The sequence below is a fragment of the Cupressus sempervirens genome, chromosome 5, assembly GCF_028749045.1.
Source record: "Cupressus sempervirens isolate cs-2001-9-10 chromosome 5, ASM2874904v1, whole genome shotgun sequence".
In the NCBI taxonomy this organism is placed as follows: domain Eukaryota; kingdom Viridiplantae; phylum Streptophyta; class Pinopsida; order Cupressales; family Cupressaceae; genus Cupressus; species Cupressus sempervirens.
In genome coordinates, this window is record NC_143122.1 from 890,363,707 (window position 1) to 890,435,795 (window position 72,089).

The 72,089-nt window shown below is 36.5% G+C and overlaps 1 pseudogene; it reads right to left on the reverse strand.

The window, feature by feature from the left end:
* Positions 1 to 7,524: 7,524 nt before the first annotated feature.
* Positions 7,525 to 35,719, reverse strand: LOC149558785 (U3 snoRNP-associated protein-like EMB2271; annotated as a pseudogene).
* Positions 35,720 to 72,089: the final 36,370 nt, after the last annotated feature.

Here is a 72,089-nt window from a genome sequence, read left to right on the forward strand (position 1 = left end):
AGTACCAATTTGAAAGAACGTAAAATCAAGGATGGCTATGAAAGAACGTAAAATTAAGGATGGCTAAGACAGGGCATAAGCTCCTATACCTCTTTTAATTTCTTAGAAGCCTATTGAGTCGCTTATTCCATACAAAAGCGCCCTTTTTAGTTAAGCCTGTGAGTGGAGTGGCCAGTTCAAAAAATCCATTTACAAACCATCAATAATAATTGCATATTCCCACAAATCCCCATAAATGTGTTAGGGTTCTTAGTTGACCATTTATTGATGGCTTTAATTTTATCCTCATCGACACTCACTCCACGTGCATTGATTTGATGACTACGGTACAAAATCTCCTCTATCCCATATTCAAATCTGCAAGTCTTGGTGTATAGTGGTTCTTGTCACAAAATGCTTAGAACTCGCTTAATATAATTCCTATGTTCCCCGGGGATGCATACCCGGCCTAAAACCCGACATTTCAAGGACAGGAATGTCCTAGGGACGAGGGGGACAAGTAGGGGACGTCCCCTAGCCATCCCCAAAAAGTGAAAAAATGCAGGGGACATCTTGAAAACTTGGGGACGCTAGAGGGAAAAAATGGGGGACGGCCAGCTGTACCCAGTACGAAAAGGGAACGTCCAAACGTTCCCTTTCCGAACATTCCCTTTCCGTACTGGGTATGGCTGGCCGTCCCCCTTTTTTGTTTACATAAAATTTAAAAAGTTTTAACATAAAAAAATATTTTAAAGCCTCCAACTTGGTCGGCTAGGTTGGCCCCACCCGTCCAAATGCCCTAAAAGGCAATAGAGGCAAAATAGGAGCACCAAGCTGCTTCATTTTTCTATGTTTTGTTTTTTAAGTTTAAAAAAAACATGATTATGATACATTGATACTTATTACTTTATGTTAGCCCTCTACCCTTTGGGCCTATAGCTTTGGGCATATTTTGATTTTGATTTTCAGATTTATCATGTTTATCATTATGACATTTTGATATTGACAATTGTTAATGTTTATTGTTCAGTGTTCACTGATATTGTTATGCATTTTGACAATTGGGTACTAAAATCGGATATTATTTCCTAGATGGCATTCAAATGTTGTATGTTATGGTTCTATAATGTTTAAATGACATGCTCATATGAATGATGTGTATATTTGCAAATTTCAACATATATTTTAAATTTTTTCTATATATATATATATATATATAGCTGTCCCCGTTTGCCATCCCCCCCATCCCCAAAATCACCATAAAAATTTGCCGTCCTGAAAACCCATCCTGCCATCGAACACCGTCCCCGTACAGGAAACTTAGGGGAACATAGTATAAATCATATGTTCTTTGCATGTCCTATTGTAATGAAGGATATTATCGGAGATCAATAGAAACCTCCTTAGTTGTTTCCTCAATATATTATTCGTGCACAATTCAAATGTTGTAGGGGCATTGGTCAAGCCAAAGGGTAGGACCAAAAATTCAAGTGTCCAACCTAAAAGTCGTCTTGGGAATATCTTCTTTTCTCATTTTTATTTGATGGTACCTAGACCTTAAATCGATCTTGGAAAAATATTTTGATTTGTGTAATTCATTAATTAATCTGTTAATTCTTGGGATAAAGTAGGGGAGTTTTTCTTGTCTTTTTGTTTTAACACCCTTTTATTTATGCACATCTTCATAGTGCCATTGACTTTCTCAACTAGCACCAGGATGGATGCAAAAGGTTCAAATCTTCTCTTTGGGGGTAGTCCTAGAGGAATATCACCAAATACCTTCCTATGTTCTTTTTACATGGGTTGGATATCAATGTGAACTATCTTCCCTTGGGAAAAAGTCTTGTTAATAGTCATACATTGCACAAACCATGTTAATAGTCCCTCACTGGATTTGCGACATGGTTTAACAACCTCATGTGTCTTCAATAAGTCTAGTAGTTTGTATCAGGCATTGACAAGTCGATCACTTGGTGCAACGGCACCCCTAGCAGTTAACAAGTGATATCAGAACTTGGTCACAAGTTTGAATCCTTGCAGGTCGCAATGAGCAATGTTGGGAGGGGGATTACTAGCAATTGCATACATGTGCTTGCAACGATAATTTGATAGGTGCTCAATAATAAAATTATTTTTTAAAACACAATCTTACGTGAACAAATTAGATTATTAATAATTTTTAATTTAAATAACATAACATTTTACTAAAATCTTTTAAATAGATAAATAATTATTATTTATTTAAATTCAATTTATCAAATATGAAGGCAAGAGCCTACAACATAACGGTCAATTGTGAGCCTCTTAATTGGGAGGTTTTGGGTTCAAATCTACTCAAGCTTAACTAATAATAAAAAATCTTTAACCACAAATAATAATAATTAACCGATAAATTTTTTGTAATCAAATATGAAAAAAAATTAAAATTAAAAAAAATCAAAAAATCTATTATGAAAAATTAATAAGAGAAATAAAAAAATAATAATATGAAAAACTAACATCTCTAACAAATATTCTATTGACTAAATAAAATATAGAAACTAAAAAAACTACACTAATATAAATATAATTTAAAAACTAAAATCAAAATCAATTTTAAAAATCAAAAGCTAAATAAATAGAGATCACAACATGAGCTAATGTGGAGATCACAAGTAATTATTTTTAAAATAAATAGGAAAAGAAAAACAATAGTTAAAAATGGAGATTTAAAATATAATCTTCTGTGAACAAATTAGATTATTAATAATTTTCAATTTAAATAACATAATATTTATTAAAAATCTTTTAAATAGATTAATAAATATTATTTATTTAAATTCAATTTATCAAATATGAAAAAAAATCATTTAAAAAAACCCCTTCAAAAAATCTATTATGAAAAATTAATAAAAGGAATACAAAAAAATAATATGAAAAAATAGCAACATCTCTAACAAATATTTTATTGACTAAATAAATTATAGAAACTTAAAAATAATATTTAAAGAAAAAAATAAACTAATATAAAAAAATAATAATAATAATTTAAAAGCTAAAACCGAAATCAATTTTGAAAATCAAAAGTTAAATACATAGAGATCACAACATGAGCTAATGTGAGATCACAAGTAATTTTTTTTTTTAAATATATAGAAGAAGAAAAATGATATTTAAAAGTGGATACAACAACTAATAGATATCTAAACAAGAGTAAAAAGTGGAGTGAGATAAAAACTGATCGGTAAATAATTAACGGGAAATATCTACAATTTTTCGGCTAAACTGACAACTTTTTAGTCAAAAATTTAATTTCTGGGAACAAAGTTCCCACAAATAGCCTATCAGCTAAATTAGCAATAGGCCAACATCCCTCACTGGATTCGCGACATGGTTTGACTGACTTATGTGTCTTTTATAAGTCTAGTGGTTGTATCAGGTATACACAGGTCGATCTTTTGGTACAACCCTAGTGGTTAACAAACCACTCTTCTTCCTTTGAGATGAGACTACTTTTGGTAACTACTACATTATGTTGGAAACAAATCTCCAAATTTGGAAGGTCAAAAATGAAACATCCCAAGGAGTGTATCCGAGTACCCAATCTGTCATTGGCATCTAATGTTACACGGAAATCCTCTTTGATGGGGTGTTTTCCTAGGGTAATTTCTAGTCAGGGAATTATCTTGGTAAGTTGACCCATTGTAAAATCATTGAAGTCCTTATCTCCAATTTCAATTTTGCAACTAAATCTTTATTGATTAGGTTGTAGAATGCCCCACTATCCAAGATCTGGAGGCTTGTGAGATGGTGGCTAAGTTCCCATGATCTTCCCTTCTTCACCCCATCTTCATTTGCTAGGGTCTTCTTTCCCTCCTTTCTATGTTACTTTGCCAGATAATGCTTCCATATAGCATGCTTGACTTTCCTTTCCACACATGTGCCTAGTATCGATTCTTATTGGTAGCTAAACACAAATTTTGATCTTCTCATTGTCTTTTACAAATGTATCCTACTTCCCTTTCTTCCTTGCACTTAAAACACAATTTGTTTTTCATAGACTCTTTCCTTTCTTTGTAAGGCATCAATGTTTTTTCCATTTGTCTTTATAAAAACTAAAAGGTTTAGGAGATTTTGAGTCTTTGTATGGTTCTTGTCCTTTGTAAGCATGATGACTACATTAAGTTCTTTTCGAATAGCATAGTTAACAGGTGTAGGCTTAAGTGCACTTACCAAGCTCCGAATACAATCTTTTAACTTTGGACAAATAGCTAGGTCAGTCTTCTATGAGATACTTTTGGTACTATTATCAAAAGGCACAAAGAAGGGTTGTGACCCAATTCTTATGAAAGGAGGTGACTCTTTCACCAATGAAGTATAAATGAGAAATTGTTTCAAGCATTCAATGTTCGATCATTAGAACAAAATAAAATAATTTAAAAGCTAAAACCAAAATCAATTTTGAGAATCAAAAATTAAATAAATAGAGATCACAACATGAACTAATATGAGATCACAAGTAATAGTTTTTTTTTTTAAATATATAGAAAAAGAAAAACAATATTTAAAAGTGGATATAACAACTAATAAATATCAAAACAAGAGTTAAAAGTGGAGTGAGATAAAAATTGGTCGATAATAATTAATGGGAAAGATTTACAATTTTTCGGCCAAACTGACAACTTTTTCGTCAAAAATTTAATTTCTGGGAACAAAGTTCCCACAAATAGCCTATCGGCTAAATTAGCAATAGGCCAACATCCCTCACTGGATTCGCAACATGGTTTAACTGACTCATGTGTCTTCTATAAGTCTAGTGGTTGTATCGGGTATTCGCAGGTCGACCTTTTGGTACAACCCTAGTGGTTAAAAAACCACTCTTCTTCATTTGAGATGAGACTACTTTTGGTGATCTATCAAGTAACCCTCTCAAAGTGACTACTACTCCATTATGTTGGAAAAATATCTCCAAATTTGGAAGGTCAAAAATGAAGCATCCCAAGGAGCGTATCCGAGTACCCAATCTCTCACTGGCATCTAATGTTACATGGAAATCCTCTTCGCTAGGGTGTTTCCCTGGAGTAATTTCTACTCAGGGAATTATCTTGGTAAATTGACCCATTGTAAAACCATTGAAGTCCTTAATCTCCAATTTCAATTTTGCAACTAAGTCTTTGTTGATCAAGTTGTAGAATGCCCCACTACCCAAGATCTGGAGGCTTGTGAGATGGTGGCTAAGTTCCCATGATCTTCCCTTCTTCACCCCATCTTCATTTTCTAGGGTTTTCTTTCCCTCCTTTCTATACTACTTTGCCAGATAATGCTTCCATACAACATGCTCGACTTTCCTTTCCACACGTGCCTAGTATCAATTGTTATTGGTAGCTAAAATACAAATTTTGGTCTTCGCATTGTCTTTTACAAATATATCCTATTCCCTTTCTTCCTTGCACTTAAACACAATTTGTTTTTCATAGACTCTTTCCTTTCTTTGTAAGGCATCAATGGTTTTTTCATTTGTCTTTATAAAAACTAAAAGGCTTAGGAGATTTTGAGTCTTTGTACAGTTCTTGTCCTTCGTAAGCATGATGACTACATTAAGTTCTTTTTGAATTGCATCGTTAACAGGTGTAGGGTTGAGTGCACTTACCAAGCCCCAAATACAATCTTCTAACCTTGGATAAATAGCTAGGTCAGTTTTCTATTAGATACTTTTGGTACTATTATCAAAAGGCACAAAGAAGGGTTGTGACCCAATTCTTATGAAAGGAGGTGACTCTTTCACCAATGAAGTATAAATGAGAAATCGTTTCAAGCATTCAATGTTCAATCATCACTCCAAAATCCAACAAAACAAATCCTCCATTCATCCATCAATCAACAATCCCTAAAGAAATCAAGCAAACAAACAATCAGTTAGGTCAATCAAATCATCATCAATCATCACTTCATCTTGTGAATAAGATAAAAACAATCCAGCAATCAACCATCACTTTACTAAATCAACAATCTTAGATCATCATCCACCAATACCTCAAATCAACAAATCAAAGGAATTCATTCAATCAATCATCACAGACATCAATTTGGAAATACAAATAGAGAGCAGCAACTTGTGTGTGTGCGTGCGTGCATAGGGGTGTGTGAGTGTGTGTGTGTGTACTTGTTACATCTATTTGAGAATAAATCTATTAATTCATCAAGAGATATTTTGCTGGCAATGATAAAGAAATTTCCTTTAGGAACATATTTTGAAGTTCATGAGACCCAAGCATGCCCACCAAGATGACTGTTATGCTTGTAGGCCAGAGGCATTAAGTGCCCCTAAGTTTGAGGCCCCATCAAGTATGCCACTCTAAGATGGTTGGAGCCATTCTCATGGGTTGAGGCGAGTTGCATGCCCCTAAGTCAGAACAAGGACAGCAACCTCCAGGGTGGACTGAGGGATGGAGGAGACCTTACGCTTGTCATACATATGGACCAAGGGCATTGAGTGCCCTTGGGCTTGAGAGTCTTATCAAGTAGGCCACCTGGGATGGATGGATGTGAGCTGCGCGCATGCTCTCAGAATACAAAAACAATTATCCTTGGGATTGCAGTATGCAAGCTATTCCTAATACATTCCTAATATGATTAAATATTGGAATATAATTGCTCAAAATGAAATTGATGTGGAATTAGATATTAATATGGATTTATGTAATTAAAAAGCTATTATGGATTATTAATATTTATTGTAGTAATATAAGTTTCTAGTGACTATTGACAAGTGCAGATCCTAAACCAAAAATAATTCCAATTAGGATCTTTAGAGTGGTCAACTTTATTACAAGTTTATGTCACTGAGCATTATGCATTCTCATCTTGAAGTTGATTTTTTATTTTTGGGCTTAATCCAAGTAAATCCCAAAAGGGACAGACATCACATGTTCACCTAAACGTGTAGGTTGACTTGCATTTACCTTGGATATCTGCATGTCCATAAGATATCTAGTGTTGCTGTTGCTCAAGAAAGGTATAAAAATGGTCCAACATTGCATTCAAAATTTTAATCAATTGAGAAAGGTTCATAAAAATACCAAATAACAAGTTGTGCAAACAATTATGAATTTGTGTTCACAAAAAAGGTTATTTATCATTCACGGTCATCCAATACTTGAGCTTAATGAAATGGTAAATCAAGATAAAAGGTATATGGGTACGTGAATCTTTATCAGAAAAGAAACCTTGAGCTAGGGAGATAGAGGCATGATGCACATTTAATCTAGCAATTAAACAAATAGACTACCCCTTATAAATCAATGTTTCAGCAGTAGGAGAATAGGAAGTATTAGGTGCAACCACATAAATGCAAGACCACGTTTATCATTAAAGAAGAATGCTCCTACCAAAAAAATGCAATGTCAATGCATGTATGTTAGAAATTTTGGCATTCTTCTAGATTGTTGAATATTAGAAGTTAGAACAAAAACAGACAAGAATTCAACCTTGAGCTGTTGTTGCCCACCATAGAAACAACAAATAAAAACCTTCAATATAAGCTGAAAATAAAAAATACAATGGTTTTGAATCATACTGAACTCAGATTGCGTATAAAAATAAAAAGCGTACCTGCCCAACTCCAGCAATAAGAAATCGTCCAGACTGTGCAAACGTAAGTGAATTAACAAATCCGGTCTGTTTTCCACATAGCACAACAAGGCATCTATTCAGATAACTGACATAACATGAACATAGGCTTAATATTTGAAACAAAATAAAGTATAGCCTCAGAGCATATGAAATGCACAAAACAAGAAATATAGCATAAAACATAATACTAATGGAATCGTGATTGTGTACCAACCTGAAGACCCAAAAATTTAAAATAAGAATATAATTAAATATCAATCTGAGAGAGAGAGAGAGAGAGAGAGAGAGAGAGAGAGAGAGATAAAAAGACGATGGAGCGGAAAAATGCAGACAAATTACAAAAAGATTGGGAGCACAAAAAAATGGAGCAATAATGCAGAATAATATATCAATTGAAGGAAAGTCTCAGGAGGCAAGAAGAGGAAGGGCAAGAGGTGAAAGTCCAAAATCTGCAAAAGGCTTCTTCCAAGTTGAGTGTGAATCAAAGATTCAAAAAAAATCAATAAGGGACACCTTGGCTAATGGATCGAGCTGGATTCTACATCAAGGATTAGGAGCCAAACTTTGACCCTTCTAACCACAATGTTTTGAATACACAATTGTGGATTAGAATGTATAACCGAACTCTAAAACTGGAGCACTTTGCTCCTGGTAGGACTAGACAATTACCTATACACTTTCATAATGGCTGATAAAATAAAATCATAAAATGATTTTGGTTATATGTGCACATTTGTGCCTTCCTAAGCCTACCACACAATGCCATATTCAATTGGAATCCGGACCTAAGAAAGGAGCTGAATACAAAAGGATGAAGTCAAGGGTTGTCAGAGTTCTACCCTAACTGCTCAAAATGTGGTCAAATCAAAGAGAATTGCTAAAGAATTCAAAACAACTGCTAGCCTTGGAAGAACCGAGTCTCTCGAGAAATAAGAAACAAAATCAAACCCCAAAACCTGGCAATAATTAGGTAGAAATGGAGATTTGCAAATAATATTGCATACAAATCATACTTTGTTAGGGGGATATTTGGATATATAAGGACAATCTACCTTTGATATCACCTTGAATCTTTTTGGAGGTGCAAAAAAAGTAGGGGAATATTCACCCCTAGGGAGAAATGAGAAAAGGACAAGGAATCGATCAGCAAACAGCCCACCCAATTCCAAATGAAAGATAAGCGGATGCAATACAAGGAGAAGAATAGGAACAAGTGCAACAAGAGATCCTCAATTATCAAACATGAAATCACTTGGAAAGAACGACACTAGTGATGAGTAAAATTAGTAGTATTACCTATATCTTTGCTCAAATTGAATATTTTTCTTGATCAAATGTATATGGCCCAACTATATGCACTAATAAAAAGAGTTCGGGAACAAATTATCATCTTTATTGATACCATTCATGTAATGTCCCCTTTCAGAACTAATATTATATCAAATCGAATATTTTTCCACAATTAAAAAAGGATTCGAGAAAATAATTATCATATTTATTGATACTATTCACGTGATGTCCTTTTTCAGAACAACTTATAGTTTGCTCTGAATTCACAAATCCAAAATGAAGCAAGAGCAAAAATGCAGTTAGAGTTGTAATTCTTAGCAGTTAGAGTCGCAATTCTTACTTAAATAAGATGAAATAAGTTGTATGAATACCGAAAGTCCAATTTTTCATATCAGCTTGATCTCTTAAATCAATCTCCTTTATCAAATGTTATTCTTCTACTCAGTCTACTCTCAAAATCTGCATAACACTCTTTTACTGTTATTCCTCCATTTTGGCTTGGAATGATAACTCTTGTATACTTTATTGGTAAAAGGGTCACCACATTTCATTAGAATTGAGTCAACACTTATCAATGCTGCCTTTGAGAATAATATAATATTCCCCAAATTGCTCTCCCTAAATGTCCTCAAATGAAACACTTGCCCCTTCATATCTTGCAATGTGAGCTTGAACCACACCTCTTCATCGTGGCTCCCTTTGCAAAGGTTTACCCCTCTTTGGATGAGACAACACTTAATAATTATGCTTTTGGAAAGAGTCACAACCCTTGAAAATTGGCCCTCTTTCAAAGAGTAACAAACCTCCAAAATCACCACGTTTTCAAAGAGTCACAACCCTTCAAGACTTTTGACACTTGAAGGAATCACTTCCTTATTTTCTTCTCATTTCTATTTATCCTCTTCAATTAATCTTCCTTGCTTCACACCTTCCATTTTATACTCTCTCCCCCTTTCAAATGAAGTTCTCCTCCCACTATATATCACATGTTTGATCGAGTTGCACCTTTTCATTTCATGCCTTTTGACCCTTCACCAACTTAACTAAAATTAATTATATTATATATTAATATTTATTTTATTACTTTATATTTTATTTTTATCCTTTTATATTTTGATTTAATTATGTTAAATCCTATTTCAAAAAGGGGACATTACATGCCCTTCCCAAATTTGCTCATCCTCAAGCAATGATTAAATGATCATGGAATCTCATCCATATCCACCTTCCACTGCACAATTATTATCATATGTGTTCTCTCCCTTATTTTGAAAGTGAATTATGATCAATAGTAGAAACTTGACAAAGCTTGAGAGAATTTTTTCTCTCTTCTTCTAGAAAAAAGATCAAGCCCATCTCATAATGGTGTCAATTGAATTTGCAAATGCCAATGTTCGCATGATAGCATACCACAAATTCATATCTTTTTGTTCACTCTTAGTTATTCTCTTCTTCTAGATCAACTAAAAACATAAAGCAAAGCATGGATCGTACACTTGAAAACATGATGCATACACATGAATGCGTGAAAACATGGAGCATTCACAAAGAAAACAAGTGAATATATCGAAACACAAAGCATAACATTAAAACACAAAACATACACATAAAAAAAATGGAGGGAACACATGAATATAATGTAGCCAAAGTTAACTTGGTCCACAAAATAGGTAGGAAAGTCCAACCAAGACCAAAACCATCTCTTAGGGTAATCAATTCACCACTTAGGCCACATGAGGCAATAACATAAAATCGGGACCAAAACCATCCCTTGGGGTAATCAATTCATCATTTGGCCCACAGGAGGCAAGGACGCCCAACCAGAACCAAATCCATCCCTTAGGGTAATTAATTTATCATTTAAGTTTTTAACCCACAAGAGGCAAGAATATTCAATCAAGACTAGATCCATCTTGTAATGTCCCTATCATAGATCACCACAAGTTGCAGAGAACATTAGCCTATCAATTAATATAACAACCCTTCATCATTTATGCCCTTTAAAAGAGTCACAACCCTTCATAATTGGCCTCTTTGAAAGAGTCACAAGCCTTCGTAATTAGTACCTTTTCAAAGAGTCCCAACCCTTCAAAACTTTTGCCCTTTGAAGGAGTCACATCCTTATCTTTTAATTTCCTTTTTTTTCTTCTATTAATTCTTCCTTTCTTCATACCTTTCCCTTTTTACTCCTTTCTCTCCCCTTTCTAATGAAGTTCTCTTCTCTATTTATATATGTCATGTTTGAAGGAGTCACAACTTTTCATTTAATGCCTTTTGAACCTTTATTGACTTAATTTTGTATTGTTATATTTTAATATTATTAAATTTTTATATATAAATTATTTTTTGTTCTCTTATAATTTTATTTTATTATTACTTATTATTAGGTCCTATTTCAAAAAGGGGACATTAGAATTCAACAAAAATATATTATTAATGAGATAATTTAGCGGTTGTTAAGAAGGTGAAGCAATCATAACTGGACTTTATATTATTTGTAAATGGAGCAAGTTTACCAAACACTAAACTAAAAGACGCACCCTTAACTTGGATAAATCGTCATTTGAGTTTTTTTAATATAACTAAAGATACTAGATCAGTAGCAACTGGAAATCTTTCCCACTTGTGCATAAAGTATGCTTGTTATTCTTGGATCTGACCACTTCTCAATTTAGCTACTACACAAAGAAGATCAAAACCTAGATCAATGCCCGTTTGAATTAGAAAATATGTGGCTCAAAGATCCAAATTTCAATTCCAATATGGAATAACAACGAGCTGACGCTAAGTCACAAGGTTCTACTTTGGGTTTGTAATAATAAAACTAAGATTATGCAAGGGTACAAATTTGAAAAAACAAAATCAACATTACAATCGCCTTATATAAATTTAATTATTTTGAAGTAATATATCCACAAAATTATCAAAATAGTTTAACATTACCTATAAGAGTTTCTGGATTAAATTGTGTCGAATAATTTTGCATCAATGTTCCAAATCACACTCAATTATCCATCATCAAGATGAAAATAAGAAAGCATAAGAAAAATAGGATAAAGTTACAAACCTAAACAAGTGAAATAGAGTGGGAGAGGTGGAAAAATACAATTGTAGAGAACTTGTGATGCAGGAGCATCCTGGGTTTCTTTATAATCCTGCACATTAGTTCATTCTGCCTAGTTCCAATTGGGCCGACTTCGCTCACATTTAATTTTGGTATAGTCAAATTATATTTGATGAGGGCCAACTTGTGGTTTCTCCATGTTCTAGAATTATCCGTAAGCCATTTTGGCAAGTATAAGTAGGGTGTTTAGGTTTAGGGTTAAGGTAGACTTTTGGGGAGAGTTCAATAGAAAAGAGATATGTGGATTTAAAAAGCTGATTTGAAGATCTGGAAGTTGTACATTTGTAATTGGTCGTAACCCAAAAGGCCTTACAGCTGGGCATGTATGCTGAATATTTGATGAATCAATAAATATATCCTTGTTCTCCCTCTCCTTGGTGTTGTTCCTCGTGTTTGCTTCCGTTGTGTTAACTCTTGTAGGGTGGTTTTGATAGCTGGGTGTGCCTTTGGCCCTAGTTATTCATCCCTTGCCTGCATCAGTTGGTATCAGAGCCCAAAGTTCATCCTTGTGGAGATTGGATCATGTAGAACCCTGATTTGGATGTGGTTGTAGGGTGGCAGATCTGTGGATTTGACCTATAACTTGTAGAGGGTTACGATCTTGCAGGAACCTAATTTGTAAAGATGGTTCGTGGTAGAGGAAATAATGTTGATAACGCTATATTGGATCAGTTAAGACAAATTGCACCCAGATTAGATGATGTGGAGACAGCCCGAAAGAGAGGAGCGCATCTTGAAGATGTAAGTGATGATGAAGCAGCAACACCAGACCATAATCCAGAACCTGAAGAAGATCGAGATGAGGAAAGATTGTTGCGATTATTGTCTAGGGCAAATTCAAAGCCTGCTGTAGAAGTTGTCCCTTATGATGGGAAATTGGATACAAATACTGTGCTAGATTGGATCTCTGATATGGAGAAGTTCTTTTGGTATGAAAACACTCCTGATAACAGAAAGGTGAAGATTGCAGTCACTAGGCTGAAAGGTCATGCATCATTATGGTGGGAGCACTTGCAAACTAATAGACAAAGGAGAGGAAAGGAGAAGATAAGAACTTGGCCAAAGATGGTGAACAAGGTAAAGAACAAATCCCTTTCTGCTGATTACCAAGTTAGCTTATTGAGAAAGATGCAAAATTTGAAACAAAGGGACATGACTGTGAAAGAATATACCGAGGAATTCTATAGATTGGACATCAGATCTGGACATGTGGATGATGATGTTGAAAAAATTGCAAGGTACATTAATGGATTGAGACTCTGTATCACATGAAAAGTTCTAGTAACACTATGAGGTGTTCAAGTCATTTCAGATTGACAGGTCTAGAAAATGTGTAACTGCTATTGAAAACATCCCCAAATCCATCATAAGCCTCCATGCATGATACAAGTATTATGGTGAATGGTCATATCCCCCCCATAATATTGATGTAGCCCCTCTATCATATGGTGTGATAGTGAACATTGTTCCAAATATGCAGATTTTTCCAAATTTGACTTTATGTTAGATATATTCTAGAAGTGTTTAATGATATTTGTCTCTTCTGAAGATGAACATGATTGTTACCATCCCTATTAACAAAACATTGTTCAACTGGATCACGTATTTCCTATCTCAGCTACCGCTGTGATGACCCCTTCCTTTTGGTAAGTTTTCTCTCAATTTGTTTAGGGTGATAATATAATTATCTTATTTTGACAATAGACGTTACACTCTTACACTCTTACTCATTGAATCAACATTCCCATTTCATACTTCCTTATCACTAAAATTATGCTATCAATTTCTTATACAACTGGAGACCATATTTTTGTTATGATGACATTTCCAAACCATTTTCTTCACAATAATCAATGTCCTCAAATATGATTGCTGTCTAGTTCTATCTTGGTTATTGACTTATCATAGATTGGGATGATACAATTGCAGTCTTTAATAGTGCCTTGTGTTAATTTGGATCAGTTTGGATTTTTCATTAAACTCCTCAACTAAGTAAGAAATGGACCGACTTCCTATGAGACCCCCATCATTGTTTGTTTATATGTGGCAAAAATACTGACCGTATGTTCTAAGTGATGAATCGATTCCCTTTTCTCCAATTCGGTGATTATATCAATAATAAGCATCACAAAATTCTTCTGTGTCTTCACCTTTCAGCAAATACCCAAAATAGTTGATTTAATATTATTCCTTGGGTCGATACTTATGCTTTGTTAGCATGTTATTTGTATATAATGATCATCAGTAGTTTCTGACATATGCTGAATAGACACAAAGTCTGAATCTTCATTCGTACCATTGACTATGTATTCTTCCATGTGTATTCCCTGGTTGGATATTCATTGTCTGATTATATTCCAATCATATTAAATATTATTCGATTTATAAATTGCAATCCCTCTTTTTCCATCATAGTCATCTGGGACTAATGAATTTACCCTAGAGTTGAATTTCTGTATGATAGCTGAAAGAGAAACTGAGATTTTTTATGATATATAATTGTGAGGTTCTATACTGGTCGCTAATTCCGACTGGACCTGACTTATGTGATTCCTTCCTTCTTGATTATTTCTATCACTCATTTTTATTCATTGATTGAGGTGTCATCCTAAGCTATAGAAAACTGGATAATATATATTGATGTCTGAATTGAGTCTAATCATTGATGCTTATAGTACCAACACTGCCAATAGAGAATATTGCTGGAGCATTCGAATGAATCTCTGAGATAACTTCTATTAATATTCATCTTCCTTTATAGTTCAGCAATGGTAGGTTTTTGTGTGAAGAGAATTTGTTCAATTCTAGTTTCTGCACTGTGTATTTAAAATATGGTCTGTAGAACAAGTCTTCAAATGATAGTAGACCTGATTCTCTTCCATAGTGTGGATGCTCAATAATAGGTATCAATGTAAGTCTTGTTTGATGAGTCAATCCTTATATTCCATTGACTCGAGTATACGTGGTAGTAGGTTATTTGTGATACCTTATCTTCTTTCATTCCCATAGCTGAGATGAAGTTTGTTTTGCCTGCAGATACCTTTCATTTTTGTTGTTTGATAATCCTCTATGCACTATACATATATAATCTTTATTATATCAACATTGTATCTTATGATTAAATCAATCCAACTGTAGCTATAATCTTAACAATATGCACTCAAATACAAGGAAAGTTTTACATCAGAAGTTAAAAAGGCAGAAAAGCAAGCCCTTAATGTAACATATATTTGCAATATGCAATAGTGCAAGACAATCATCTTTTAATGAGTCTAATTAGATAACCTTAGCATTTATCTTCAATTAACTTCAGCAATATGAACTTCCCACTAAAAATATGCTCACTGGTGCTATTTAAATTTTAATTAGGCCTTTTCTCATCTGACATTGACTTCAGAACAGAAAAAGGTGATCTCATTTCTTACCAAAGGTATATCATGCACAACTTTAAGGCTTTTACTGCTGTTCTCAATAGCCCACAATCGCACAATTCCATCACCAGCCCCTGATGCAGCAAGATCACTCCCTCTACACACTGCAAGAGCTCCAACCCAGGACTCTACAGAAGAGCTACTTCCCATTTTATGTGTTACGTTACCATTTCCTGCATCCAAGCAAAAAATTCAACACAATGTTTTAAACACATAAACTAGAGAAGAAAAGAAAGAGAAACAAATGAACCAAAACAAAAGCGTGTTAAAAACATAGACATCCAAAAAGCAGTAACAAGGTCCAAGCTTGCAGGTTGTGTAATGTCTCCATTTTGGGTTTTTTTTACAATGCAATTGGTGTTGGCTTTGCAGGTTAGTGTCAGCCTGATCAGAGGAATAATTTGCCAATGAGCTTAGATGGTTTAAAGGAGTCATTAGTACTTTCACATGTTATTTACAACTTCTGGTTGTTAATGTTTTCGAACCAGAATACAGGAATGCGATAACAAATGACACAATAAGTTATCCTGAGAAAACCCTCCTACTCAGGGGTGGAAAATCCAGCCCCACAAAATATAGACCCTTTAATAGAAAGCTAAAACAAATACACAGGACTCTTAAACTTCTGATTATCAATACCAAACAATCGATCAGTCAGTAGTATACGAAGTTCAATCACTTCAACTATGCAGATACAGAATATAAAATTTCTTCAAGTATCTCACAGATACAGACAATAATGAGATTAACTAACTCACTCAAATCTGGTTTATCACAGATCACATACATACAAATACAATATCATAAGATGCACTTGATACAGAAGATTTACTCATATTTCAGAACGGTAAATATCTATGCAGCAAAATGATCAAACACCCAATACTCCCTCTCAACCCAATTTCTCTCCAACTGAACAGTATAATAAAGGCCTTTGTCTTGATAAAAGAACAGAAACATTGCCATTACAAATGTTGAATCATCAGCAATTAAAAAAGAGTGTTGATTGGAAACTCCAGCGATTCCTTATTCCAGGTGAGCTGAAAACAAGAAGCCCAACAAACTCTGCATGGAATATGAATGATGGGTGGTGACAGTTACCAAAGTATGTAGGGCATAATAAAGCAATAATGAGATTAAAGATAACCAGTAGTGGGTTTGGGGTAGTTAGGAAGCAAGGGGTTGCATCTGTTGGTCTCCTTAACCAACCGAGCACTATTTAAGAACATTGGAACATGAATGATGCACTGTTGGTTCTTGGTAATAAATAACGAATACTATTTCCCTCGTGAATATCAGGTACAGTTGCCATTGGTAATAATTGCCTACAGATTGGTATTGGTAACATCCAATACATGTTTGATCTATCCTGTACTAAAACCCCTCTACATTTTGGCATCGTTGCCTAAGTTTGAACCTGGAGGTCCTACTATAGGCAGATGGAATAATTGGCAGGCCATTACTAGCACAAGTACAAGTCGTAAATAGCCACAAGGAAGGAATAGAAGGACTAGGTGACGAGGGTTGGTAGAAACGAGGGAAGTCTTGGTTGTCAATACATGCAAGAGGGAATCAGCAGGAAGCAGTTGCTCAAAACATGGTATAGAACGAGCTTTTGAGTACCGCCAGCCTTGTACAACTGTGTGGGAAAACAACCCAAAGGCTAGAGACTTGGAGACTTGGTACGAGTGGGAACTTCATAAGCAATGATGTATCAGAGTACAAGAACAAGAGGTACGAGTACGAGAACTAGTAAGAGTACTAGAAATCTATCATGTATACGAAATCTCTCCTGTACAAAAAATCTGTCTTCTATGAGAAATCTGTCATGTACGCTGACGTACGAAGAATCTGTCATACGCAGAGTTTGAAGTACGAGTACGCCAACGCACTAGGAGGATCTTGACAAACACCAATAACCCAGAAAACAAATAGTGGAAGAGATAGAATGGCTACAAGAAAGCAAAAACTCCCTAAATTTACGGCAGAAGGAACCGAGGATCCGACATGGCATTGTAGAATTTGTATTACCATATGGCAAGCGAATGGGGAGAATGACATCGATAAATGGTTAAAGGCATTTCTTGCCACCCTAAGAGGTATGGCTATTGATTGGTATGCAGACTTGGAGGTTGGGAAGAAGGCCACATGGAAGGATCTTCGCATAGCTTTCGAGGAAGAATTCAAACTCCTAAGGGATGATGATAAGATTGTAATAGAGATATACAACACGAGACAAGGGAAAAATATATTGGTAAGAGCAAATAGTAGGAGGCTGAAGGAGTTGATAGGGAAACTAGATTACAAACCTGCAAATGAGCTAAAGAAAAGGTGGTTTATTGAAGGGTTAACTCCCTTTCTAAGGGGTAAAATGAAAATTGTCCCACCATCATCATTTGCTTACACATGTACTCGGGCAATGGATATAGAAAGCGAAAGTAAAATGGCTAAAGGAAGGAGGCATGGGAGTGGAAGCGAGAGTTCCAAAGAAAGTGGGAACGAGTCTAAAACCATACAAGCATTACGAAAAGACACGATGAGGATGATGAAGGAACTAACTAGAAGCAAGGAGGAGAAAGGAGAAGGAGAAGAATTATGGTGCACACACTGTGAGAAGGAAGGACACATAAAGAACACTTGTCCCTGAAAGGCATTCTATGACATATGTCAGGTATTGGGCCACTCCAAGGATTGTCCTTGCAATTTAGAGGCACGCAATGCTCCGATATTTTTTACTCAAGGAGAACCATCCACACCTTCCTTCTACTCCTCCACACAACAAAAATATGGAAGCATCATCTAGAGGATACAACAGCAGGTCTAGCAACAACAACAATACTAATAACACACCAAGGAGCAGAGTCTGGTACGGCTCTAGGGGGCGGCCTATGATACAATGTAGGAGGTGTAATGAATGGGGACACTGTGTACATGACTGTCAAAGTGGTGGTGGATAGAGTGGAGGGATGCTTTGTAAGTGGTGCAGACCAAGCAACCACAAGGATGCCAACTGCACCAAATAGAAAAGTGTGAACATGCTTGAGGTGGCAAGGCCAAATGGGGAAGTATTGGCTATCACCTGGATGTGGGCGAGAAAATTTTCATATCCTTACATGAGTACAGATAAGAAGAGATTAGAAGAGGTGAGGAAGGAGATCTGAGACTTCATGGAGGAGGAAAAAGGAAATACTTCCAAATCTGCTTTCACTGAATCATTTTTGGAAAACATAATCATGAAGCAAGTCCTTGAGGCCACTGTACCAGTAAAGATTAGAGATATGTTAAAAACCCTACCACAATTGAAGGTGGCAATAACCCACAAAACCAGTACTAAGGAGGACCAATGAAGGAAGAAAAAGCAAGGAAGGACAACAACACTATGCTGACCATGGGGGAACATGAGGTATTTCAGCCAGATTGTAATATGTTGCAGGTACAAGCAATAGAATCTGAAGAAGAATAAGCAAGATGTAAATTGAAACTTTATAAAGAACGGAAAGGGGAATTGCCTACTTACTCCATAGACATAAAAGAAAGCTAGGGGGAGGTAATAAAAGGAGACATAATAAAAACATAAGAGAGGACTAAAGTGCAAATAATCAATTCAGAGAGGAAAAGGAAACCTAATATTTCCCCTTTACATAAAAGATGGAGGGGTGACTTTCAAGTAAGAATTGTCATACGCAGAAGGGTTAGTAGATTGGAGGGAATTGTGGTACAAGAGCCAGCCTACGTACATAACCACACAGTACAAAGAGCCTAGACAGAAGGATAAGTAAGATCCTCCGTATGCAAGGGAGACAAGAAACATAGCATGGGGAAGCACACGTAGGGAAGGATGCTTGCGTACGAAGAATACATCAAGAGGCTCACGTACACAGAAAGGAAGCAGATTGCATCTGAGAAGGGAAGCCAATCACCCACGTAGGAAGGATAAGAGGAGGTGGCAGCATGGGAGCAATAAGGAATGAAAAGAATGGCGTACGTAGTGAAGAAACAACAGACATACACAAAAGAGGAATAGGAAGTGTACACGGAAGACAAGCATGAAGAGGAGTAAGTGAGACAGGAAGCGCACGTGAGAAACAAGGGAATAAAAGGATACAGAGAGATGTACAAAGTGGAGTTGGTATAAGGAGGGAACAAGGTAGCGTATGGAGAATAGGAGTATGCAAAAAAATCAAAGTAAGACTACACATAGGAAGAAAGAGGAAGGACAACATACGAGCTTCCATAGCCAACCAAGAGAGCTCCAGCACCGCAAAGAAAAGCTCATCAAAGAAGAGTCGGGAGGTGTACGTTCAAGAGTGGAGGAGGAAGTGGTACAGGTTGCAGAACTGAATGAAGGTAATATAAATATTATTTTGTGTAAGAGAAAAGACTCTTTAATGTCAAACAAACTTTGCAAATGATATCCTTAATACTGGGCAGTGATAGTAAGGAAGGACATCACTTCATCTTCTGTTGAATACATACTCTCAAAGTATGAACAAAGAACACAGCACAAATATCAGATATCATCTATGTTGAAGACAAGAACCAACAAAGAACAAGAAGTTGTAGAAATCATCAACACATGTGATCAAACCAAGAGAAGACGACTTCAGTACAGCAAGTGAAAATACTCTAAGAAATCTTAGCTGATCACACATGTGAGAATGATCTCTTACACAGCTACAAAACACTCACTTCCTCTTAGCAAGTGAGTGATGATTCAGGTGTCTTGCCATCTCTTAACAAGACTAGTATAAGAAGCTGCTACCAATAAGTGTCAATTAAAAATTCTCATCACAGATTTCCTCAACATAATATTGTCATCTCAGCATGACATTCACCATGGCTACTCCCAAAGGGTGAAAGATATGCACATGGCTTCTACCATGGCTACTCCCAGAGGATGGAACAAGGATTTTCACCTCAAACTTCTCTCATAAAGAAGCATGCATTAACTAAGAATTGCACCTCGAACTTCTCCTTCACGAAAAAGAACTCAGAATTGCACCTCGAACTTCTCCTTCACGAAAAAGAACTCATTAACAAAGGATTGCACCTCAAACTTCTCCCTCACAAGAACTCATTAATGAGGGATTGCACCTCGAACTTCTCCCTCACGTAGAAGAACTCATTAACAAAAGAGTGCACCTCAAACTTTCCCCTCGTGGAGAAAAACTCATTAAAAACTCATTAACAACATGCATAAGAATCACTAAAGTTGAGACTCTCTCTCAACAAAGACTCCATCTGAACAAGGGCAGCATTCTTGCTGCTTTAATTATCATAATAAAAGCGCTGATTCCAGCGTTTGACCAGCCAAGGATCTTTTGTACTCGCACTACTACATGAGCTTGCTGATCTCTACAAAGGACTTGGCACTCTCCCTCTATTGCACAAGCTCCCTTTAAATCTCATTTCTTACTCTTCAAAGAAACAAATCACAATGACAAACTCAATAGGTTCTTCTCTAAAAGGATGTGTCACCAATTCAGTTCCACGGCTGCAAGCATTCCCCATGTTCGTTTCTACAACCTACAAGAGCTTGAATATAATCTCTCATCTTGTTCCTTCTCATGTTGAATTTTGTTGCTGCAATAGAGATCTTTATCTCTCGAAATCTAGACGTTATTACCGTTATTGTCATCTTCAGCTGGAAAGGGCACTTAAGTTTAATTTGTAATATTAAATGTAAATGACGTGTCATTCACATGCATTGAGGCATGAATATTCAAAGAGATATAATTAATTATAGGACTTGTGAGAATCTCAAGAGACCTTTGATTATAATGTGAAGAGTCTCTCCTATTGTTATATATTCGTATCAAGCAAAGGATATTGTACACTTGAACATTTCATTATCAATAAAGATATATTTGTGTTATGTGGCTAGGTTTTCCCAAGATAATTCTGGTGTTCTTTTTTCAGTTTTCTCTCTTTCTTATTGCTGGTTATCTTTATGGATTTCTGAGCTCTAGTTTTAACATCTCAAACAATCCTAGAAGCATATTTAGAGAGATTAGTAGAAGTTCAAAGAATCAAACTATCCTAAAGAGAAATATACAGATCAATGCTAAAAGCATACACTATTCCTAGTGTTCTAAGATGAATTAATATTAACTACATAAAATTCATAATCAATATTCAAATGCATAACTCTTTATTGCCTAAATTTACTCACAGAATTATAGTGCACAAAAAAAGTGAAGAATTCGAACACCAGCACATCTGCTATTCTTGTAGACATGAATGCCAACCATATAAGCATAGACAAGCATTACACCATACTCCCCATTGATATCAATAAAAGATGGAAGCTTCTTCAAAGATTCTACCCTCCAAGGCTCTTCAGTCACGTGTTCTCATAAGCATCCCTTATTTCTTGCATCTCTTAAATTCTCAATTTTCCTATTCTGATTGTGCATCATTCTTCAACCTGGCTCTGATGCCATGCTAATGTTTTTGAATCAGAATATAGGCAAAAAAGCAGAAACACAATAACAAATGACACCAAGTTCTCCTAGGAAAACCCTCCTACTCAAGCGTGAAAAACCCAACCTGAAAAAATATAGACCCTTTTATAGAAAGTTAAAACAAATACACAGAACTTTGACTTCTGATTATGGATACCAAACAGTCAATCAATCAGCAGTATATGAAGTTCAATCACTTCAGCTATGCAGATACAGAATATAAAAGTTCTTCAAGTATCTCATAGATACAAACAATAATGAGCATAACTCACTCACTCAAATCTGTTTTTTCAAATCTGTATGTGAAAAATACTGCAGAACTGAATGAAGGTAATTATAAAGATTATTTTGTGTAACAGAAAAGAGCCTCTCTTTAATCTTGAACAAAATTTGCATATGATATCCATAATACTTGGCAGTGACGGTAAGGAAGGACATCACTTGATCTTCGATCGAATACATACTCTCAAAGTATGAACAAAGAACATAAGACAAATATCAAATAGCATCTCTGCTGAAGACGAGAACCAACAAGATAATTAAAAGTAGAAATCATCATCTTTCCTGTAGCTCTAAGAGAAGATGATTCAAAGGGTTTCTCAGCATCAAAAGATGGTACTATTTTTCATTGGGATGTTGAAACAGGTGCAAGTGAGAAATATGACTGGCCCAGCAAGGAAGCCTCTACAAAAATTTTAAATAGGAAGCAGGGCAGCAAACATATTCTATCAATGGCTATCAGTTCTGATGACTGGTACATGGCTACTGGAGGATTAGATCGTTTTGTTCATCTATGGGATACCCGCACACGGGAACATATTCAAGTACAAATTTCATAACCTCTAGTGCTTATCCATTATTAATCTGGGCAGAGCAATCATTCAATTTTTAATCTTCTCTATTTACTGCAGGCCTTTCCAGGTCACAGGGGAGCTGTGTCTTGTTTATCTTTTTGGCAAGGTAAACAGCAACTCATATCTGGATCATTTGATCGCACAATCAAATTGTGGAGTGCAGAGGACAGATTGTACATGGATACTCTCTACGGTCATCAAAGTGAAATCCTAATGGTAGATTGCTTGCGAAAAGAACGAGTTCTTTCTGTTGGACGTGATCACACATTGCGTTTATGGAAGGTATCTTTTAATGTATTGGTGGAAGGATTTAGGCACTTAGAGATATCCTGTTTCATATATAATTTTTTATATAGCAGCTCAAGTTTACATTAAAAAATAATGTCACTTCTTTTGAGGTGTTTGATGATAGTATTCTGAAATTTTTGCTATCAGTATGTGTTGTGTGTCATGAAGCAAATACCAAGATCTGCTGTAATTTGCTTTGAAACTTCTTGTCTAGAAAATCTGAATGATCTTATCGTGTAGGTGCTTAGCTCATCATATCATTCTCCCAATCTAGTGTCTATATTATGGAGCATTCCCGTGGTTGTGAAAAGTTCGTTTTATCTTTCACAATATTTTACCCCTTTTTTCTAGCTTTCCTGTATAGTTTTAGTATTTTATTTGCTGACATTATATAAAATGATGGATCATTTATTACTAATGATGTTCAAGGGAGATAAACTAGAAATTCCCATCACCATCCATTCAGTGGCTTCAACTTTTATGATGAAATCTATTTATGGCCTTTTTTCTTTAGAGTGCTTGTGTGATGGGTATGGTTTACTGATTATTTAATAGATTCTCCCCAATGACTAACTTTGGTGTGCAGATTCCTGAGGAGACACAGTTAGTGTTTAGAGGACCTGCAGCATCTTTAGAATGTTGTTGTTTTGTCAACAATGAAGAGTTTATATCAGGTTCTGATGATGGAAGCATAGAACTTTGGAGCATGATGCGGAAAAAACCGGTTTTTATTGCAAAAGGTGCACATGGGCATGCGGGTATTCAACATCTCTCAGAGAATCATGGCGCTGGGGAAAAGCCAGAAGAAATGACATCATCACAAGTTAATGATGGCAATGATATTGGTAAGCAATTTGTAAATGATAATTGGAAATTTGGGTTTAATGTCATGCCACTGTTTGATTAAAATGCCAACATTGAACAAAAATAATTGATCTATTGAGAAAGGTTAAAAAAGACAACATTGAACAAAATCAATTAATTTGCATAGGAAGGTGCAATTAGCAATTATGCTAGGCAAAATAAGTGTGACAACTGCAGCTTTTCAAACTTGAAGTCTCTCTCTCTCTCTATACTATTCCGGAATCTCTATGGTAGATATTTTATTAAAAATCAAGGATGAGTGGACTGTAGAGACAACCCCTGTAACTAGCCAAATTTGTTGTACTTTTGTTTTTGTCTGATAACTTGTCAAACTGTTCGACCACGTGTAGAACATAACAAGTCTGTGATTCATAGATCTATGTATTTCCAGTCCGTGTTGTTATTTTTTGCATGCGAGTGGATATTTTAGTCATAATAATGCTAGTTTCATATGCAATAATTTGCTGAATGCACTAATTGTGTTTCCATTATTAAAGTCATCAACTCCAATGATACATGGCAGAACAACAATTCATTTTATTCAAATATTGAGACACCTAATCAATAGTTGACAAACTACCGTACCTAAATCCTAAGTCATGGGATATGCCAAATTTTATCCATGAAATTTGAATTTTAGCAAATTTTACCCCTTTCCTAACTTCATCCAAATTCTATGATATTTATTATAAGTATTGGTATTTAATTTAATATTATTTATTTTAAAATAATATCGAGTTATTTAGTTTAATTATTTAGCAATGACAAACTATTTCGACAATTTTGTGTATATGTAACTTATATTAAAAATAAATAAATTTATATAAGGTAAATATAATGTTAAAACTATTAGATTTGCACAATCTATAATAATGCTGTATAGTTTCTGGATTCAATTGTGTAAGATTGATGTAAAAAAAATCTTACACAATCGAATTTAGAAACTATACAGAAATATAATGTTGATTTTTTTCTTTGAATTTTTACCCTCGCCGATTGTCATCTGAATTTTATGCTCGACAAACTCGAATTCGAATTTGAGCCTTGTGACTTAGCCTAAATCTGACCTTACATGCAGGGATACATCCAGCAATGACTTTGAGACACTAATGTAATTTTGATTCCAGTTGATCCTTGTGGAACAGATGCCCTGTTGAAACTCTAGCATGTTGTTGATGACTATAACCTGCTTGTGATTCTTGCCTCTGTTGTCCAAGTAAGCTTAACTCTCTTGCTTCTTAAACCGCATCTCCTCCTTGAATGATTTGCTTATGTGTTGCAGGAGCACTCAACATGGAAAAGAGGATCAAAGAGCCATTAAGGTTTGATCAGTGGAAGGATGGGTCTAAAGGACCTAATTATGATGTTTTGAAGCCAATTATGGCATTTGGTTGTAACTGGGATCGTGAATTTGATGTAAGTCCTAATAGGACCAAAATATGTAATTTGGGCTTGGGTAGGATGCCAAATGTTAGGATGGGTGTTTTCAATTACAAACGATGTAATTAGGCCAAATAAAAATCCTTGGAGTCATTTTGGTAGCTTAGAAGTCCATTAGTTGAGATTTACAAATTTGAATTTTCAAATAATAATGGCTAGTTAAGGAAGGTGGGTAACTTGTAGCTTTGATAGTTGGGGCTGTTTTGAGTGGGTTTTTGGCATTGGGACAGTTTTCACATGCCTATTAGAGGCCATATAAATCGAGAGGAAGAGGAGATCAATGCATTTTTCAAATAGCAATAAAAAGATTCAGATTTCCCTCAAATTTTGTCCATTTTGCATGTTTTTCCATTCATAGAAGTTCATAGTTACATTCTTTATGAATTAGTGACTGTTCTCAATCTTTGTGGAAAGTTATTTGAGAAAGTTGAATCCATTTCAAAGTCTTAACAAATCTGTTTTGCAGTCCAATAACTGTCTGTCCTGTTTCAGCATTAAGGAATAAGTCAATTTTGAGAGTCTAATGGAATGAAAGGTCCATTCCTCTTTCTGTTTTCACTGTATCATGGGGAATAGGTCATATCAGATGTAAAATATCATTGTCTAAGATGGTCTAATGCAGGAAAGGTGAAACAGTAAGAAGTTAACTAGGGTGCAAGTTTGCTGGTTCAAGAAGGTGCATGGGTGATGCCATGATGAAGGTCTGAGAGTTTTGCCTTCTTGAGGACCAATTTTTCTGATGGAATGTGTCTAAGCAAGTTGAAGACAAGGTGAGAGATGTTTCGTATGAGTCTGGAAGTGTTTGTAAGGGTCGTTTGGAAAAAGCACTAGTTTTAGGGAGTACTTGGTGAGGGTTTGTTGATTAACCATTCAAGTGAGTATGGCTATGCAAAATAACCACAAAATCCTTGGTTTGGAGTCAAAATAGGATACTGCTGGAGGTTTGGGACCTTGGTTGCAAGTTTCAAGGACACTTTGTAAAAGTGGCCTAATTAGGTCTCAAACAGCACTAAATTGCCGTGTCTGGTTGAGTGATAGGTGACATTGAAGTATGCATTTTGTATCTCTGAAAAGGGTATTTGAAACAGTAATTTGTTTGCCTAGTATCTTGGGAAGAATCTGTCCCAATGCCAAAAACCCACTCAAAACAAAATTGTCGAAATAGTTTGTCATTGCTAAATAATTAAACTAAATAACTCGATATTATTTTAAAATAAATAATATTAAATTAAATACCAATACTTATAATAAATATCATAGAATTTGGATGAAGTTAGGAAAGGGGTAAAATTTGCTAAAATTCAAATTTCATGGATAAAATTTGGCATATCCCATGACTTAGGATCTAGGTACGGTAGTTTGTCAACTATTGATTAGGTGTCTCAATATTTGAATAAAATGAATTGTTGTTCTGCCATGTATCATTGGAGTTGATGACTTTAATAATGGAAACACAATTAGTACATTCAGCAAATTATTGCATATGAAACTAGCATTATTATGACTAAAACATCCACTCGCATGCAAAAAATAACAACACGGACTGGAAATACATAGATCTATGAATCACAGACTTGTTATGTTCTACACATGGGCAAACAGTTTGACAAGTTATCTAACAAAAACAAAAGTGCAACAAATTTGGCTAGTTACAGGGGTTATCTCTACAGTCCACTCATCCTTGATTTTTAAAAAAATATCTACCATAGAGATTCCAAAATAGTATAGAGAGAGAGAGAGAGAGAGAGACTTCAAGTTTGAAGAGCTGCAGTTGTGACACTTATTTTGCCTAGCATAATTGCCAATTGCACCTTCCTATGCAAATTAATTGATTTGTTCAATGTTGTCTTTTTTAACCTTTCTCAATAGATCAATTATTTTTGTTCAATGTTGGCATTTTAATCAAACAGTGGCATGACATTAAACCCAAATTTCCAATTATCATTTACAAATTGCTTACCAATATCATTGCCATCATTAACTTGTGATGATGTCATTTCTTCTGGCTTTTCCCCAGCACCATGATTCTCTGAGAGATGTTGAATACCCGCATGCCCATGTGTACCTTTTGCAATAAAAACCGGTTTTTTCCGCATCATGCTCCAAAGTTCTATGCTTCCATCATCAAAACCTGATATAAACTCTTCATTGTTGACAAAAAAAAAACATTGTAAAGATGCTGCAGGTCCTCTAAACACTAACTACGTCTCCTCAGGAATCTGCACACCAAAGTTAGTCATTGGGGAGAATCTATTAAATAATCAGTAAACCATAACCATCACACAAGCACTCTAAAGAAAAAAGGCCATAAATAGATTTCATCATAAAAGTTGAAGCCACTGAATGGATGGTGATGGGAATTTCTAGTTTATCTGCCTTGAACATCATTAGCAATAAATGATCCATCATTTTATATAATGTCAGCAAATAAAATACTAAAACTATACAGGGAAGCTAGAAAAAAGGGGTAAAATATTGTGAAAGATAAAACGAACTTTTCACAACCACGGGAATGCTCCATAATATAGACACTAGATTGGGAGAATGATATGATGAGCTAAGCACCTACACCATAAGATCATTCAGATTTTCTAGACAAGAAGTTTCAAAGCAAATTACAGCAGATCTTGGTATTTGCTTCATGACACACAACACATACTGATAGCAAAAATTTCAGAATACTATCATCAAACACCTCAAAAGAAGTGACGTTATTTTTTAATGTAAACTTGAGCTGCTATATAAAAAATTATCTATGAAAAAGGATATCTCTAAGTGCCTAAATCCTTCCACCAATACATTAAAAGATACCTTCCATAAACGCAATGTGTGATCACGTCCAACAGAAAGAACTCGTTCTTTTCGCAAGCAATCTACCATTAGGATTTCACTTTGATGACCGTAGAGAGTATCCATGTACAATCTGTCTTCTGCACTCCACAATTTGATTGTGCGATCAAATGATCCAGATATGAGTTGCTGTGTACCTTGCCGAAAAGCTAAACAAGACACAGCTCCCCTGTGACCTGGAAAGGCCTGCAGTAAATAGAGAAGATTAAAAATTGAATGATTGCTCTGCCCAGATTAATAATGGATAAGCACTAGAGGTTATGAAATTTGTACTTGAATATGTTCCCGTGTGCGGGTATCCCATAGATGAACAAAACGATCTAATCCTCCAGTAGCCATGTACCGGCCATCAGAACTGATAGCCATTGATAGAATATGTTTGCTGCGCTGCTTCCTATTTAAACTTTTTGTAGAGGCTTCCTTGCTGGGCCAGTCATATTTCTCACTTGCACCTGTTTCAACACCCCAATGAAAAATAGTACCATCTTTTGATGCTGAGAAACCCTTTGAATCATCTTCTCTTAGAGCTACAGCTGTTACAGACTGCTTGTGTCTTTTAACAACTCGCCACTCTACCTGATTGGAAGGCTTCACAACCCTGTTGAGAATTGACCTTTAGCATTCATTTATTATACGGAACCAAACTAACATACCACAACATATTGTCTTGAATTTCCATTTACTAAATGAATTCTTTTCAAAATTCTGAAGGGCTAATCAATAATTTCCTGTGGCACTTATTAGAGAAATTTGGAATTTGGAATAATTGTCCACTCAATTACTTACTACTTCAAACCATCATACGAGGCTATGCATTGAACTCTTTTACAAAACTCAGCACCAACCACACTATCAACATTTCTTTAGCAAAAAAAAAATATTACCAATAGGCTGGATAGCTATTCAAAATTCATGATATAAACATCAAAAAAAGAAACTAAAACAGCTATAAACATTCATGCGCATAGACTTGTTCCTTGAATGAAGTATGCACACATGTAACAGAATCAAACGACTAGGCAGTTCAGTTGAATACAATGCCTTTTCTGGAAGTAGAGAAAAGATAAATGCACCAGCAAGCTATCATAACATCTACGAAAAAATTATCTTTAAATTGTATTTTGTTAATATTTCATTGACAATCAAGTAAACAAGCAAGTATTTTTAGATTAACAATCTTCTGTTAATATTTCAGATTATCATAACTACTAATTTTAAGTGTTTGAACCATTCTCTGGTGAATGAAACTCAAAAACTTTAAAATAAAAGCCTTGGTCTAAATAAACACAAAGAATCACCTCAAGAAAAAAAGTTCTTATAATAAAAAATTTAAACACAAGAGGTTTGAATCTCCAGGCCATCAAGTTGCTCTTATTTGTCGCATCAACAATAATACACAACTAAACCAATATACAGTTGAGAACTCCAGACACCAATAAAAATAACTAAAAGATCATTGTAATTTGACGGCATACAGTCAACTGTGACTTATTTCTGGTGCAAAAGCTTAAGCATCATTTAGAGTTGGATCCACACCCAAAAGAAAAACGTGCAGAACTTGTCCCAAAAAGATAATTTCTGCAATGTCCCTAAATTTAAGTTCCACTAAGGCCATAGCTAAAATAAAAAATGTATAGTACTGCAAAAATGCGAAGTACTATAACAAAAATTTAGGTACTATAAAATCATAACTTCAACTTGCAATGTATAAACTTACTGATAACCAAAGCAGAGTATATCATGGTTTAGAGCCCCATAAAAGCATAAATCGTTTGGGGAGTAAATCCACAAACCAGAGGAGTGGGATTTTTAAATCCGCAAACCAGAGGAGTGGAATTTTGGAAAAAATTGACAAAAATCAGATATAGACAAAAAAATGTGAAAAACTCAAGAAAAGCAGTCAAGAACTGCGCTTCTTTTTTAATTAAAGGACATTTCCATAGAATGGATGAAAAGGGACATACATAATGATTCAAAGCACTTGCACAACCTCCTGATATATTTTAAACTTGGAGTACTCAAAGTTTTCACCGTGATATTGTTTGGTTAGAATTCAATCAAGCTATGATTTGAACAACAAAATATGATGTGGCCTTTCTTATTTTTCAAAATCAGAATGAAGCTACGAAAATCTTCATATTCATTTAAGTAGAATTCATTTGTGATATTGCTATCAAGATTCGTCTGTGTAGTTTTTGAGTCAAACTCATTGACCCAAGTTTCATGAGTAGTAGTTTACAATATTCCATCTCACATAAGAATGAATGGAACACTATGCACTCATTACATCCAAGTGGTGCTCACAAACGTGAACCACTAGGACTTCCCAAAAGGTCACTCATCCCAGTACTACTCCAAGCATAAGTGCAATTAACCATGATTGTACCTTAAGAATCATTCTTTAGAAAGCCTCTTAAACTCATCAATTGATAAGTGGGAGATGTTTTCCACAGAAAATCTAATCGTTATATTTACTATCAGGATTCATCTATGTAGTTTTTTAGTCAAACTCATTGACCTAAGTTTCATTAGTGGTTCGCAAGAACCCATCTCTTATGAGATTGAATGGAACAATTAGCATTCATTGCATCTAAGTGATAAAGAGTGAAGCACCAAGACTTCCCAAGTCGTCACCCATCCTTATAGCGGTCTAGCTCAAGTGTGTTTAACAACGAAGTTTCCTCCAAAGTTAATCCCACTTGGCTTGCAACCCCATTTACATAACCTTCAATATGTGTTGTGCCTTATGAACCATTTATTGGAAAGCCCCTTATACAAATCAAATAATAAGTAGGCCATATTTTCCACAACAAGTCAAACTATGACATCTCTATCAAAATTCATCAGTGTAATTTTTGAGTCAAACTCATTGATCCAAGTTTCTTGAGTAATGGTTCTCAAGAATCCATCTCTCGTGAGAATGAATGGAACACTTAACACTCATTGAATCTAGGTGATGAGCAGAGGTGAAGCATCGGGACTTTCCAAAACATCACCCATCCTAGTACTATTCCAACTCAAAGTGCACTTAACCACAAAGTTGCCTCCAAGGTTAGGCCCACTTTGTTTGCAACCCCATTCACAAAACCTTCAGCAAGTGTTCTGCCCTATGAAACATTCATTATAAAGCCCCTTAAGCTCATCAAATGATAAGTTGGAGATATTTTCCATAAGTTAAATTTTGATATTGCTAATAATTTTTGAGTTAAACTCGTTGACCCATGTTTTGTGAGTAGTGGTTCACAAGAGCCCATCCCTCATGAAAATGAATGGAGCACTAACCACTCGTTGCATCTAGGTGAAGCTCGTAGAGGTGAAGCATTAGGACTTCTCGAGAGGTCATTCATCCTAGTATTATAGCTTAGACATGCTTAACCATGGAGTTTCGTCCAAGGTTAAGGCTACTTTGCTTGAAACCCTGTTTGCAAAACCTTTAACAAGTATTGTGCCTTATGAAGCATTCATTAGGAAGCCCCTTAATCTCATCAATTGATAAGAAGGAAAATTCATTATTTAGAACTCTCTCAAGTTCCTTTCATTATATACACTCAACAAACAATTGTATACAAAGTTGGCATGACATACACATATGTGAAGTGATACATACACGTGTATATAACAAAACAATTCTATATATGTTGAACATAAAGACTGAGCTGCGTGAATTATAAATTTAATTTAAGTTATAAATATTGAGCAATTTCATAAATCATAAGAACTTATATGTCATAATTGACAAGCCTAAAGTGATTTATATAATTATCGACGGGTTCTTTGTTTTCTCTAAAATAGATAGTGAAAAACAATGTTACCCTGCTCTTTTAGATATATTGCAACAAATAAGGAAGCTTTGTTATGATCTTCTTTTGCTTCATATTGCAACAATTTAAATATTTGAAATTCACATAAACAAAATCAATGTTAGAAAAGAAATATTATCAATCAAGTTATACAATATATTCAATGCAGAGAGGAAAAATTTCTTTGTAATTGCCTATCTCTCATGCCACTTCCCGAATCTACAATACTTCGCGACTACGCAAAACTTTCAACCCCACTTTCCCAATTGCATCTTGAATGCCACGCATCAATTTCGTAGAGAAACACGTCATATTTTTGCAAGTTTTTCCCATCACAATTGCTATTAGAGTTTTTGCTAGTTTCCCGTAATTATTTTGCTTATCAAATTGTCACTTTTTGCCAATTAATCATCTAATAAATTGCAAAAAAAGTTGAAAGTCGTTGACCAAAAATCCTTGATTTTTGGGAGAATGAATCACTGCACATGCCAACTAATGATTAATCACACATAATCGTGATTTTTTGTCATTTTTTGCTTCTATGCTATTAATATTTATTAATAGACAATAACAATTAATATTTTGAAACTACTTTGTAATATTAATTATAAACTATAAGAGTTTGTTGCTTCTTGTAAAAGGGCAATCTATAATAGTCATAGTTACATCGCCTTCGGGGACGGGGGGACGGCAGAATTGGGGGGCAAGTTCCTAGGACGGGCTTACAGAGGGGCCTCAATTTGGGGACAACGGGGAGACGGTGGCAGGGGACGGGGCGTTGTATATACTATACATACGATACTTAAAATGCTAGTTATGAAAAGATGTATTGCAATAGAAGATATAAAGATGTAAAAGTGTCAATACTTGAACATTGCATTGAGTTGGAACATCGAACATTGAACATAAATAGTCAAATCAGCACATAGTAAACATTGGACATCCCCCCATCCTCAGTGAAGGTGGCAGAAATTGACGGTGTTGCTTGGGATAGGGGGACAAAGTCCCCAAGTACCTGGTGCATCCCCTTCTTCGAGATGTGGGGCAAAAGGGGAGGGACGTGTCTCCATGTTACTATGATAATAGTGCATAATAATTATAGTTTCATAGCCCAAGTCCCCGGTGCATCCCCGTCTCTTCATAGCCTTTGCTCATTATAAATTAGAGGTTGCTGGCATTTGGAACACAAATACCAATCTGGCAGCGCTTAGTACATTTGCAGCGATCCTTCGCGAAAACATGTTTTGGATGTGAAACATTGACATCTACAGCATGGCCAAGTCTACCTCCACAAGCAATGCTCCTATACATCAAGCACTACAGCTGACTTCTATCACAGACTTCTGTAACTATTTATCTACCCCCTTTTACCTCATTTCACAGTTCTTGTATGATTTCTGCATGTTTTCCTCTATAGAATCATATGCGACTATATTTGAGGATTGTTTTAGGTTTGAAAGTTGCCTTTTAATGAATACAGTTTTGATTTGAACTATGAAAACTCTTCATGCCTATGACTATATAATTGCATGCTTGTATGTATTACTCATCTTGACAGATTCAAAGGAACAAAAAGTTTCCATATTTCTGAAGGAATTTAGGCAACTACTACAACCAACCATATGATACAACTTTACGTTTGCAATATATCATGCCCATGCTAGAGATCATGTTCTTAATAAATAAACCTAGGATATACAATAAAATATAATGGCAATTCATTATAATAGGCCACCGCCAACCATATCTACAAGAATTAAACAGAAGAAATTTATTTTAAAAGGGAAAGTAGAGTTAGAAGAAATTATAAAGCAATTTAATTTTTAATAGGGTTGACTGGAATATTTTTTATCATTAAATAGCGGCTAGGGGCAGCACCCTTGTAGTAATATCTAAAAAATCACATCATTGGGCAAGAGACTGTATTCAAAATGTCCTGATTATTACTTCTATCTGTAATTCATCTACCCCTCAACCGAACATCTTCTATAAATCCTACTAAACAACAACCCATCCAGGCATTTCCTTGGTAGCACAAACCTTGACTAGGCATCCAGGGCCACACTTAGAATGAATGGCCAAATCCTCTTTCACAAGTAGCTCCACACTAGAGGAGGCAACACTGATATCTTTGACCTGAACACTCTCCTCATCCCTAGCAAGACCTTCCAAAACGAATTACTTCTGCAACCAACCAGGCCACACTCCTTTAGTAGGTCCATCAATTTCTTCAGAAAGGTATTGCATCTTGCCACCGTCCACCGCTACACAATTCTAGAACCATCCACCCAGCAAAGGGGATATCTCTTCACTTCCTTCCCTCATTGACATATCACATAGTAGACTTTTAGCAAAGCGATCATCTTCTTTTCATCAATGTTCTCCTGCATATGGTCTAATTCATCAAGGAAATTTTCTTGAAAAGCTTCGTACACAATGCAACCATATCCTTCGCTTCACCAACATTGTTCAAGACTGCAACAAACATTGTCGTAATATCCATATTCACACAACAACAATGCTCAGATGAGAGAAAATCCCCGCCCAAAAGCCTATGTACTGCACAGACAACCAGCCCATGGCTGTAGATCAGAAGCTTTTCAGCCATTTCTCTAATTAAAAAGCAGTGCCCCATTATGGAAAGGTGTGAGTCCCCCAACTCTGGAAGCTACAAGGGTGAGCAAAATGCATTTGTAGATGGGAGCATTCAAGACATTTTTGGAATGGAAATCGAATAAGCAGATCAGCAATTTGGATTATATATGAGGACCTATTAAGGAGTGAAAGACAAGTCAATATTAAGGAAGAGAACTGCAATCAGCAATGACACAGCAGAAAACTCAGATGAGTTTTCTTTTCAGAATTATTGAGTTGAATGATAATTAAATTTCATCATTTTTTAATATTTAAGATACAATACAGTTTTCAACCTAAATAGGAACTATTGTTCTAGGGCAAAAATAAGAAATGTCCCTAAAGAGAAAACTACACAATATTGCCCATGTAAACTGACACTAGTTATGTTGCTCCTTGCAATGTCTATCTTGCTTCTTTAAAATGCTGTCGTGCTCAATTTCTACCTTTAGGACTGTCTCTTAACCAAAACAAAAATCAAGTGATTTCATGAACTCCATTGCTCAATGTTCTTATCAAGAAAAAGTTTTCTCGCACGTGATACCTTCAAAATCATCCTCCCAATTATTACCTTAGCCAAAAAGAGAATTTTATCAATCCGATAAATAAATTTAAATGAAGAAGGGAAATACCTCGAAGCAAGAAGACGCTGCACACGGCCGCTCTCTTCGAGCTGCTCCTGCTGAAGAATCTCGGCAACAAGCGAATCCCGTTTACCCCTCCGCCCTTCTTCATCTTCATCTTCTTCGTTTTCCTCATCCTGATCTTTTGTTATTTCCCTAATTTTGTCCAGATAAGCTTTGGCCAACTTAAGTCGCTTATCATCAGCAGTCTCTGTATCTTCCAAGGCGACGTCTTCATCTTCTTCCTCCCCATTTCTGTCAACAAAATCGTCGTCGTCTTCTTCGCTGCTGTGAATCTCCTCCCCCTTCCCTCTTTGTCGTTTAAAGGTTTTATCGTTGAAAAATGGGTCATTGCCAATTGCAGGAGTTTTTCTTTTTCTGTTACTTCCTCCTCCTCGTCCTCCTCTTCCTCCTCCTCTGGATACATTGCTCTTATGGCGCTGCTGGTTTTTCTTCATATTAAACATTGTCAGAAATCTTGATCCTTTCAGCTTTAACAATGGCGGCACCTTCCTTCAGAAACTCTGTGACTGCCACTGCATTTTTTCATCGGCTTAAACCTCTGAAAATAAATTTTATGTTTTGGGGGACTGAATCTTGCCTATGCGACCGAAAAGAATTAAATTGGATGGAAGGAATATTTTTTTTTTTAAATTATTTAACATATACTTTTACAAATCTACATAACTATATAAATTTTACAAATTTACATAACTATATAAATATTGGTAGACATATTACAATACTTTTCAGATTAATTTGAAGTTGTTTTCATTTAATTTTTGATAACTAGTTTTAAAAATAGTTTCACATATAAATAAGAAATCTATTGGTTGTAAGTTGAGTATGATCTTCAAGTAGGCCTTCCTTGTGTGTAGAAGGTCATTTTCTATTAATAGCATTTATTTCCTTATCCAACCTTTTTTTCTATAGGGTCTTTATTTCCCAATGGCCAACCATAATCAAAGTGTTCAATGTCTCCAAAAATCGTTGGTGGTCGAACATGCGTCTTTCAAGGAAGCATTACAAGAAACCCTCTCAATCCTAGATGGAGCACGCTTCTACAAGTAGTGATCAACCACATCCACCTCTGCCAAGGACTTCAATGGGTGTAAGGAACTACCTACCAACGCTTAAACCTAACCAACAAATGGTCATGGCTATTGATGTAGAAAAATCTAAATTAAAGAGCTCTATTGTATTTCTAGCAACCCAGGAACTAACTAATCTGCCTTCTCAAACTTTTTAAAATGAGTGGCTTCATAAAGTGTGCGGAAAAATATTAGTTTTTCACTTTTCATGCTTTTGTATGTTACAGCAAGGATTGTTTTGGGGTTTTCAATAAACAATAATAGCGAAAAGAAAAGTATTAAGACAGTTTTGGAGGATAGGTGCCTATAACTTTTGGGTCATCTCATGGTCTCCATAACCTATACAAGAGGGGATTTTTGCCCTATCCTGCCCTTGGTGGCTCTCTAATGAAAACGTTCCTCCATTTTTGTTCAATATTGTACCTCGTGCTCTTTAACTCATTATAAATGTTATAAGGGTTGATAAAAACTAATTATCTTCTCCTTCATACTAATGCAAGGGTCCTTATATCTCTCAACCCTAGTCTAGACATCGCCAAGTGGGGGGGAAATGATTTGGATGATCAATTGGTTTCTTGTTTTGTTACATTCCTTGGAGGAATCGATGTGTGCTTCTTGTGTAGGACAAGACGCATGTGAAGCTCTTGTCCACTAATCAAAAGAAGCTTATTGCTAACCCTAAATCATTAGAGACTTGCAATGGTAATTCTTACCTTAATAATATTGCCAAGAATACTCCAAATACATAGCCCTTTAAATTTGCTTCTCATACCCCCTCTAAGACATCTTCCATCAAACTTTATGGTCATTTCTAAAAAACTTGACCACCTCAAAGTTGCTTTCTCGAAAAAGGTGAACCTGTCGCTTTGTACACCAGCTAGACTCTCCCTAGGGGTCAAAACCTACTTAAGGCCAACTCTTGAAAATTTGGTTTGAAGCCCTATGATCCTCATCCTAAACACGGGACTAAGAATGTTGAAAAAATTTCTATTGAAAAAATCACAAGGGTCCTTGATCCTATGTTTATTAGTAACAGATCCTCCAAAGGTGAAGGTTCCTCACCCCACAATCCTACCTCCATCGACTAGGCATCTTTGGAAAAACATGTCATTTCACCCTTAGTCCTAGATAAGAATGGTAGCAAGGTTGGAAGTGTCCACAAGGTGACTAAGAACGAATCTAGGATTTTGGGTAGGGTTAAGAATTTAAACAGCGATACTAATATTGTAGTTTCTTGTGATGGCTTGGAAGCCCTTCAAAATATGTATGCTAAAGAGAAAAAGCTCTCTAATTTCTCCCTTGTGATCATCTTGAATCTTCCTCCCCCACCTCCCCTTTGCAAGCATTTCATTTTTGCATTTCCCCTTTATGTCTCTTCTAACCCTGGTACCATTAAGATTCAAGAGGTAGAGCCAAGTGATGCTCCTTAAGAGATGTTTCATGCACTAAAATTAGGTAAAGAAGATATTAATGAGATCATTATTGTTCTCATCAATGCCACTCAAGATGAACCTAGCATTTTTATTTTTAATGCTCTAAAAAAGAAGGGGAGGGAAAGGATCAAAAGGTTAAGAAACACTTTAGAAACCCCTACTCAATACTTGGACCCCTAAGAGGTTGTGATTAAGAAGAAGAGAGGGGGATTGAAGGACTCCTTTAATAACAATAAAGGGAATAAATACCAAGGAAACAACTCCCAAGCTACTATAAGAGCTTTTATAACACTCGTGGATATTGATTTTTAAGGTTGCCTATGGACTTGAAATGTATGTCATGGAATGTCATGGCCCTTGATTCCCCTAATAGGAAATATATTATTAAAAGATTTCTTATGATGAATAGAGGAAAAGATGTTATCCTTCTCCAAGAAATTAAAGTTGTTGATTTTTATCAAGATGTATCCCTAAAATGCATCTCAAAAGATATCAAATACTTCACCACATCTCGCCATAAAGGAAAAGTGGGATTGTCATTTCAGTTGGCCCTAAGTGGAGCAAACATATTACCAATTGGGAATGTCCTCCTTGTCACAGATTAATCTAAATAATTTGGATCATTTTTAGATATAGTCATGAAAAGATTGGCACCTATAATGTATATGCAGAAAATGACCACATAGAAAGAACTGAGTTGTGGAAATGGATTTTCCAACTAAGAAACAATTCATGGATTTTTGGAAATGACATTAATATGATTGAACCCCCTTAAAATGAAGTTAAAGGGTGTCATTTTGACTAGAATAGTGCGGACAGATACTTTTGGTATAAAAAGATCAATAAACACAAGCTCTTTGGCAATTTGGATAGCAATAAGACTTACAACAAAGCTATATTGTATACTGAGTCCAATCTTTAACTAGGGGATAAAACAATCTTTTGCAAATTGGATAGATTCTATGTTGATAAAGATAAATTCAAAAGGTTAGAAGTGAATGGCACTAGATCCTATTATTTTAAACTTCTTGGGTCCATTACACAAGGTTGTGACAGAGGACCATCGTGGGTGTAAGACCAATCTTGCATCACCCAAAAATATTTCCTTTCTATTTATTGAATAAGGGTTGTCTTACTGCAGAGTTGTTGTTTCTAGAGATTTTCTACTTAGTAAATTAGTCATACAAGCTCGAAATGTCCTAATTTCAGAGGTGGATGTTCATCTTGGATATATCAGCCTATCAATTAAGGCTTAGTGCCATATGATAAGTATTTGTGGATTTATTAGGTATTTTTGGTGTGTAATTTTGGTATAAAAACTTCAAGCTCACTGTTGAAGCCCTTGGAGACACTAGATGAGCTTTGAAATGGGGTCAATTGGACCTTCTGTGTGTAAAGCCTTGCAAATCTTAAGCCAAGGATTATGAAAAGTGGTTATAATAGCCAATTAGAGCAACGGTTCAAAAATTATGGCCTTCTGAAGTAGGGTTGACCAAAATTTCCAAAATAAGTGTCAAAAGTGTATCAGGCCTATTCTATATGGAATTTTAAAGTTAGTTAGTCTAAAGGGTTAGGGTTTGATGTCTAGAAACTTATAATTTTTGCTTATGGATTTGATTGTGTTTGTTTTGTTTAGCATCAACGTTTCGGATCACACTCTGTGACCCATCATCAGGATGAGAGAATGCAATCCATTCTTGCATTCTCTCATCCTAATGATGGGTCACGGAGTGTGATCCGAAACGTTGATGCTAAACAAAACAAACACAATCAAATCTAGAACTATTCCATTCTTGCATTCTCTCATCCTGATGATGGATCACAGAGTGTGATATGAAATGTTGATGCTAAAAAAAGCAAACACAACCAAATCCAGAAGCAAAAATTATATGTTTAATGGATTGTGGAAATCTAATAAGATTGGTCTAGAAACTTCTCGGTTGGTGTAAATATGTCTATTTAAAGAATGTTTGTACATTCTCTAGGACAACTCTGGGTGATAGTTCATAGCTCTATGTTGCAAATTACTGAAAGGAAAGTGCCCATGTGGGTTTGCATATTGTATTTCAAAATTTTGTAATTATGCATTTGCGGTGACAATAAGAAGCATGTTGGTCATTTTTGCCTTCCCACCAGAATCACCACATTTGAATTCAACGTAGTAACGTTCACAAGTTTTAAATATTCAAATATTCAAAAGGGCGCAAAATACTTTAGGCTAACCTTATGATATTTCTTCCTTGCGCATTTTAATATTTCTACGGGCCCGCAAGTCCCCATCGTCAAATCTAAGGAAGATCAACGGTTGGCGCTATCTCGCTATGGGAAGTTGCACGTTGTTTTTCCATAGGAACATAGCGCCTTTTGGCCGTGTGTCGGGTGGGTCCTCCCTTTCCTTGTTTTTTCTCCAGCGCTGAGTTTTGATAGATCCACGGTGGGTGCTATAGCACTATCAAAAAATTTGTGTTCCTCGCCGTTAGCGACATAGCGCCCGGATGAAAAATGATATTACAGCGACATCAGAAGCAAGGCGAGTCCCAAGCATGCCCCGTTGGATATCAGTGATGAAATTTAGCGCACACGGTGGGACCTCAGGCAACGTGGAAGGATGACTGTGCTTGGAACAAGGCTTTGATTCATCGCCAGCTGGGCAGTTCGTTGATGTCAACAGTTACCTGGACCCACGCCCCTTTTGAATGCATGAAGATTTCCTCACCCTCAGATCAGTTTGGATCAATGGTGGGTGCTATCTCGCTATGGAAAACTGCGGGAAATTATCCATAGCGATATAGCGCCTCGACAACGCGTGGCACAGACGACATCATGGGCATGCCCTTCTCCAAAGTAATATTATGGCTCGTCCTTGATGGCAATTGTCAGGTGGGTCATAGTACAGTGGTGATATTTCATTGGTCCACTCAGCCAACTCGGTGTGCAGTCATGCATTTTTGTTGATCACCATAGATCTAGGGAAAATCAATGGTGGACGCTATCTCGCTATGGAAAACTATGAGGATATTACCCATAGCGCCATTGTGCCACATGGATCGGTAGGGCTAGGTTACGCCAAGATGAAGATAACAGGAGGTTGCCAAGTGGTTTGTGGGCCTAGGTTTTCAAGTTTCTTTTAAGGAGATAGCGCAATAATATGGCGAGTCTTCATGATCGTCAGATCAGTCTAAATCCACAGTGGGTGCTATCTCACTATGGAAAATTGCTTGGAGGATATGTATAGCGACATAGCACCTCAGTGACATGTGTCCTAGTGGGTCTGGTGGAGGCAATAACGGTTAGATGCGTTGGCAGTTAATGTGACCATTGTAGTTGGAGTTTGAGGAATTGGCGCAATTAGTAAAGAAAGATTGGTGAACCTCGGGAAGACCTTGTGGGGTGGCAAAGTGAAAAGAGATTGTTGGTCCATGTGGCTCATTTCAGTGCCAAGGTTATGTTGACCTGCTGACCACGCTGGTTCGTGAACTAGGAACAGGGGATATCGAAGTTTTTTGCATAATCTGATCTTATGATCGATTCCAACCACCCTGGAGTAAATATGAAACAAAGAGGAACACTCTACCCCCCAATCCAACTTATCTACCTGGTCAAAGCACAATTATGGTGTCATTTCTATCTTTTTGAGGCCCTATTTTAGTTAAAAATCAGATTTCATGGTACCAAAAAGCTATATTCAGATCGGATTTTCTTCTGGATCCCCATGATTGTTCTATGTAGGACTTTAATGTAGTGGTTGGGGAGTAACTTCAGTTGGAGGACATCTCAGTTATGCCTGAGCTATAAAGGCAACTTCTAAAAAATTTGAAGGGGTCAACCTTTCTCTGTTTTCTCTGTTATTGGTCTGCAGATTCTTAGTGTAAATTCCCCTGTGCCTCTGAACTGCATGATTTTCTGCCTTATATCTTTCATCCATTGTTATGAAAGTGCAAGAACTCTTTGCCTCTTACTGATGTTTTGTAGAGATCTATGATCTGCATAACTGTATCTCCTTGGCCCATGAATGAGAATATAAGTGAATATCTCTTTCCTTGAGACATTCATCTTGGTCTTTTGATCTGTATGTGATTATTATATTAAAGCAAGTCTGAATGTGTATGTCCTTAGTTTCATTCTGGTTCAATAGTGCATATATCGGCAGAGATTGGTCTGAACACTCTATTTTGGTGCATCACCTCTTTAAATTAGATTAGATAGATTCACTTTCATGTTCTCCTTCTCCCTTTTCCTCTCCAAGAGTAGTTAGGTGCACCCTGATAGTAAGAGGAAGCCGACCTTCTCCAGAGACTCAACCTCATAGTTCAAGTCCCACAGCTTGGAGGTTGTTTCCATGTTTCACTAGGTTGTCCTCATGCATAGGCTTTGGACAAGGGTTCAAACCTCAGTGACAACAAAGCCCATGTTTTGTTCTCACGAATTGTTGTTTTTTTTGTTTCTATTATATGTTTATGGTATTAAGAGGAGCACCCTTCATCAAGTGGTATCAGAGCAGGAGTTCCTAAGTGTGTAAATAGATCACTGACTGTGAGGCGATTGCACCAAGACCATGGTTTGGGCTGAGCATGTAGATAGATTGCCAATTGTGAGGCAATTTGCACTAGGATTTCTGTGAAAGTGCAAAAATGCCTCCATGAAGAGAGTGTGGTGGAAGAGTCACATGTGTTACACCTAAGGGTTTTAGAATCCTTTAGAGACAAATGCAAGCATTGACAAAACATATGCATAGAGGCATAAATCTTATTGTAAGAGATAAAATCAATGATGAAGGCAAAGAAGAAGAGCCAGTTATGAACCCTCAGGAAGAAAGATTTTCTAAAGCCATCTCCAATATTAGTAAAAGACCTAAGTTTGAGGTTCTCGCATTTTTGAGAAACCTTAACCCAGATGAGTTGATCAATTAGATCAATGAATTGGAGGAATAGTTTGAGTATGAAGATATTGAGGATCCTAATAGGGTCAAGTTTTTGAAGGTGAAATTGAAGGGACATGCAAAGATTCGGTGGCAGGATATTCAATTGGAGAGAAATAGAAAAGGAGAGGAAAAAATCACCAAATGGTAGTTAAATTGAAGTGACAATTCATTCCCATGGCTTATGAGCTTGATCTGCTAAAGAAAATGCAAGGGTTGAAGCAAGCGGAAAGATTTGTTCAAGACTATACTAAAGAGTTCTATTGGGCCATCCAAAAGTTGACAAGGAGAATTTTTTTGTTATCTTAATGGGTTAAGGCCAAGCATTCAGGAGGAGTTGAGTCTAGTTTGAATAAATAATATTCAAGAGGCATACTACTTTTCCCTAAGAGTTGAGGAAAAGATAAACAAAAATTTTGATAACAAGAATAGTAGAAGAGGTTGCAATGGAAGATTTGGTAGATGGTCTTATGGAGGCCGAAATGATGATCAAAAGAACAAGGACGAGGCGAGTAGTAGTAGTCAGAACTAGAGGGGAAATAATTACAATCACTTCCATGACTAGAACAACAAAGATCAGAGAGGAAGAGGAAGAGGGCAAGGAGCTGGAAGAGGAGGTTTTCGCGGCAAATGTTTTCACATGGAGAAAAAGGGCATAGAACATTTGAATGTGCCCAGTGCCAAGGAAGAATAGATAGAACAACTAAAGGCTGGGCCAGAGTTGTGCATGTTGATGAAGATGCCAAATCATTGCATTATGAAGATGTTGAAAGAGGAGAAGTCCTAGTTAATCAAAGATTCTTATTGAGTGGTGAGAATTAACCTAAATCAAAGGAGAAATTTGTTTCGCACAAGTTGCAAATGTGAAGATAAGTGTTGTGATGTGACCATTGATGGTGGAAGTACTGACAATCTAGTATTAGACAAGATGATGATCATGAAGTTAAATCTCAAGAGGCATAAAAATTTGTGTCTGTATCATATTGCCTAGGTGCAGGATGACCACAAGGTCATGGTCAATGAGCAGTGCTTAGTGAAGTTCAAGATTGGAAGCTACCAGGATAAGTTGTTGTGTGATATCATACATATGGACATATATCATATGTTGTTGGACATGTCATGGCAGTTTGACAGAAATGTTGTACATGATGGGCAAGAAAATACCTACACTCTAACAAAGGATGGAGTGAACCATAGGTCAAAGTTGTTGAAGGAGAAAGAAGAAAAGGTAGGTAGTGCTACTAGAACATGTTTTGTTGATAGAATGGATTTTCTCAAAGTCATAAAGCATAAGCAGATGTATTTTGTTGTAATCCTGAAAGATGGTAAAGAAGAAGTAGAGGAGATACCTGCAGAAGTTGAAAATTTATTGGGAGAGTTTCCTAATATTGAGTCAGATAATGTACCTAGTGGATTAACCCTAGTGAGGAAAATCAGTCACCGAATGGATTTGATTCTAGGAGCTAGGTTGTCAAACAAGGCAGCGCACAAAATGACAACAACAAAAAGTGAAAAATTAAATAGACAAGTTCATGAGTTGTAGAAGAAGGGATTGAGTCTAAGAGAGTCTAAGTCCATGTGTTGTACTAGTAATATTAGCACCAAAGAAGAATGGATAATGGAGGATGTGCACAGATTCACATGCTATTAACAAGATCACAATAAAGTATAGATTTTCATTTCCAAGAATGGATGATATTATGGACTGTTTGAGTGGAGCTATGTATTTCACAAACATGGATCTGAAGAGTGGGTAGCATCAGAGAAGGAGATGAGTGGAAGATTGCCTTCAAGACAAGGGAAGGATTGTATGAGTGGTTAGTCATGCCTTTTGGGCTAACCAATGTATTGAGTACTTTCGTGAGGCTCATGAAAGAGGTATTGAAGGAGTTTGTCATTATTTGTCTAGATGATATTTTGATCTTTAGCAAGACATTAGAAGAGCATTTGACACATATTCATGAGGCGTTTGATAAGTTGAGGGAAGAAAATATGCTAATAACTCTACAGAAGTGTAGTTTTGTGAAGGAGGAGTTGGTGTACTTGGGATTTGTCATATCAACAAAAGGTTTGAAAATGGACCATGAGAAAGTGAAGGCAATCCTTGACTGACCTACTTCGAGGAGTGCAAGTGAGGTAAGATCTTTTCATGGACTGGCTAGTTTTTACAAAAAACTTATTAGAGGTTTTAATAGCATTTGTGAGCCTTTTTCTGAAATAATGAGACAAAATAGGAAAGACTTTAAGTGGATTGTAGGAGCATATAAAATTTGTAATATGTTGAAATAGAAAGTTACAAAGCATCCTATTTTAGCGCTTCCAGATTTTAACAAGGTGTTTTAAGTAGATTGTGATGCTAATGGTACTGCAATATGAGTTGTTTTGAGCCAATAAGGTAGACATGTTTCTTATTTCAATGAGAAGTTGAATGGCGTCAAAAGAAAATATTATGTTTATGATCAGAAATTTAATGTTATAGTTCAGGCATTGAAGAACTGGAGACACCATCTTCTTCCTAAGGAGTTTGTTTTGTATCCTAATTATCAATCTTTGCAATATTTGAATAGTCGAGGGAAATTGAACCAAAGGCATTTGAAGTGGGTTGAGTGTTTGTAGAGTTATCCATTTGTTTTGAATTACTATAGTGGGAAGTCTAACAAATTTAAAGATGCTCAAAGTAGAAGACAATGTTTGCTGATAGAGAAGCAGATTGAGGTGGTTGGGTTCAAGGAACTCAAGACTTTATATCCAACATATCTTGATTTTTGTGAAGCTTGGGAGGCTTGTACAAAACTTGTTACACTTGAAAGGACAAAGTGGTTGGATTTCATTATCCAAGATGGTATGTTGTTCAAAGGATGTCAATCGTGCATTTCTAGAAGTTCTACAAGAGAGAATCTCACCAAGGAGAAGCATAGTGGAGGATTAAATGGACATTTTGGGAGAGATAAGACCATTGCTTTGGTTGCTAAGAATTATTACTAGCCATACTTGCAGCAAGATGTGATGAAGTTTTTAAAGAATTGCAGATTATGTTAGATGGAAAAAGGCATGAAGAAAATACTGAGTTGTATCAGCCGTTACCTGTACCAAAGAAGTCCTGAGAGGATGTGAGCATGGATTTTGTTCTTAGTTTACCAAGGACCCAGCAAGGGCATGATTCAATATTTGCATGCATTAATTTTATCAACATGAGTACTTGTAAATCACCATTCCAAATTGTATATGGGAATAGTCCTAGAAATGCTTATGAATTGCAACAATTGAATAAAGGTTAAATAAGCAGTGCTAAAGCAAAAGAATTTGTTGAACATTTGAAGAATATCCATGAGCAAGTGAGGAAGCACATTATCAAGATGAGTACACATTGTAAAGCTAAGGTAGATATGAAAAGGAGGTATAAGGAATTTCATATTGGAGATGAAGTCATTGTTCATTTGAGAAAGAAGCATTTTTTAGTGGGTACATATAATAAACTGAAAATGAAGAAGTTTGGACTATGCAAGATAGTAAAGTGACATGATTCTAGAAATGCCTATGAAGCAGAGTTTCCTGTTGAATTGAATATTCCACCAGTATTTAACATTTTAGATTTGATAGAGTATTATGAAGGAGGTGATGGAGATGAAGTTGCAGAAGCGCAGTGGAGTATTCCAGCAACTAGTTCAACTAGAAAAGAGATTGAAGAGATATTAGACAACTGTATTGGCAAGAGTACAAGGAACAAAACTTATGAAGAGTACATGGTCAAGTGGAAAGGTATGCTAGTAGAAGATTCATCATGACTAGCAAGGGAGGAGGTTAATCGTCTTGGCTTTTCTCTGAACACCTGAGACGTGAAGGGGTCACTTCTCAAATTACCCTAGGTGTCTAATGCATGAGCATCCTAGGTGTAAGAGTAATCTTGCATCACCCAAAAATTGTCCTTTTTGTTTCTTGAATAATGGTTGTCTTAGCATAGAGTTATTGTTTCTTGAGGCTTGCTACTTAGTAAGTAAGTCATACGAGCTCAAAATGTCCTAATTTTAGAGGTGGATGTTTATCTTGGATATATTAGCCTACCAATTGAGGCTGAGTGCCATATCATGAGTATTCGTGGATTTATAACATAAGCTTTGGTGTACAATTTAGTATAAAAACTTCAGGCTCACCGTTAAAGACCTTAGAGGCCCTGAATATGCTTTGAAATGAGGTCACCTTCGCTAATCAAGACTTGTAGATTAAAGCAGAGGGTTCTAAAAAGTGGTTATAATAGCCAACCAAAGAAATAGTTTGAAAGTTGTGCCCTTCCAAAGTTGGGCCAACCAAACTTATCAAAATAAGTGTCAAAGGTGTATTAGGTCGACTCTATATGGAAATTTTGAGTTAGTTGGTCTCAAGGGTTAGGGTTTGATGTCTAGAAACTTCGCAGGTGGTATAAAAATGTCTATTGAATGAATGCTCATACATTATCTAGGATAGCTCTGGGTGATATTTTGCAGCTCTGTGTTGCAAATTATTGTAAGGCACTCATGTGGGTTTGCATATTATATTTCAAATTTTTGTAATTTTTCTTTTGTGGAGATAATTAGAAGCCCATATTTTGTTCTCAAAAATTGTTGTTATTTCTTTGTCTTAGTTATGTCTTTGTGGTATTAAAAGGAGCACCCTTGATCAAGCTGTATCAAAGTTCCTAAGTGGGTAAACAGATTGCTGACTATGAGGCAATTGCACTAGGACCATCGTTTAGGCTAAGTGTGTAGACATATCGCCAATTGTGAGGTAGTTTACACTAGGGTTTCCACAGGAGTATAAAAATACCTCAATGAAAAGAGTGTGGTGGAAGAGTCGCATGTGTTATACTTGAGGGTTTTAAAGCCCTTTAGAGACAAATTCTATCATGTGCCCTTTTCAAATAATTAAAAATAATAATCTCTGCTAAGGCAGGCAAGCCCAAAAAGGTGAAGTTTCTGCAAAAGGGGCTAATCTTTGGAAACAAATGGACTAATAAATGGAAATTATTATTAAAATATGTTTTATTAAACCCTCTTGGACGTGAGTTAGGGTTATGCCCTCTTTTAAGGGATTTGGAGACATTTTGGGCTCATTCCAGAACTTGATTTTTGTTCATTGCTTTGTTGTTCTTTAGAGGCTGCCAAACCTGTGGAGAAGGAGACCCAAGGACGGGAGTTTGCAGGTTTAAAGGAAGGCTAAGGATGGGATTTTAAAGCCATTCCATGTGCAAGCTCATGCAGAGTTTTCCCTTGTGTTGAACAGTGCAAATTTGTGGGTTTTCGGGTGTGTTTTTGTAAGAGTTTGGTGTTTTCGGTTGAGTATTTATTATCAGTTTGGGTTGCTGCTATATTTCAGACATTTAGATGTTAAAAAAGAGATGAATATATGTATTTGGTCATGGTTATACTTCTGTGATAGATTATTAGTGTTTTTGTGGTGTTTTCAAGCTATTTTGTGTTATTTTTGGGAGCCCGATGAGCATTGTTTTTGTCCTCCGTTTGGGAGCTGTTGTGTAAATGCTATACAGATCGAGAAATGTCATTTTGTAGGCCATTATGCTGGTGAATTTTTTGTAAAAATGTCCACTTTCGAATTTATTAATAATATGTGAAGCTGTGAAGTTTTTGGCACTATTTCGGGCATACTCGATTTGGGTTTTATTGAGAAATTGGTGGATCTTTGAAATATTGGTTGTTTGATTTTAAAAACCTTATTAGAGGTTTTAAATATCAAATAAAATTACTAAGGGGACATTTCAAATTCAAGCATTGGAAAATCAAATGCGTAAAGGGATAAATCTTTTTGTAAGAGATGAAAGTGATGATGAAGGCGAAGAAGAAGAAAATGTTGAAGAAGAGGTGGTTCTAAACCTCAAAGAAGAGTAGAATTTTTAAGGCCATCTCCAAGATTGGAAAAAGACCTAAGTCTGAGGTTCCCACATTTTTGAAAAATCTTAACCCAAAGGAGTTGATCGATTAGATCAATGAATTGGATGAATACTTTGAGTATGAAGATATTGAGGATCCTAATAGGGTGAATTTTGCGAAGGCGAAATCGAAAGGACATGCAAAAATCTGGTGCCGGGATATTTAGTTGGAGAGAAATAGAAAAGGAAAGGAAAAAATCACTAGATGGGACTGGATGGTAGTTAAATTGAAGCAAAAATTCATTCTCATGGATTATGAGCTTCATCTACTAAAGAAAGTACAAGGGTTGAAGTAAGCAAAAATATATGTTCAAGAGTATATTGAAGAGTTCTACCGAGTTCTCATTAGAACTGGCCATGTGAAAGCCAACAAGGAGAAAGTTTTCCATTATCTCAATGGGTTAAGGCCAATAATTTAGGAGGAGATGAGTTTAGTTCAAATGAAAAGTATCAAAGAGGCATACCAATTTTCCATAAGAGTTGAGGAAAAGCTAAACTAGAAGTTTGATAACAAGAATAGTGGAAGAGGTCACAGTGAAAGATCTAGTGGACGATGTTATGGAGGCTAAAATGATGATAAAAAAGAATAAGGACGAGATGAAAAGTAGTAGTCATTACTAGAGGTGAAATAATTCCAATCATTTCCATGACCAAAACTGTTAGACTAACCGATAGTCTTCTCCTTTAGGATTCACGACATGACTCGACTGCCTCCTGTGGTCTATAAGTCGAGTGGTTGTATCGAACATTAATAAGTTGATCTATTGGTACAATGACAACCTTGGCTTCTAACAAGTGGTATTAGAGCTCAATCACAAGTTCAAATCCCCTCAGGTAACACTAAGGGGGGAATTGTTGGACTAATCGACAACCTTCCCCTTCGAGATTTGCTACATGGCTTAACTACCTCTTGTATTCTATAAGTCTAGTGGTCATATCAGACATTAATAGGTTGACCTCTTGATGCGATAACAACTCTAGCTTCGAACAATAGAGATCAGAGAGAAAGAGGAAGAGGAAGAGGGCAAGGAGTTGGAAGAGGAGGTTTTCGTGCAAAATGTTTTCTCTATGAAGAAGAAGGGCATATATCATTTGAATGTTCCCAATGCCAAGGAAGAATATATAGAAGAAATGAAGGCCAGGATAAAATTGTGGATGTTGATGAAGATGCCAAATCATCATATTCTGAAGATGTTGAAAGAGGAGAAGTCCTAGTTAATCGAAGAGTCTTGTTGAGTGGTGAGAATGAACCTTATCAAAGGAGGAATTTTTTTTACACAAGGTACAAATGTAAAGATAAGTGTTGTGATGTGATCATTGATGGTAGAAGCACTTACAATCTAGTGTCAGAAAAGATGGTCACGGAGTTAAATCTCAAGAGGTAGAAACACCCATATCCAAACCGTATTGCCTAGGTGCAAGATGACCACAAGGTCATGCTCAATGAGCAATGCTTAGTGGAGTTCAAGATTGAAAGCTACTAGGATGAGGTGTTGTGTGATATCATACCTATGGACATATGTCATATTTGTTGGGTAGGTCGTGGCAGTTTGACACACATGGTGTACATGATAAGTGAGCAAATACCTACACTTGACAAAAGATGGAGTGAAACATAAGTTGAAGTCATTGAAGGAGAAAAAGAAAAGGTATGTAGTGCTTCCAAAATATGTTTTGTTGATGGAAAGGTGTTTCTCCAAGGTATGAAGCATGAGCATATGTGTTTTGTTGTAATTCCAAAAGATGGTAAATAAGAAGTAGAGGAGATAGTTGTAGAAGTTGCAAATTTATTGGGAGAGTTTTTTGACATTGTATTAGATAATGTACCTGATGGATTACCCCCAATGAGGAAGACCATTCACCGGACAGATTTGATTCTAGGAGCCCATTTTCCAAACAAGGTAGTGCACATAATGACACAAACAAAAATTGGAGAATTAAATAGACAAGTTCATAAGCTATTACAGAAGGTGTTGATCTGAGAGGGTCTAAGTCCATATGTTGTACCAACAATATCAACACCAAAGAAGAATGGAGAATGAAAGATGTGCACAAATTCACGGGCTATCAATAAGATCACAATAAAGTACATATTTACATTGCCAAGGATGGATGATACTATAGACTATTTGAGTGGAGCTATGTATTTCACAAAGATAGATCTAAAGAGTGGGTACCATCATATTTCCATCATAGAAGGAGATGAGTGGAATTATCCCTCCAGGACAAGGGAAAGATTGTACATATGGTTAGTCATACCTTTTGGGCTAACTAATGCACCAAGTACTTTCATGAGGCTCATGAATAAGGTGTTGAAGGAGTTTTTGGGTAAGTTTATGATTTCTTACCTAAATGATATTTTGATCTTTAGAAAGATGTTAGAGGAGAATTTGACACATATTCAGAAGGTGTTTGATATGTTGAGGGAAGAAAAGCTACGAATAAATCTAAATAAGTGTGGTTTTGTGAAGAAGGAGTTGGTATACTTGGAATCTGTAGTATCAACAGAAGGTTTAAAAATGGACCATGAGAAAGTGAAGGCTATCCTTGAATGACCTACTCCAAGGAGTGTGACTGAGATAAGATCTTTTCATGGACTGCCTAGTTTTTACAAAAAGTTTATTAGAGGTTTTAGCAGTATTTATGAGCCTTTGACTGAAACAATGAGACAAAATAGGAAAGATTTTAAGTGGATTGTAGGAGTAGATAAAAGTTCTAATGTGTTGAAATAAAACATACAAAGCAACCTATTTTAGCACTTCCAAATTTTAACAAGGTGTTTCAAGTATAGTGTGATGCTAGTGTTACTGAAATAGGAATTGTTTTGAGCCAAGAAAGTAGACCTGCTGCTTATTTTAGTGAGAAGTTAAATGATGCAAAAGAAAATATTATTTTTATGATCAGGAAGTTTATGCTATAGTTCAGGCATTGAAGAAGTGGATAAACTATCTTCTTCCTAAGGATTTTTTATTTTATTTTATTTTAATATTGATCATTTTTTGTTAACAACTTGTCTTCCTTGATTTGGTTTATGCCCTAAATCTTGATATGCCCAATATGGTGAAAGAAAAATTTGTTAGTAACATAATGGATCTATATAGCTATTCTATCAAGGACCCCTAAATTGAAAGGTACAACTCCCTTATATGAAAATATTTGCAATGAATGTTTTTTTTAGTAGATCAACATAATTTAAGGGCATGCTCGTAACCAGAGAGCAGAAGAGGTATGACTAGATTGTCTGAAGCTCTCAAACAATATAGGTGAATCTCAGATGATGGCTCACAAAGCTCCACAACTATGAATGCACTTGAGTCACCTTAAGTTCCTTTGATACCCAAACGTAGCTTATTTAATTTATTGAATAAAAGATGCAACAATGCAAGACTAACTAATAATGCATACTACATAAGAAGAAAAAAGAAAATCAACTTAGCAATGTTGTGATTGCCTAAGTTACTGAGGTTTCATAATAACAGTTTGCTTCTTACTTAGTAGCCTACATTATTAAATATCGAACTTCCCATATAGCCATGAAGATGCACATAAACTAACTTATATAGAGCATAAGGAATTAGATAACACTGCAAATAATGGAAATAAAGCTTACATCCACTGATAAGGAGGAAAAAAAAACCCAGTTCATTTACAATCCTACAATTTTATTAATAGCACATCTCATTCCAACCACCATACAAGAACTAAAACTAGACTAATATGAATGACATACTTAAAATATGGATGCAGAGTCACACATAGTAGTCCTAGCTACAAGAATTTGCCCAAATCCCAATTTTTCCAATTTTATTTACTTCTCAAAAAGATACATTTATAGGCCCCTTTAGAATTGGCTAGTTACATCTCATGATTACATAACGGAGCATCATTGAATGATCCTAATAATAGGATTGAATCATTAGTCATCCATTAAAAAACTTTATCCATGAGGAGAATGCCAAATATGGCTACAACATTAGAAAGTGATAAAGAGAGAAGAGGTGACACTTGTCATATTTTTGTAGGAAGAATGTAATATTTTCTCAGAGCATTAGTTTTTCTTCGGGGTTACAACCTTGGCTATGTATGTTTTCATTACATCAATTACACTCTTTAGCTCATGGACACTTAGCATGAGAATGTTGTCAACTCTAATCATTTAGTAATCATGCATTTCAGTCAATTCTTCAACTCTGGAGATCTTTGATTGGAGCTTCTCCACTGCAGGCTTCAAAATGGAAACCATTGTTGATAGTTGTGGAATCTTTGCCAACTAGAAGTTTCATGGACCAGTAGCCTCATCAAAAAATACTAGAAATTTAGTCTTCATCCATTCGATGTCTACCAGTTGACCATTACTAGTGACATATGATTCAGTGTGCAAAATCATTAATTTTTCAAATGTCTTGTCCATTACCTTCTTCACTGAATCATATACATCCTTTAGCTCATGCTCAAACTTTCCTGAGCTCTCAACTTTGAACTCCAATGTTTGCTTCCAATAAAGCAATGGTTCTTGGCCTGTTTTAAGTATCCCATGGGTGATAACAACATTAGTTTTCATATCAATCACCTCTTGCAATAAGGCCAGTTGCTTGGTTAGGCTCTTTGATGCTTTGTGCATCAAAGTTTGATTTCTTGTCATTACTTCTCTCAATTTTTCAGTGTCTAGCAACATATTTCCAAGGTTCTCAATGAAGGGGGACCTTGGGCTTTCAAGTCATCAATCTAGACATGGTTAATTTGACCAAACTGCCTCTCCTTTTGTAGCTTGAGTAGAAAATTCTTATTCTCCAATGTACTTGGGTCAAATGTGCTTGTAGAAGTGCTTCCAAGTGCAACTCTGACATAGATCATCAATTCCTTATTTAAGGTTTTGAGTACCTCTTTTTCTAATCTCAATTCTTTGAGTTTGTCCTCAATATTCTCATTAGTTGATTTCCAAATGTTGACCATAGAATCGAGCACTAGAATGCCTATTTTAACCATTTTGATATGAAAACTATTAGTAGTTAGCTCATCAAACTTCCCCTCCTTCTGAGGTTCTACAATTTCCACTAGCATGAGACTAGTAGAGGAATATGTGGTGAATGTTGCTATAGTCTTTTGCTTCTTTTCCTTCTTTGATGTTGGTTGAGTTGAAGTTGCTTGCACGATGAGTTCCTTAGATGGAGAAGCCTCCTCACATCTTCTCTTTTTGCAATCAATAGTCACTTCTAACCAAGACTCTGTTGAAAGCATATTGAGTGTCGATTACAGAGTTATATGATCAAATAGTGTCCTCACAACTGGAGGGTTTATCTTGCTTTGGTTGGCAACAGGGAAAGAAGTAGCCTTAGTAACAAAGAGGGCTAGAGTATCACCTTATTGAGATGCCTCCTACTATTGACCATCTAGAGGATTATTGTCACCATCGAGATTGATGACTAGCACAGTGGAAGAGGGCTTAGCTATTAATGTTTCCTTCTCCTTTCATTTTTCCTTGTCTTTCTCTTTGTCACCTATCTTTCCTGTGTTTGACAAAGATCCACCTCCATAGGTTGGTCTCCTCCTCCACTAACAGATTGTGTTGGTCTAGTTGATATTGATGTAGCAGTAGTTGTGGGCATAGCAAGAGTTTAATTGGCTACCCTAGAAGCTAATCCACTAGTAGAACTTGTAGTTCCAGTTCTTTTCTTTCTTGCTCTGTTCCATTCCACCCACTTATCCATCCTTTTAATGATTCCACACATCAAGACTTCCATTATGTCGACAATAGGACTTTTAGGCAGAGTTGATTCATAGGTTGAGGGATGTATGTAGGAGCCATAATCTACAAGATTAGTAACATCAATTGTCACTATAAAATTTAATTTTATCTATTATTAACCTAGACTAGCACCTCTCTCTGGTTTTGAATTCATCATAACACCCAACCCAATACTCTTTAATGTCCAGAACATGCCTATGAGCATTCAATGTCTAGAACATGCCTATGAGTGTACCCTGGCTTTAGGTGATCTTTTACAAAGTTCAATGGGTCATATTGGGGTCTTATTACCTCATAATCAATAAATTTAATTATTGTCTCAAAGGCCTTCACTAGATTTCAAGCATCAAATTTAGAGGCACAAGAGTAAGGTCCTACTACTATTGGAAAAGAAAACCCAACTATCTTCTTCACATTGGAACACAAGGTGTTCACCTCTAGTATTTTCCTACTTAAGTCTCCTATAGTAGTGAGATTAGTCACTCGTTGAATCAATTGATTTTGGCTTAATTGAAACTACCCTCTTTACTTCAGAATCCAGAACAAGGTTTGTGCTATAATTCTTTATGTGCAAGGAAGGAAGCATAAACCTAACTTTCTGTAAGCTTTCCTTTTCTTTTGATTCAGGATCACAACATGAGCAATACTCCTTTGGATATCCTATCACTCTTTTTTTTTCGCACAAAGCTTTTCTTTGTATTTTAGCTCATTCCTTGGAGAAGCCAAGAAATGAAATTTATTCCTTGAGGGCTTGGACTCTTGTCTAACACTTCACGAACTACTCCATCGAAAACAACATTATGGCATTTCCAAGGAATGCCTTCGCATTTGGATTTAATATTTCTTTATTTTATATCTTCTAGAATAGAAGCTGTATACTTTCTTTTCAGGTGGAAAGTACCAATGAGGTGTATATTTTCTGAAGATAGAAGAATTTGTTGATTTACTTGGCCTTTCTTTTCTTATTGCCATCATTGCTTCAGAAATGATTTTGAAGAAGTTTTCTTCCAAAGGGGGAGTACTTAGATTGATGAAACTTTGTTTCTTTATAAGAAAATACATTCAAACTTCATATTGGTACTGCTAGAGTTCCTTTAGGAGGATGCTTAGATAGAAACCCACCCCAAACCTAGATCACCCAAGACCTTGATGCAACGAAAAAGAAAAAATCTAGCATAGAGAGGTTGGGGGAAGCGAAGCATGGAAAACTTGAAAAGATCTAAAAAGTAAGTCACAGGGATGCTTGATGAGAAGGAAGCCACCTAGGGGATAACTAGACAAGAACTCAAAGATAAATGCAATGAAAAAATGACCAAATTAGAATATTTAAAAGGGGAGAACTGAAATTTGGCAACAATCATCACTATTTGCACTATTTGAATAGTCAAAGAAAATTAAACCAAAGGCATTTGAAGTTGGTTGAGTTTTTTCAAAGTTATACAATTTTTTTGAATTATAGGAGTGGGAAGTCAAATACCGTTGCATATGCTCTTAGTAGAAGACAACTTTTGCTAACAAAGATGAAGATTGAGGTGGTTGGGTTTAAGGAACTCAAGAATTTGTATCCAACAGATCTTGATTTTGGCAAATCTTGGGAGTCTTGTACATAACCTGTTACACTTGATATGACAAAGTGGTTGGATTTCATCATCCAAGATGGTATGTAGTTTAAAGGATGTCAACAGTGCATTCCCACAAGCTCTATGTGAGAGAATCTCATCAAGGATAAGCATAGTGGAGGATTGACTAGATATTTTGGGAGAGATAAGACTATTGCTTTAGTTATTGAGAATTATTACTAGCCATAGTTGTAACAAGATGTGATGAAGTTTGTGCAAAGTTGTTGAGTATGTTAGATGGCAAAAGCCATCAAGCAAAATATTGGGTTGTGTCATCCATTACAAGTAATTGATAGATTTTCAAAGATGACACATTTCATTCTCTGCAAGAAGACTAGTGATGTTGTTTATGCAACAAAGTTATTTTTGAGAGAAGTGGTGAGACTACATGATTTTCCAAGAGTATAGTTTCAAATTGAGATACTGGGTTTGTTGGGTATTTTTAGTGAGCATTGTGGAAGAAATTGAAAACAAATTTTAAGTTTAGTTCATCACATCATCCATAGGTTGATGGAAAAACATAAGTTGTGAATCGAAGTTTGCGTAATTTGATGAGATGTTTGGTTAGAGATAAACCAAATGATTGGGATATGATTTTACCATATGCAGAATTTGTATATAATAATTCTATTAATAAGAGTACTGGAAAATCACCATTCCAAGTTGTATGTGGGAACAGTTGCTGAAATGCTTTTGAATTGAGGCAATTGGATAAAGGAGAAATAAGTAGTATTGAAGTAGAAGAATTTGTTAAACATTTGAATAATATCCACAAGGTGAGGAAGCACATTATTAAGATGAATATACAATATAAAGCTAAGATAGATGTGAAAAGGAGGTCTAAGGAATTTTAGGTTCGAGATGAAATCATGGTTCATTTGAGAAAGGAGTGTTTTCTAGTGGGTACATATAATAAGCTAAAAATGAAGAAGTTTGGACCATGCAAGATAGTAAAGTGACATGCTTCTAGAAATGCCTATGAAGTGGAGTTTCCTGTTAAATTGAATATTTCACCAGTATTTAACATTTCTTGGTAGAGTATTATGAAGGAGGTGATGGAGATGAAGTTGCAGAAGTGCATTAGAGTATTCCAACAACTAGTTCAGGTAGAAAGTAGATTAAAGAGATATTGAACAATTGTGTCGGCAAGAGTACAAGGAACACAACTTATGAAGAGTACATGGTCAAGTGGAAAGGTAGGCTAGTAGAAGATTCATCATGGTTAGCAAGGGAGGAGGTTAACCATCTTGTTTTTCCTCTGAACACCTGAGACGTGATGGAGTCACTTCTCAAATCACCCCAAGTGTCTAATCTTGAGCATCCTAGGTGTAAAAGAAATCTTGCATCACCCAAAATATTTCCTTTTTGTTTCTTGAATAAGGGTTATCCTAGTGCAGAGTTTTTGTTTCTAGAGGTAGTCACACGACCTCAAAATGTCCTACTTTTAGAGGTGGATGTTCATCTTGGATATATTAGCCTACCAATTGAGGCTAAGTGTCATATCATGAGTATTCATGGATTTATTGTAGATTTTTGGTGTGCAATTTTGGTATAAAAACTTTAGGCTCATTGTTGAAGACCTTAGAGGCCTCAGATGGGCTCTGAATTGGGGTCAAATGAAGTTTGCACAGGATGGGTCCTATAGATCAGTAGCTGAGGATTTCAAAAAGTGGTTATAATAGCCAAATTGGATCAAAAATTCGCAAGTTATGTCCTTCCAAAGTTGGGAAAAATTTCCAAAATGAGTGTCAAAGGTGTATCGGTCCAATTCTATATGTAATTTTAGAGTAAGTCGGTCTCAAGGGTTAGGGTTTGATGTCTAGAAACTTCCTGGGTGGTGTAAAAATGTCTATTGAAGGAATGCCCATACATTATTTAGGATAGCTCTAGGTGATAGTTTGCACCTCTATGTTGGAAATTACAGTAAGGAAGGCATCCATGTGGGTTTGCATATTGTATTTTGAAATTATTTAATTTCGCATTTGCGGCGATAATAAGAGACCCATATTTTGTTCTTGCAAATTGTTGTTATTTCTTTGTTTTTGTTATTTGTTTGTAGTATTAAGGGGAACACTCTATATTAGGTTGCTCATTGGATCCTTCCCTATTTGTCACTACATCAAAGCCTTGCTCTATATTATGAGAGACAATTCTCTATTCCCAAAAGTCAAAGGCACTGAACACCCAAATGGGGATGATCTATCTAATGTCCAATTAGCAGATGGTGCTTCAATTTTAGTTAAGCAATGTGAGGACATTATAAGTAATATCATGGATAAATTAGATCTATTTTGTGCAACATTAGGTAGAAATATATCTTTACCTAAATTAATTATGTTAGGTTGGGATAATCAACCTCCTAATTAGCACAATAGATTCACACTCACCTGGGTTGGTATTAATGTCTACTCTTGAAATTCTAAGCCATGTATTCTTTGATTATCATTTTTCCAAAGAGGTGCGAAAGATTCTTGGATTATATTTGCATCATTACTTTGATTTTTTGCATAACACTGTTGGAACTACAATTGAAACAATTTTTATGACCATTTATGTCAAACCTTACTGGTAAGACACTTTCTAACAATGTAGAGTGTCATATAATTTGGTTGATGAAGAGGATTTGAGGAGAGAGATAACAAGATGAGCTAGTAAGGTGGTTGAGTAAGTATGAAGATGACAAAGTATGATGGAACTACAAAGGGCACTTAATCAGTCAATATTTGACAAAATAATGTGTTGTTTGATAATTGCATTAAGTTAAGAAGACAATTGAGTTGAAGTGTAGAAGAGATGTTTGATGAAAGTCAAGAAGTTGAGTAAAACATAAGTTTGACCAAGCAGTAGGTTACTAGGTCAATGAAGAAGTAAAGCATTAACGAGCAAAGATTAAGGAACTTATGTATTGGTTGAACAAAATAATATTAGTCGAGTGATGGAAGAAATCGAGCAAGATGAAGGAAAAATAAAGTAGTGATCGAGCATATAGTGATGGTTGAGAAAGCTGGTGTAAGCCAAATGAGATAGATTAGTAGTAACTGAGCTAAAGAACATAGTGATGACCGAGTATCACCATATGAATAGTTTGAGAAAGAATCAAGATTTGAGGCCAACATGTTGTGATTTGGAGCCTAATCAGATTAGAGGTTTATTCAACACAATTTCCCCCCAAATTATTTCCATAGGGGTCTGGGGGCAACACCCTAGGTGTACTCCCTATCATAGTATAGGGTGGGGTCGAGACCAAAAATGACTCTTCTAGTAAAAGGCATCGACTGCTTATTCCTATTAGACATGATTAAGCTTGATGAATAATCTAAGATGAGGATTCAATGAGATACTTCAAGGAAATAAGAAGAAAGAGAAATGATGAACAAATTTAGTGAATCTAATCAAACCCTAAGTTCTACGATAATGTTTAAGTGGCAAAGATTAAACCTATCTATTTAAAGAGACATAAGAGATGACAGGTTGGCTGGCGAACTTGAGAGAATTTGTGAAAGAACAAGATTTGCAGATAAAAATGAGAAGTTGGTTAGAGTGAGATTGCTTGAGGTGTTGCCAAGCAGATCAAAGATGGAGAATATGATGAAGACTAATCAATGAACTAGGAATGGGCTTAATGGAGATCTGAACATGTAAAGTGAGTTGTAATTTTTCAGATCAACCTAGCTTTTTTTTTTTGATAGGTAATATTATGATTTTGTATTAATATTAAAAAGAGGAATTACAATATTTTCATATGGAAAGTTTGGCCGAAGACCTTAATAACATTTATCTACCCATCCCTAGGGCCATACATATTTGTTTGTACAAAAAATAGAGCATTAACACCCTGCCACAAGTACTAACCACCCAAACCCACTTAGCCACCCAAAAAGAAAACATACAAGTGCCCAAAGGGCTGACACCTACCACCTCCACTAGCTTCCTATGTCTAGTCCTTGAACCAACGAGCCATCTCCTCCCATGTGAAGGTTGGAGTTGATTGATTGTCTAGTAGAGATATCAACCTTGGCTTCCCATGTGGAATTTGGTGACACTTCCTATTGCTTTCTCCTGCCTCTTCTGTCAATGAAACATCCACCCACATGCCCTTTACCCTGGATTATCCCCCTTCTTTTTTATTCTTCCTCACAAGTTGATGTCGTAGGGGCTACCCTAGAGCTAACACACTCTTCTGCAATGTTGCCTTCTTGAATCCATGCTTATCCTCAACCGACACCCAAATCCTCCCCTATAGGAAGTCCACTATCTTCCTCCATCCTCGCTCTACCTTGGGGATGTGTGAACCTTTTGGACTTGTTGAAGACCAAACTACCGGGGGTTGTATAGAAGATTCCCCAACTCCAATCAATCTCCATGACTCTTCTCCTATCTCTAAGCCCACATCCAAAACAACGTGTTCCACTGTCTCTTCCAACCCCAATAGCTAGTACGGGTTGACACAAGCTGCCACGACCCAATATACTTCCTCATTCAATTCGCCCACCATTAATGCCAGTGCCACAAAAGTGAGGCCACGTCCAAATTTGATTGCTACTTCTAGTAATCATCCAGGTACTCCACATGGAACATCTATTGTATGTCCTCCAAGAAATCTAGATCATCGAACATGAAAATGTTCTTCGAACATCGGACTGTAATCTTTCCTTCATAAGTTTGCATTTGGTTCTCTGACCTCAATGCAAAATTTGCCTCCATTTTTGTCTTCCTTGTTTAAAACTCTACGTATTACCCTGCCTTTCCTCCTTATATTAATTTGCTTCAAATACTCTGGAAGCAAGCATATGTCTAGGTGCCAAATAATGATATCACAAGTTGACATGCACTAGAGATTATGATCTCTATATACCATAAATTGATGAATGCCATCAAGGGATGGAGTCATGATGAAAGTTACATTCCCTAAATAATCAACAAGGATGCTTTATTTTTTTATTTTTGCCTGTTAATAATTCCTCTCTTCAATCTAAAATGAGAAGCTGAAGGTCTTCAAATATTTCATCCTAAATCCCCAAAGATGCATTCGCGCCCATATTGGCCAACTTGTCCACCACCCTATTTTCTTCTCGGTAAGTGTGAGAAACCTTAAAATCTTCAAAATCAATTAACAGTCCTCTAATTTTCTGAATGCATTTATCGAGTTGCAATGCTTCCAACTTACCTTTCTTTATTCCATTAATGATTATCTTCGAGTCCCCTTCAAGATGGACTCTTTGAATGCCCAAGTTTGCTCCTAAAACTAGAGCCTCTTTTGTCACACAAAATTTTGCCACATTATTTGTGCCATAGCTCAATCATTTGGCCATGAAGGCAAGAGTGTTGTCCTTATGATCTCTTTTAATTAAATAAAAGAACCCATTCTTCTAACCCACTTAAAGTGCACATATAAAGTCCTTTTTCTATTTTACAATTAAAAGAAAAGGCTTGTGAGACTTTTTGTCTTATGTGACAAGTCAACTTATATTCTATTGGTTGACTTGTGTGTACACATGGATCACTCCTATTTTCGAATTCCACCGTTGATCATCCACCATCTTCATCTTGATCTCTATCGTCCATATATCTTTAAAAGGGAGAGAGCTTTCCCCCTCAAAGGATCCATCTTTTGAATATTGTCATGCTGCAGGTTTTCTAACAGGTTTCTTTGGAGCTTTGTGGAGAACTTCTCATTTCTTGTCTCATTCTCTCATTCCATCATATTAGCATAAGATCGTATGGCATTCTTAGCATAGTTGCATTTTAGTTTAGCTTTGATTTCTTGCAATAATCTCACATAGTTTAAATATTTGGTTTTGTAATACTCTCATTCATGTTTAGCATAGTTGCATCTTGCATTTCCATTCAAGTTTAGTCTTCCATCTTGCATTGCATCTTTGAGGAACTCATTGTAGACACTTGCATTCTTGCTCTTGTCTCAAAAAACCTCCCATTGCATGGTTTACTACCAAGAAGGACATTTCTAAGGCTTGGCTGAGAGCTTTCATGCTTGAATACTAGCTTCTTGCACTTTGTGGATAGGGAGCTCTAAGCCGGCATCTAAGCATTCCAACTCATGGAATTGTTTGGATAGAAGGGTTTAGAGTGTGACACAAATCAAGTGTACGTTTTTGGCACCCACCGTGGGGATGGACTGTACGTTTCGCCCTACCTTTTCTTATTTTCGCTTGCATTTCCCTTACTGCTCTGCTTTTTTTTCTTTTTTACAGTCGCAGGGTTGGGCGACATTTTTTCAGTATCGCACAATAGTTCATAGTACTGTCATGCGACACTTTTTTTGGAAATAGTGTCGCTCTTGCAGCTTGCATACTGTCGCCCTCTGTGCAAAAAATTGTTGCACGACTCAAGAAAAACTATCGCCCAAACAAAAAATGTCGCCTGCGTGTACTGTGAAGTATCGCACGACATTTGTTTAGCAAAAAGTATCGCCTTACATTTTTTTGGCTTGTTCCTTGAGGGATTTGATGAAATTTCTTCTTAGCTAGCTAACTGTCATTTTTAAGAAGATTTCTAGGTTATTTTGTAGAGGTTTAATTCACAATTTTTGTGATTATTTTGTGCTAACTTGTGGGCTAACGAGTTGTGATTGCAGGTTGCCCTCTTTGTGAAAAAAAAAATTGAAACCTTGCATACAAAAGAACGCATGTCAAAGCTTCAAATGCGCAAGGGCTACTAACATTGTTTGCAGGGCTGCCCAAAGCATAAAAACCCAAACTTGCTTGATTTTTTGTTTCCATGTGCGGCATTTGAATAGTTGTTCATTTTTTTAGGCACATAAAACTTGTGATTGGAGTCTTTTGGTAATAGGAGAGTATGCTCTTCACCCTTGTGGTGAATCAGAAATCTTGACTTGCCATTTGGTTTCAAAAGCAAGGGGTAATTGAATCTTCTTGGCGTGTTTGGGAAAAAATGATTGGAATAGGAGAGTATGCTCTTCACCCTTGCGGTGAATCAGAAATCTTGACTTCCGAAAGTTGATCCACTTTGTGTAGTTAGAATCCTTTAGAGGGCTTGCTCTCAGACAACCTGAGAGGAACGACCCAAGTGGGGACAAGCCAATTACCTGGCTCTTCCAACCCACTATAAACTCAAGGCTACCAAGGACACAAAACTTTGGTAGACGTAGTGTTTGTCTTCGCCTAGTGTGATCGCTTATGGGATTTCGACCATAGGGAGATCACTAGGCAAGAATGCTTAAGGTACTCTTGTGATCACGAGATCGGTTACTCATCGTAAGGTGAGGTGTCCCGTAATTGGGAGCAAGAGGAACACTATGAACGAAAGCTCGATCTAAAAACCCTAAGTTAGTAACTACCCTTTTTAGCCGCTCAACTTCTTGGTGCAAGGATCGATCCTAGTGGACTACCCGGATCACCCCTAGATTTACACTCACCATATGTGTTCCCTTGGTTGTGCTTATGGCACTTCCATGACAAAGCCAATATCTCTTGTGGAAAACCACTTGGTGTGAGGCAAAGGAGCATCAAGCGTGGGCCAAGTTGTTGAGTAATGAACCGTGACTCTAAGGTAGATTGCTTGGCTATTGTTTTCGATGTTTTGATCAGTTTTATGTTCTTGCAATATAAACATTCAGATAAAAATTTGTTAGGAAGGTCGTTCTGATATCCCAAATGCATATTGACAAGGTTGTTTTTGCCCTTGATCAATTGTTTTGAGACATGTTACAACACTTACTATTTGTAAACCTTGTTGTTTACTGATACAAATTGAAACGAAACGCTATCTGATTAAAATGACTGTCTGATTGACAAATTGAAACGAACTTCAAATCGAAAAATTGACCTTTTTTGCACAAAACTGACACTTTGTCACACACTTTTAGAAGAAATATCGCACGACATTTTTTTCAAAAAATTCTGTCGCATGTCTTGGTAAATTATATCGCGTTTTTCGCAAGATTCTATCGCAATCGGGCCTAATATCTGTCGCTTGAAAAAAATGTGTCGCACTGTTCCTGAAATTATGTTGCACGACACTGTTTTCGAACTTATGTCGCCCTCCTTTTGAGAAAGTATCGCCTAGAGTCATTTTGGGTCAAAAACAGAGTTTTTCGTTGGATTTGTTTGGTCTAAGAAGCGTCACGCTGGTCACCCTTGATCCTGGCTACGTATCAGTTTGTGAAGAATTCGTCGTAGGTCGAAAAGATGAGTTTAGTCCGTCGAATTTAAGTCTTGAAACATCTTGATGAATCACTTGTCAAAATTCAGCTATTATTTTATTCTAGCTATCCGCTATTGATCTTCTCGCTTGTCCGCCCGGCTCGAGTCACCCGTGCTGTAAGATCTTGAGCACTGTTTGACAAGCCATCTATCACATTTTGATAAGTGACTAGTCCTGATCATAAAAGCTTCAAATTCGGTTCGCTTCTCTTGTCCTACTAAACAAAGACAACTCTTTACATGTCGGTCACAACTAGATATCAAGTTGGTAACGGTAGCCACACGCCTTTCGTTTTCAAGCAATTGGAAACACCACCCAAATGTCTTCGCAAACAACCTTGTGATAAGAATCTCGAATTTGCTCAAACACAAACAGCTAACGTTCGGCACAACCTGCTTTATAGTTTTTAAAATCCATTTGGTACACCCTTTGAGACACCCGAGGATACGAGTGGTATAGTCACTATGGTGCACCCTGATGAAATTAAACGTCGCTTAGAAGAAAAAGCACGTGAAACCCAAAAGACTTTGGAGGCTATAAACGCTATGGAGAGAGAAAATCAACAAGTTGAAACTGATAATCAGGCATGTTATGAAATATATAAAGGAACTTGTCCTCGAAATCCCTTTGAAAACAATGATGGTAATCACACACCTCCAAGGACTCTTAGAGCTGTCGCTGGCACATGTCCTTCACCTAAACCATCTCATCATGATAGTGATGAAGAAGTAACTAGCGAAGACGTGATCAAATTTCAACAGGATGGCTTCGCCCAAAAACTAATGCTCAAAGCTTTAGAGGAAAATAGAGACCAATACTTCAGATACATGACAGCTAGGGGATGGAAACTCCCTCAAGGTTTTAATGTTGAACATATTATTCCAAAATGAGAGCCCACTGAGGCTGAAATCTTAAGGGAAGAAATACAAGAACTAAGGAAACAATTTGCACAACTACAAACTTCAAAAGAGCCTCCTAGGACATCATTTGTTGAATCAATTTGCGCTCTTCCATTCGATAGGAGTCTATACATGCTGCCATTTCCTAAGGATATAGAGGTTCCTAAGTATGAAAAATACGATGGAAATGGTGACCCTCACAACCATGTGAGACATTTCTATGCTATTAGCATGGACTTTATGCATGAAGACACCTTTCTTATGCGTTTGTTTCCTAGAAGTCTAAGAGGACAAGCTATGGAATGGTTCACAAAATTGAGTCCTCCTCTTAAAACATTTGACGAACTTGTGCAACGCTTCATCCAACAATATTCATACAACATTCAACATCCTGTGACTGTGCTAGACTTATGCAACATCAAACAAAAACTAGGAGAATCTTTTGCAATATACCTCCAACGATGGAGATCTTTATACTCTCGGTATCCTTGGCAAGTGCTGGAGGCTGAAAAAATTGACATTTTTGTCAATACGCTTGTACTCGAATTATACTTTGATCTAAGAAAACAGTTATTCACATCCTTCAACACCATGGTAGAAAGTGCATATCGCATTGAGGATGTTGCTATCAAAAGAGGTGATATTTCCATAAACAAGGATAGAATTAACAATGGAAACGGTAAAGACAAAGGAAAACCTTGGAACAAAAACAAGTATGTTGTCAATGACGAAGTAGTGGACACTCCTAAGACTAAGGAACCTGCATTTAATCTTTCCAATGCCATCTATGCAACAAAACAACAAGAAGGTTCAAAACCACAAACCTTTGACAAAGGCTCTAAATTTGCAAAGAAGCGACGTGTTTACGCACCTATGGTCGAACCTTATGAAGTGGTTTTAAAAACCTTAATTGCAAACAAATTGGTTACCTTGCTAGACAACTCACATCCTTACGATCCACCTGTTAGACCTCCATGGTGGAGAGAAGATCATACTTGTAGCTATCACCGAAGTAAGGGACATAACACAGAGAATTGCTTCAAACTCAAAGATGTAATTCAAGACCTCATTGAAGCTGGAAAAGTTGTTACAGATGGCCTTGTTAAGAATATTGATCATAAGGCTTTCCAAAAACCATTACCTAAATATGAAAAGGGTGAGACCTCAAGGGTAGCTGCCAAAAAGAATCATGACGCCAAAATAAGTTATGCTTACGCTAACACTGATAATGTTATAAGCATGCTTGAGCCCGTTGAATACATATGTATGACAAGCTCCAACAATGACAACTGGCCAAATTATGATGCTGAAGATGAACGACCAAGAGTGGTCTTAAGGACACGATCCACTCCTCAAGATCATACTGATACTAGACCCAAGGTGGTACTCCGAGTGGCTGAGTCTTCATCTTCTCAAGGTGAACCACTCAACGCTGTCACTAGGGTGCAATCTAAGGTTGTCCTAAAAGTTGCTAATGATCCTAAAAATGCTTCATCGTCTAAGCAACCAATTACTTCCAAGATCTCCAACTACGATTTTGTTAGCCAACTACAATGCACACAAGCACAAATATCCATTTTCGAATTGCTAGAGTTATCTCCTTTGCACAGGGATATCCTTGAGAAGGCTTTACGTTCTGCTAATGTTTCCATAGATATTGATGCGAAACAATTCCAAGCTATGGTGAACCACATCTCCTCGCCTCACTATCTCACCTTTTGTGAAGAAGATGATCGAGCTCTCAGTCATCCCCATAACCTTGCTCTTCATATCGAAGTTCAAATCTTTTGCACTCGCGTCCGTCAAGTCCTGATAGACAATGGTGCAGGGTTAAATATCATTTCGTTCAATGTAATCCAACAATTGGGCATGTCTGAATTTGCCATCGATCCTAAGCGCAAGATCACTATAAAGGCCTATGATGAGGTTGAAAGGCCTTCTGAAGGTCTAATTGTACTTCCAATCAGAGTTGGTCCAGTTGAGAAGAATGTTGTTTTTCAAGTCTTAGACATACCACTTGCATACAACTTGTTGTTGGGACGACCATGGATTCACGATATGCAAGCAGTACCCTCTACATACCATCAGTGCATTAAGTTCCCTTTTAATGGTACTGAAGTAGTTGTCCCCGGCGACAATTCCATGTCTATCAACACATTATCTGCTACTGAAATGCTAGTCCCACACAATCGCTCTTCTCATGAGCTAGCACCATCTTTCACAGAATGTGAACAAAAACTTAAAATGATGAGCCTTGGTATGGGCGAGTACACTTTGGACTCTATTGCTGCCTTACCAATTTCCCCTCGGTCCTATGGGAAACCAACTATTGCAACACATTGAAACTTCTCCCTCACTCTCGCTAATTTACCCAAATCTCATAGATTGGTCTATCCAAAATCAAAGACCTGAAATATGGTCTTTCCAAAACGACTATGAGATCGCTTGTTATCTAAACGCAATTGAACCTGTCATTTCTTCCACCAGCGAACCCACGGTTAACATGACAGAATCGGATATCAAGTACCTCAGTCAAAAAATTAAAAGGAAAAATAAGCAATCAGACGGCGAAAACCACATTGTGGGTGTGTCTGACCCTCAAAAAAGTAAAAATAAAGGCGTATCTAATGGTGAAAACCTCTCTGAGGCACCTGCGGATGAGGTACTTGGTAGTCTGCCAAGCTATTTCTAGGATAGATCTTCGGTTCTAGTCGAACCTACAAAGCCTATCAACTTGGGGACATAAGAGTGTCCTCAGATTATCCATGTAGCTCAATCTTTGTCAAATGAAGAAAAGACACTATTTGCTCAATTATTTCAAGACAAGAAGGTCAACTTTGCATGGACATACTCTGACATGCCAGGGCTTGATACAGATCTCATCATGCATCACTTATCAATCTCATCAGATGTCAAGCTTGTCAAACAAAAGTTGAGAAAAATGCATCCAGATGTGGCCCTACTGGTCAAGACAGAGTTAGAAAAACTATTGAATGCAAACTTCATTAGGGCCATTGATTATGCCGAGTGGATTTCCAACATTGTACCTGTCTCCAAGCATGACAAATCCATACGAGTTTGTACTAATTTTAGAGATCTCAATAAAGCATGCCCCAAGGATGACTTTCCACTACCAAACACCGATATGATAGTGGACATGACTGCGGGTTATGAGATGTACTCGCTCATGGATGGATTTTTTGGGTACAACCAAATAAAGATAGCTCTAGAAAACCAAGAAAAGATAGCCTTTACATGTGCATGGGGTAACTTTTGCTAGAATGTCATGCCTTTTGGGCTCAAAAATGCTGGCGCTACATATCAAAGAGCAATGACAACCATCTTTCATGATATGATGCATAAAAACATGGAAGACTATGTTGATGACACATTGGCAAAATCAAAGAAACAAGACACACATCTCAAAGACCTTAGTTTGATATTGGACCGTATGGAACAATTCCAACTTAGGCTTAATCCAAAAAAATGTGCCTTTGGTGTCACTTCTGGAAAATTGCTAGGTTATATCATTTCAGCAAAAGGCATTGAGGTTGACCCTGAAAAGGTCCAAGCTATCATAGATATACCTCCACCAAAGACTATCAGTCAGCTTAGAGGTCTGCAAGGACGACTACAATCCATAAGAAGATTTATCTCTCAATTAGCTGATAAGGCTCAACCTTTCAATAAAAATCTGCATAAAGGATCTACCCATATTTGGAACAGTGACTGTCAACAAAGCTTAGACCAGATCAAAGGCTACTTGGCAAAACTGCCAGTTTTGATGCCACCCATTCTGGGAAAACCTTTGATTTTGTACATTTCAGCTACGGATTCTTCTCTAGGAGCACTCTTAGCCCAAAGTGATGAGACGGGTAAAGAAAGAGCCATATACTATATCAGTCAAACTTTGGTGGCTTATGAACTAAATTATACAAGTATAGAGAAGGCATGCCTTGCTGTAGTTTTTGCCTCCCAAAAACTTCAGCATTATATGTTGGCCCATATAGTTCACTTGATTGCCAAGATAGACCGTTTGAAATATTTGTTAACTAAAGCTGCACTTACTAGTCGCCTTGCTAAATGGATGATGATTTTTTCCGAATTTGACATTCAGTATGTTGCACGTAAGGCAATCAAAGGACAGGCCATAGCTGACCAATTGGCTGACTTCCCACTTGAAGATGTAGCACCTATGCAAATTGAGTTTCCAGATGCCTCAATCATGAACATTACTGACAGAACATGGAAGATGTTTTTTGATGGATCCCATACACAGAATGGAGCAGGAGCGGGGGTGTTGTTTGTTTCCCCTCATGGTTATACGATCCCAAAGTCTTACAAATTATTGTTCTCATGTACAAACAATATTGCAGAGTATGAAGCATTAACAAATGGGATCAAAATGGCCCTTGAATGGCGAATAACTGAGCTACACATCTATGGGGATTCTCAATTGGTTGTGAACCAAGTGAATAATGAATATCAAACAAAGGATGACAAGTTGATCCCTTATAAAAAGTTGATAGATGCTCTAAGGAATTATTTTACTTTTGTAACATTCCAACAGATTCCTAGAGCAAAAAACAAGGCTGCTGATGCTATGGCCACCTTCGCATCTATCCTCCAATTACAAGAACATGAATCGCAATTTGAGTTCCTGGTGGAAGAATTGCTCCATCCAGCCTATGATTCCTCAGATAACTAGGTGATCTACACTATTGTGGGTCACAATTCCTCTTGCTATGTGGCTATTTTCTCCTACCTACGTGATCAGGTTATTCTTGAAACCCTCACGTGCAACCAAAAACGCCAACTCCTTCGTAATGCTTCACACTACACTTTGGTCTCTGGTGACATGTATAGGAAGGGTCTAGACGAAACATTGCTTAGGTGTTTAGAGCTAGAAGATTCTGAGAAGGCACTTGCTGAAGTCCATGATGGCATTTGTGGGGCACATTCTAATGGCCTTGCACTTGCCCGAAAATTGCTTAGGACGGGTTATTACTGGCCCACCATGCAAGCTGATGATGTGCTCTATGCAAAGTCCTGTCAGAAATGTCAGCTCCATGGCAACTTGATACATGCTCCTGGGCGAGAGTTAATCCCTTCTGTGACATATTGGCCATTTCAGCAATGGGCCTTTGACTTGGTAGGAAAGATTCATCCAAGCTCATCCAACGGTCATAAATTCATCATCACAACAACAGAGTATTTCACTAAATGAGTTGAAGTTGTACCATTATCTGCTGCTACAGACAAACATGTTGCCCTATTTATACTGAATCACATCATTTGCCGATATGGTATCCCATCCTCTATTGTTACGGATAATGGAGGGCAGTTCAAGAATAACGACTTAAAACAGCTGTGCAAAAAATTTTGAATTAAACAACACTGGTCCTCCATTTACTATCCCCAAGGGAATGGCCAAGCTAAGGCCTCTAATATAACACTGCTGAAAATCCTACACCGCACAATTCACAAGTCTGGGAAAGATTGGCACTTGCAAATAAATCTGACACTTTGGGCCTATAGAACTTCTAGTCGTACTCCTACAGGGGCTACGCCCTTTTCTCTGGTCTATGGCTTTGAGGCTGTTCTCCCATTAGAAGTCGAGATACCTTCTTTGTGCATCTCCTTACATGGGTTAATAACCGATGAAGATCATAGAGCTATGCAAGTACAAGAATTAAAGACTCTGGATGAACGTCGCAAGGCTGCTTTTGATCACATGAGAGCTTATTAGAAGCGCATGTCTACACAATATAACAAGAAGGTTCACCCCCGTGAGTTCCAAGTTGGTGAACTCATGCTTAGAGAGAATCCCAAAAATCAGCAAAATTGGGAACAAAAAGGGAAATTTGAACCTAACTTGTTGGGTCCTTACATTATCACAGCAGCATTTGGGTCTGGTGCTTACTAGTTGTCTACTTCAGAGGGTGAAGAGCTTGCAGAGCCTATCAACATCCTACACTTGAAGAAGTTCTATACTTAGAGGCTTGTTGCTTAGCTATCTTGTATATATCTATGATCATGAAAAAATCCTAAAAATCAAAAAAGTCCTCAAAAAATGATCATCTTAGTGAAAACCTAGCAATAGGCACTTTGGTGTATCAAAAAACAAAAAAAAAAGTCCTGAAAAAATTTGTCAAGTGGTGAAAACTTGGAAACAGGCGCTACTTGAAACCCTTACATCTATGTCTATCAAACTCAATCATCCACTTCGCTACACATTTCCTAGCTTGGAATTGTTTCTTGTCCTCATCTCGAGGGCATAGCTACTTAGCCTATTGAGTTATTCTTGTGCATTAGGGTTTCTTTGACAACTCACAAAACAGTGTTTCTCAACACTTCCCCCACTTTGACATCAAGTGTTTTTTTTTAACACTTTACAGATAGTTTACCTCCGGTCTCTGATGTTGCGATATTTCTCACTATCAGAATCAAGTCTTGAAGAAATGGCCAAGTGACTTGCACACACACACTTTAACAGTTAAATGACTGAGCTATGCTGATCTTTATCTACTTTGTGTGCTGTGTATGGTGATTTCTTTTCCATGTGTTCCCTCCCTAATAGTCTTTCAAGGATGTCATTGACTAGAAGACTGGGGGCATGGGACATATTTTCTTGATTTCTACTTGTGGGTATACTTTTGTTTTTCTATAGTGTTGTAAGCATTCGTGCTTGTCCTATTCAACACTTTGACTTATAAATGTATCATCCTTGACTATTTTGCAAGACCGCACTCAGGGTTTATCCTGGCGCTTATGCCTTGATACAGGTGTAATCTTGCTAAATTAAACTTAGGGAATCTAATCGCGTAGTTATCTTGACTTACATGTCTCTGATGCTTAGATTGGATTTCCACATACCTATCTAATATCGATCATATTCATATCCTCATAGTTATACTAGTGATGGTTGTATGATCTCATGATGTCCCTAATAAATGCTCAATGATGAAATTAAGAGTCTAAATGTTATGCGCTTCTTGCTGGTAAACCAATTTGCATCGTAGTTTGC